Source organism: Rattus rattus, chromosome 2 (assembly GCF_011064425.1).
Source record: "Rattus rattus isolate New Zealand chromosome 2, Rrattus_CSIRO_v1, whole genome shotgun sequence".
In the NCBI taxonomy this organism is placed as follows: Eukaryota; Metazoa; Chordata; class Mammalia; order Rodentia; family Muridae; genus Rattus; species Rattus rattus.
In genome coordinates this window covers 52,426,418-52,496,711 of record NC_046155.1, presented here as the reverse complement: position 1 = coordinate 52,496,711, position 70,294 = coordinate 52,426,418, and the positions used below count along the sequence as shown (strand labels likewise).

Sequence of the window (70,294 nt, the reverse complement as noted above, 5' to 3'; positions counted from 1 at the left end):
TGTGATAAAGGCTCGCTCTCTCTTTATCTTCACCTTTCACCTTAACCTAGAGAAACGGGCCAGTGCCTCTCCATACCCTACAGAGAACTTCCTGGACTACCTAATGTGCAGACAGACCACGGAGGCATGGTGCCTGCACCCCTCAGTCCCTAGGTCACTCCTGTCTTTGTTTTGAAACATCACTGTCATCTGTCTAAACGTCACCATTAGATCTGGGATATGAGAGGAAACCTTTCTTTAATAGTCCTCTTAGCCCTTTCCTGCTCCTTGTCAAGGGCCCCTAGAGCTTCCTTTGTCTAATGGTGATCGTGCCCTAGTTGGCACTGCCCTATTCCGAACGCTGTCTCACAGAAACTTCTCTACAGGCCCTAAGGGACAAGCTTTGGTGATTGCACCGGTGTCAGCGGTGTCCCCGCTCAGCTCCTGCTCTCTCACCTTCTGCTAGTCTGTAATCTGTTCAGAGGAAGTCTCAGCCACGGTGTTAAGGGCCTACCTAAGGGAAAGCAGAGCTCAAGGCCCTCAGGAATGTCCTCCTCCGCGCCTTTAGTTAGCTCCCCAGGCATCTCCCCTCCCCCTGACTGGAGGAACACGTCACCTCTCCACATTCCGGTTGGGACCTGCACTGTGGAACGTTGAGCGGCACGCTGAGGTGCAGGAGGATTATAGGGAATGACAGAGAGGCCTCAGAGGGCTCTGAATACTTGGCCAGGACTTATGTCTGCCCTCAGCTGGGTCCTAAGTGAGGACTTGTGCTGCAATAAAGCTATTAGCTCCTTCCTGGAATCCACGTTCTACCTGGACCTTGAAACAGGAACATCTGCTGCTTAGTATCCAAGTGCCCGGGGCTGTGTTTTCTCCTTCTGTTATTTTGAGCCAGAAACTGTTGTTAATAGGAATTCATTGTGATGATTCTCTTCTGGGGCTCGGCACTGATCCTTGGGCCACACAAGTAGACTTTCCTTGTTTTTAATTCTTTTCTTATGCTAATGGATCACATCCAAAGACAGGATTCACAGAAAACCAATCAACCGCTGTACTCAGCTCTGGAAGAAATCTAATCAAAACAACGTCAGTGAAGCCTAAGGTTGTACTGTCCCGTGTGGTAGCTGCTAGCCACAGGCAGAAGCTTTTAGTCACTGCAGGTGTAGAAGAGTCATCTGTGACTCAGTGGTCGCCTCGTTGGACAGGGCAAAATGAACAGTCACTCTGGGGAAAGTTTCACGGGACGGCCTAGGGAAGACACACTGTCTTCTGAGGTATGATCCACCTTGGACCTAATTAAAGAGAAAGGGTAGGGTCCTTAGGTGGGAGGAGCTGTGCTCAGGGGTTGGGCTGCCTTCCAGAGACCAGGACCAATCAGAATGCAGAGTGCAGGACCGATGCTGTGACACCATTGGTCTAAGATTACTGGGCACCATAACTGTAGTTACTCACTCTATCTGAAAACGCTGTGGAGATAGGAAGCTCGACCCCAATCTTAGCCCTCAATTCAGACCCCTAACCTTCCGTATACCTGGTTGACAAACGCCTACATGCCTACATGCCAGACTCTCCTGAGTTCAACTGCTTCTTAAACTTGACTCTTACTTCCTGCAGTAAAATGACTGTAGGAAGATATTTTTTGTGCAATTGAATTCATCAAACTTTTTTTTTAAAGAATATATATTTTGGGGCTGGAGAGATGGCTCAGCGGTTAAGAGCACCCGACTACTCTTCCAGAGGTCCTGAGTTCAATTCCCAGCAACCACATGGTGGCTCACAACCATCTGTAAAGAGATCCGATGCCCTCTTCTGGTGTATCTGAAGACAGCTACAGTGTACTTATATATGATAAATGAATATCTTTAAAAAAAATATATATATATATTTTGGCCGGGCATGGTGGTGCTTGCTTTTAATCCCCAGCACTAAGTAGGCAGAGGCAGATGGATCTCTGTGAGTTTGAGGTCAGCCCGGTCTAGTGAGTTCTAGGACAGCCAAGGTTGTTACACAGAGAAACCCTGTCTCAAAAACCACACACACACACACACACACACACACACACACACACACACACATTTTATGGATCTAATATAAGAAATTAAAAAGATCTTTTTTTTCCTTACCCCTCAAGTGTTAAGATTACGGACATGTGTTACCACCCTTGGCTTATTGGTACTGAAAATCAAACCTAGTGCCTTATGCTTGCCAAACATGCTTCTTCCAACTGAGCTATATCTCGGGCCCAGATCCAATACTATTTTAAAGTGGGCCCAGTGGTGGAGGCTGTAATCCCATCAAGTTAGGAGATTAAGGGGGGGAGAATTCCCAATTCAAGGCATCCTGGGCAATGTTGGGCTACCCTGTGTCAAAAATAAAAATGAAATCATTGGATGTAGCTCAGTGGTAGAACTCAGTGCTTAGTGTATGCAAGATGCAATGTTCACTGAATCCCCAGCATCGCCTAAAAGGAAAAACAAAAATAAAAAGGGGGAGGAGGGAGAGAAAGAAAGAAAGTCAGTCTGTGGGCTCCTGTGTTTTCTTCTAAAAGCATCTTAAAGCATTTGTCCCTTGAAATATATCTGCAGAAAAGTGCATGGGCTATGAGTCTTTACCTAATTAATATATCCGTGTAACAAGACTCGTTCAAGAAAGAATGTCATTAGAAGTCAGGAACCCTTATGGATTGGGAGGCTTAATATAGTAAACAGGGCCACCCCACCACGTCTGCAATCTACAGACTCAATACAGTCCTCATCAAAATCCCAACGCAGCTCTTCACAGAAATTGAAAGGACGATGTTTAGCTTCGTGTAGCAACACATTCCTGAGTGAGAAAAGAATGTCTAGAGATATCTTTGATCTCAAATTGTGCTACAGAGCTGTAGTAATGAGACCAGCATGGTACTGTCACAAAAGAAGATTGATGGAGTCAAACTGAAGACCCAGACATAAACCCACACACCTAGGGGCACCTGGATTTTGGTAAAGAAGTTAGTAATACGCATTAGGGAAAAAAAAAAGACAACATCTTTAGCAAATGGCGCTGGTCAAATTAGATGACTGTATGTAGAAGAATGTGAATAGATTCATCCTTACCGTCCTGCGCAAAACTCAACGTAAGTGGGTCAAAGCTCTCAACATAAAAGCAGATACACTGGCCCTGAAAGAAGAGAGAGTGGGGGAAGCAGCCTTGAACTCACTGGCAGGAGAAGGCCTTCTGAACAGAACACTGATAACAGGCATTTGGAGCAACAGTTAACAAACGGGACCTCGTGAACATGAGGAGCTTTCGCAGCTAAGGAAGGACCGGCCAGTGGGACAATCACCAGCCCGCAGAATGGACATTTTTTTAACCTATTCTACACCTGATAGTGAGCTAATATCCAAAATATACTTTTAAAACACTGGAGATCAAGAAAACAAATAACCCGGGTTAAAAATGGGGCATCGATGTGAACAGAAGGTTCACAGCAGAGGAATCTCAAATGTCTATTAAATGTCTTTTTAATTAAGGAAATGCACAACGTCCTTCATCGTCTGGGAAATTCCAATCAAAACTACTTTGAGACTTCATCTTACTTAGATCAGAATGGCCAAGATCCATAAGACAAATGACAGCTCCTCCTGGCAAGGGTGTGGAGTAAGGGAACACATCCATCGCTGGTGGGAGTACAAAGTTATACAGCCACTGTGGAAATCGATGTGGTGGTTCCCCAGGCAGATGAGAATCTATCTATCTCAAGTTCCAGCTACTCGTGAGCATATGCCCCAAGGAGGCTTCTCTTACTGCAAAGACACTGGGTCAGTCAGGTTCAATGCTGCTCTATTCATAATAGCCAGAACTGGGAACAACCTAGATGTCCATTCATGGACGGATGGATTTAAAAAGTGATCCATTTACACAGTGGGGTATTACGAACTGGATGGAACTGGAAAACAGCATCCTGGAGAGGTAGCCTTGACTCAGAATGACAAATGTGCAATGTATTATCCTATACGTGGATGTCAGCTGTTAAGTCATTGATAAGCAAGCTACAATCTGTATAACCATCGAGGTTAGGCTGACAGTAAGAGATAGAGGTGGCCAGGGGATGGAGCTCCCTAAGGAGGGAGGATAGGTAATTATGGATGGATGAGGGACTGGGGACTGGGATGGGAGGATCAAGTGAGGAAAAGTGAAGAGAGGAGTGAGGAGAGAATACAGGAGGATGGACAGCTAAAACTAAGGGCCATTTGAGGTGTTGTTTGGAAATCTTGTGCAATAGATGATATATATATATATATATATATATATATATATATATATATTCTAAATGAAATGCCAAATAACAGCGGCAGAACCCCAACTGGTACTCTTGCTGCCAAATGAAGCTTCCAGTCCTGGGAATGGGTTACATATAATTGAGTTGTTGGTCAAAGGGTCCCATGGGAACCCCAAACAGCCCAGGCTCTCACCATGACTACTGGTTGCTCCGTATAAGCTGACGGTGGGCCTCTGTTGATGAAGAGTGCACGACACAATTCATTGAACGCAGAGACGTCAAGGTGGTGCCTACGCAGACCCTTCACCCCTGCCAGTGCTCTTGATCCTGGGAAGGGCTCTGCATGCTACCAAAGGAAAGAAAGTAGCCACCAATTTAGCTAAAAATCCTTTGATTTACAAGAGTGACCTGCTTGCAGGATATGTTGGTGCAACCATGACACAAGGCTTTTGGAAGGAACCAACCAATGTCTGATTTCAGTTAAGGTCTACTCCACGAGATGAAACCCATACTCAGCAGTGCTTGAGGGGCACAGACCTGAGACTAGATAGGTCAGGGGCATAGGGTAAACCCCAGTACTACTGTTCTTCTAAAGGAACATAGCAATAAAATGACTTCTAACATCATTCTGCTACACTCACAGATGTTTGCTTTGCTCATCCATCATCCGAGAAACCTCCTCCTGCCGCAGAGGGGAACGAGTACAGAGATCCACTCCAGACACGATGCAAAATAAGAGAACTTGGGAGACTCAGCCCTGAAAGGGATGTCTCCACCAAATCCCTCTCCTCAGGGCTCAGAGAACTCTGCACATGAGAAGGCAGAAAGTCTAAGAGCTATAGGGCATGGAGGACACTAAGTAATCAAGGCCTTCTAGACACAATAGGTCTGGTGTGTATCGGAACTCAGAGAGAATGAGGCGGCATGCACAGGACCTGCATGAGTCCGTGCCCGGTGAGATCCTGGAGCTGAAAGGAGAGGTGGGCACAACCCCAGTCTCTAACCTAGACGCCATCACCAGTTCATAGCCATTGCAAAGGAAAAGTTAGCTTTCTCCAAAGAGAGTTTCACTGGGGACACAAACCACTCTTAAGGGCAGTCCTCATGCCCAGCAGTGGATGGCCAAAACAAATGAAATTCAACATCTTTGGCTGTTGAATTAGGACATTAAAAAAGTACACATACAGGCTGGAGAGGTGGCTCAGTGGTTAAGAGCCCCGACTGCTCTTCCAGAGGTCCTGAGTTCAATTCCCAGCACCCACATGGTGGCTCACACCCGTCTGTAAAGAGATCCGATGACCTCTTCTGGTGTGTCTGAAGACAGCCATAGTGTACTTATATATAATAAATAAATCTTTAAAAAAAAAAAGTACACACACACACACACACACTCACGCACACACACTACAGATCCTTTACATGTATATTATGGCTTTTGTTTTTGTTTTTGTTTTTTGTTATCTCTGCATCTCTGTGTGCAAATGTCTATGTCTATATGTGCTTCTTGTTCTTTTTCTTCGGCTCTTTTTTGTTTGTTTGTTTTTGTCATATTCTGAGAGAGAGAATGCTTCAGGGGCCCAGGCTCTCTTTAGTCCCAGGGCCTATCTCTCAGTCTCTTTCACCGTGTCCAGGAGTGAGGATGTGGGAGTATGTTTTTTCATTCTTAAGGGTTTCCGTTTCTCAGCCCTGTGGACCCACCAGCAGTGCACTCATTCATTCTATAGTCAAAGTTTGAACGGGAAATGTTTGCCTCGAGCCCGTGGGTTGAAGCCTAGCTCTCTGGTTTGTGGTACCATTTTGGGACACTCTGAAAACTCGAGGAGCAAGCTAGGCTGGGTAGAAGGAGTGGGTCATTGGGTGTATTCTTGGGTGTATCCTGTCCCGCTTCTCTCTGTCCTGCTCTACCACAAGATGAAGCTGCTTTTTGGCCATCTGACTCCACTGCCACGAAGCTGGGCTTCACAACCAAGAATCACAGAGCCAAGTGTTCATGAACAGAGTCTTCCAAAACTGCCAGCTAAAACAAATCCTTCTCCATCAGTCATCTTCACCAGGCATTTTGGATACTGTGCAAATACCTTGTGGGGGCAGTTGGGTAGGTTTTTACTTCTTCTTTGGCTATAGGGACAGAGCAGGAATAAGAGTGCATGGGCTGGTTCTTCCTGTTGAGTGAGCCCTTTCATCTGTACATAAGCATACGCTCATTCAAGCAACCCCAGTTAAACCAGGCGGGCCACAAAACCCTCCAAACAAGTGTGGCTTGGATGGTTTCACCATGAAGTGCCACCCTCGTGGAGCCCCAAGTAGATGGAGGCACCCAATTTCGAACTTGAACCTCTGAAACCAGAGCCAAAAGAAGAAGCTGCCTGTTAGCCTGTTTCGTGTAGTTCACGTCCATCTGTAAGAGGATCCGATGTCCAGTGCTGGGGTGTCTGAAGAGAGTGACAGTGTACTTACATACATGAAGAAAAAAATTAAAAAAAAAAAAGTCTACCCAAAAAAAAAAAAAAAAAAAAAAAAAAAAAAAAAAAAAAAGACTCAGGCTGGAGAGATGGCTCAGTGGTTAAGAGCACTGACTGCTCTTCCAGAGGTCCTGAGTTGAATTCCCAGCAACCACATGGTGGCTCACAACCATCTGTAATGGGATCTGACACCCTCTTCTGGTGTGTCTGAAGACAGCGACAGTGTACTCACATATATAAGATAAATAAATACATAATTTTTAAAAATTAAAAAAGACGAAAATGACCTAATACTGTTATTTGAAAATAGTGCCACAATTTATTTTATTTTATCTTGCCACTTGCCAGTATGTCCTTAGCTTAGTTCTAAAGCTTAAGCCCATTTTCACCTGCCAGGTATATGAGGACATATTTTTTCCCCCATGTGTATGCGTGCATGGACACGTGCCTGGTCACCCACGGATGCTCCTCTTGTGTGGAGGAGGGCGCTAACACAGAGTCTTCCACGGTCACTCTGATCTTACTTACTGAGTCAGAGGCTCTCATTTGGACCCGGAACGCATCTGTACGATGATCTGGCTAACTAGCTTGCTCCAGGGACCCCTTGTCACTCGCTAGAGCACTGTAATTGTAAGTGTGTCACCATGCCTACCTGGCTGTTATGTGGGTCCTGGGGAATCTGAATTTGGTCTTCAGGCTTTCACAGCAAAAGCTTTATCCACGGAGCCATCTACCCACCCCAAGAAAAATCTTTAGAGTCTTTTTTTGTTTTTTTAAATCGTTACTTTCCTCCATGAATTTACACCCACATGATCCCTCTCCCACATTGAACTTCAAAGGAAGGACGGTGACCTCCTTGTGCTGAGGTCACACAAGAGCAGATTTTTGTTTGGCTCCTCCGTTTAGTCTGGGAGCTCCTCCCTGTCGCAAAGCTGCTGGAGCCTCTTTGTGACGGAGCTGGGACAGGTTGTTTTCACAGCTGCGCTGCGCTCTGACCCCTGAGCTGTCCATCCCACTCCGGGTACACTCAGCTTGCAGGCGAAGAGAGGGAGTATCGAGTGTAGATCTTCCTCTCCCACGCGTTTTCTTAGCTCAAGGGCCTCCCAACCTCACCCAGGGGCCTCTGAAGCTGGTTTGAAAAGCGAGCCAAGAATCCGGGAAAGGTGACTGTTTAGCATAACAGCAAGGCCTCCCGCCCCTGGGGTGAGGGGCGAATGGACTCTGGCCTGTGCAGGTGTGCGAGCCTTGCTTCCTACAATGAGGGCATTGACGGAACCTTAGACTGATGGGACCGCATGCTGGTCGGGGCAATCACCTCATGTCACCGGGAGAGCAAACTGCTTGTCTCATAAGTTCAGTCAAATAGATGGCCTCCAAAGATGACGCCTGCTGTGACAGCGTATGATTTACCTAGATGTAGAGACTTGAGGTCTTTGAAAATGCCTCGTGGGAACAGAGTTCTTTCTGTACACCAGAGAGTAAAAACGTGCTTTTCTTGTTTCTTTTCTTTGGTCTTCGGAGTTTTGGTCATTCCTTCCCTCGCGCCACTGAGGAAACGCGTTACCAAAGCATCCACAGCCAGTAAGAATCAACCAGGCATCCGGCATTCAGAACTCCTCTCAGCTCCTATGACCCTACAGAAGGCAGAGTTCTGGCCACTTCCGAGGATCAAAAGGAAGCTGAGGATGGGCAGTGTCCTTTCACACCCCCTACATGACTGTGCGGGACGGGCAGGCGGCAGCAGTCTTTGCTTTGAGAGAAGCCGCACTGGGGCAGGGTTTGGAGTACACTGGAGTTGTGGGACCGCCAGGCCTGGGCGTCCCTCCGTTAGTGATGGTGACGAGGGCTGATGTGCGGCACTGTAGAGCAGTTTCTGGAAACACGGCCAGCTTCTCGCAGGAGAGAAGGTGAAGGGTTTCGGGTCAAAGAATGCACACTGTTCCCAGACCTTCCCATGAGGGAACTTGGGCACCATGCTGTCTTTCTTTCTCTGCAGAGGTCTTGCTGGATCTGCTGCTCATTTTGTAAATGTAGGCCAAAGGGAGGCCCCACAGAGCCCGCCCTTAAGCTGCTGTTTCTCTGACAGGCCTGCAAACAGACAAAGATTTGTTGGCTGTGGTGTTCATTCGTCTGGATCTCTCTCTGTCTCCCTCTCTTGTCTCTCTCTCTCTCTCCTCTCTCTCTCTCTCTCTCTCTCTCTCTCTCTCTCTCTCTTCTTCTCTCCTAGAGCTCTGTATGATGAGACTACTGAAGTCAGTGGATGTCTCACCTCACATCAGTCCTGTTATCTGGGGAGATGTCCTAAATTTAGATTCTTCCAGGGAATAGGTAGGCATGTAGGACAACACACAAGCCTACTGGGCCAACATTGGACTGTATCACTCTACTCTAGATGACTTTATTGTAATTTTAAAAGTGTGTGTGTGTGTGTGTGCATGTGCGCTCGAGCATGTGTGTTTTGAAACAGAGTCTCGCATAGCCCAGATTAGCCTCAGATTCACTGTGTAGCTGAGGATGACCTTGAAGTCCTGATCCTCCTGCGTCCATTCTCCGAGTGATATGAGTACAGAAATGCACCACCACACTGGGATGGTGCACACTTTAAACAGAAGCCCTAGGCCTGGTGTCAGTGGATATTTTGGATATCCATTTTACATGAGGTCCATGAAATCTTTTGTTTTATGAATTGGCAAGCCGTATTAGTCAAATTTCCATTTTTATAAGAAACTACAAGAGACTGTGTTGTGTGTTGAAGATTTTTTTATTTTCCTTTTACGCTCAGTACATGCCGACCTTTGCTGGCCTGTCTTGAAGGCCTGTAGGTAGACATCTCACATCAGCAGGACAGTGTGCGAGTCAGAATCCTGTGGTGAGACAGGAAGCAAGAAAGTAGGGGGAGTCAGGTTCTCTTTTATAGCGACTGGTTCTTACAAGAACTTCCCAGGGTCTCAGAACCCTTAATCCTCACCAACATCGATGTACCAAATAATTTACTGAATTGCTATTAGGTTCTCCTTCTTAAAGGACACACAATTTCTTAGTATTTATAAACCTCTAGGGGAACAAATCGTACCCCAAACCATAGCAACAACTATCTAAGCAAAGTTCTTTTTTTTTTTTCCGGAGCTGGGGACCGAACCCAGGGCCTTGCGCTTGCTAGGCAAGCGCTCTAACCACTGAGCTAAATCCCCAACCCCTAAGCAAAGTTCTTTTAAAGATTGACTTTTAAATTATGTGCATGTGTGTTTTCTGTATGTGTGTGTGAGTGCAGTACCTGAGGAGGCCAGAAGAGGGCGATGTTTCCCCAGGAGCTGATGTTATAGACTGGTTTGCAGACACATGGTTGTTGGAAATTGAACTCAGGTCCTCTACAAGAATGGTTAAGTGCTACTAAAAGTACAACCACCTTTCTATTCCTTTTTTTTTTTTAACATTTATTTTTCTGTGGTTGGGGGAATTTTTTTAAAATTATTTATTCTTCTTTCATACATTACATTCCAACTGCAGTTTCCCCTCCCTCCTCTCCTCCCAGTTCCCCCATAAATCTTTTTTAAATTATTTATTTATTTATTATATATGAGTACTGTAGCTGTCTTCAGATACACCAGAAGAGGGCATCAGATCCCATTGCAGATGGTTGTGAGCCACCATGTGGTTGCTGGGATTTGAACTCAGGACCTTGGGAAGAGTAGTCAGTGCTCTTAACCACTGAGCCATCTCTCCAGCCCCCAGCTTTCTATTCCTTAGGCAAAATCTAAGATTATTATTTTTATATATATAAAAGTAACACACTTTTGAAAATTGTCTAGAATCAGCTACCAGCTTTCCGTTTCAGTTTTAGAATGCATTATACCCGAACGTTTCGGAATCTTCTAGTGCATATATGTTGCCCTTGCTCTGGTAATGACTGCTGCTCCTGTGTTTTCTGAGCAGAGCTGTCTGGGACTTCAGTGTGAACAGATCAGGTCAGATCTCAGTCTTGTTCTGATTTAAAAAAAAAAAAATCTATGAAAGGAAGCCGATGGAGAATGAATCCTTAGGACTTCTACTTCCAAAATTCCACGTTTGTGGCTTAAATTTAGCTCTATTTTGTTTGCATTTGACTTATCTGGACTGGGCACTCAGATTGCAGGCTTACTCCGTCCTGTGGAAACTTAATGGTTTGTAAACTGTAAGGAAATCCCTGAAGGCTGCTTTCCCCCCAGTAGGTTTCCTAGAAGGAGAGGCTAAACAAGGGTCACCCTAAAATAAAATGCCACTGTGATTCCCCAGTGGCAAATACCACCAGGAATTTCATCTGCGATCCGGGGAGAGTGGATGGAAGGGTGAGATTCATATCAGCAAAGAATGACAAGACCCAGCTTGTCATTGACTGCTACGAATGCAAACTCTCGCAGTCACTTCACAACAGTGTGTCGGTTTCTCAAAATATTAAGCACAGGATCATGACACGATCCAGCAATTCTCTCCCTAGTGAAACATTGTTTTTAGAATGCGTTATGGCCAAATAGCACTGTTCCTCGGTTTAAAAAAAAAAAAAAAATCTCCGAAATGGACTGTGGCGATGATTGTGCAACTCTGCAAACACACAAACCCCTCATACAGTGACTGCACTATATCGCAATAAAATTGTTTAAAAGAAACGCAAGGATGGGGGTTGGGGATTTAGCTCAGTGGTAGAGCGCTTGCCTAGCAAGCGGAAGGCCCGGTCCCCAGCTCTGAAAAAAAGAAAAAAAGAAAAAGAAAAGAAACGCAAGGATGAAAAAGAATATCTAAGGGAAGCAAGAGAGACATAAAAAGAGAAAGGCTAGTGAGGAAAAGGAACGAGTGTTACACATAAGGAGCGGACACATGGGTCAGGAATGAGCTCGAAGTTCAAATCCCCAGGGCCCACATAAGGAGGCAGCGTGGTTACATACCCAGCAGTGTGAGGAACAGAGACAGCAGGATCATCTGGGTTTGCAAGCCAGCCTGGTTAGCTCTGGGTTCAGTGAGACTCTGTCTCAAGGGACTAAGGTGGAGAGAGGTGGAACAGGACACCCAACATCCTTCTCTGGCTTCCATGTGTATGTGTGGGTGTACCCCTCCCCCCAAGTGCTTATCCTTCTCCCCCATGACCCCTCCCATGTGCTCACACACCACACACACACTTGTGACTATGTCATTAATATTAATATATATTTTAGGGGCACCCAGTTTACTTTACCAGGGAAATTGATGAGGGCAAGTGATAGTTAATAATGAGAAATGGTGATTTTTTTCACTCTTGGATGTGGGCCTAAGCACTAAGCTGTTTTATTTTTCTCTGAGTATTTTAATGCGGTGTTTTGAGGCTCGAGCAGCCCGTTGGTCTGTTTTTCGGCTCCGTTTGTTTGTTTGGCTGGTTTGAGTTAGTAATGAGATTGCATATGGCAAGGGACACCCATGACATCAGACCTAACAGTTCTGCCAAAGTTCTGCCAAGTCTCAGTGACTTGCCCCAGCACTTGAAAACCCTAAGTTGCAAAATAAGAAGAGTGGGGGACTTGCTAGTTGGTGTTAAGCTGGGAGGGCGTTTGTTCAAGAGCCAATGGTGACAGCATTCTGAAGAAGTTGTTTAATTCAACTGCAAGGACAGTTTCAGCAGAGTTGAAACCCAGGGCATGTTTTGTTAGATTCTCCCGGGGTGAGAGAAGGGGTCACAAATCAGATGTTGGGCAAAGCTTGGGCAGGTAAAGAATAGCAGCCCACTTAGCAGCCTGAGGGCGGCTGCCTCATCTGTGGGGGAGGGGCTGCTCCCTCTGTGCTTCCTGTCACTGAACAGAGGAAGGGCAGTGTTGTCACCAGACCAACCTGAGATTTCAAAGGAAGCCGAGCACAATCGGTTTAAGACCCTGAAAACGTCCTTTTAAAGTGTTGCTGTTTGATAGAATTTAAAGATTTGTTGATTAATTTTATTTTGTGTGTGTGTGTGTTTCATGTGCATGTTGGTGTCTGTGGAAGCCAGAAGGTTAGATCCCATGGAACTGGAGTCACAGGTAGATGTTGTAAGAGTTTGTCGGGAGACCCCCCCACTCAATAAGGCCACAGAGACCAGAATTGCTGCAATCCCCAAGAGGTTTATTGTTCTAACGTTCGTTGGGGTTCCCCCAGCACGAAGACAAGAGGAGACCCTGAGTTCACAAAGCACACACTTTTTATAAACATTTTGGCGGGAAATTCAGCAGTCGCCTGAGTTGGACGACTGCGATTGGTTACCCTGAGCAACATTTAAAATTATTGGCTGACTCGAATGGGAAGGTTGTCTCCTTCCTTTGGCCCCGTCCTGCCCATCTTGTGGAATCTGTGGTATTCATCTTTTCTCCGAGCCACTTCCCTCTCTGTCCTCACCTTAGGCAGGGTAGTTCCCTGTTTAGGCCATTTCCTTATCTGTCCTCCCCACCCCAGGCAGGGTGGTGGCCTGCTATTTCTGACAGGGTCCTCACAATGTGAGCCATTTCAAGTGGGCGCTAGGAACCAAACCCAGATTCTCTGCAAGAGTAGCAAGTGCTCTTAACCACCGAGTCATCTCCAGCCCCTTTAGAATTCGAAACGCAATGGCCTACAGCAACATATGGGAACACACTATTTGCAAGTTATGTACTTGATAGGAGATTTGCATCTAGAATATACAAAGAATGCTTATAATTCAAGAGTTCTGACAATCACAAGACAGCGACCATGGCGAGCAGCCTGACTTTGAAGGTGGAATAGAGTTGGGTCAGATGCGTCTTCCTGTGGAGATGCACATGCGGTCAATAAGCTTATGAAGAAATGCTACATATCATTAGCGTCACGAAAACAGAAGTCAGAAGCACAGTGAGAGACTACTTCATAGCCACGGGGATGGCTAGAAAGAAAGACAATAATGAGTGTTGGAGAGGATGGATGGAGCCTGGAGCTCTCGTGGTGGTGCTGGGGCTGTGAAGTGATCTAGCCATCCTTGAAAACAGAGTAACGTTTCCTCAAAGAGTTAAATGGCAGGGCCACGTGATTAGCACTTTACCTCCCAGCTATCTACTTAAGACGATTAAAATATGTGTGCAAATAAAACGCTGTAAATGAAGTTTAATACTATTAGACTATTAAAAGCTTAATACTAGTGGTGTTACTTTTCTATTGCTCTGGCAGAGCGCCATGACCAAGGCAATGAGTGAAGAGAAGGAAGGGCTTCTTTAGGCTGAGGATATCAGATGGATCAGAGCCCGTCATGGCAGGGACGAGGCAGGCATGGAGGCCCGAATGGCAGTAAGCTGAGAGCTCACATCTTTCAGCAGGAATCAGAGCTCGGGCACTGGGAATGGTGTGAAGCTTTGAAATCTTAAAGCCTTTCCCCATCATGGCCGTACCTCTTAAACCTAACCAAACTATTGGATTCCAGATCATTCAGACATGGGTACCTTTACATTTATATACCCCAAACTGGGGACTTCAAAAAAACGTTCGCCCACTGGTGAAAGATCATCCCCCATTCTATGGGCTATTATTTATCACATTTGAAAATAAAAAGAATCAACCGGTATGTGCTGCAACATGGGTAAAACGCCCTCTTCTGGCCTTTCAAAGAATTTCCACTCATGGATACACACCCCAACACAGACACTCACAGTACAAGTAATGAGAAACAAACAAACCAAAAATTTAAAATTACATACTAAATGAAAAGGATCAGTTAAAAACTCTCACGTTATCCAATATCATTTATGTCCGATGCACAGATGAGGCAAACTTACACAGAAGGATTAGTAGTTATGTTAGTGCGGAAGATGGGGACGGGGGATTGGAAATGAATGCAAAGGGTACGGATTATGAAGAAAATTGCCTGAATTCGACTGCGGGGATGGCTGCGAATGTCGCAAACCCACCGGGCTGCACAATGTAAATGGGGTGATTGTGTGGTATGTGACTATTTCCTCAATAAAGCTGTTACGAAAGAATCCAGTGAGGACGGCACACAGCATAGCTCCAACTTCGGATTCTCCGCTTCGGTCTTAACAGCGCACGAAAGGTTTGGAAGGGTTCAAGGAGCAGACCCTTAGGCTATCTTGGAAGAGAAGCTCTGTTGCCTGCTCTAAAGTAAGCTTTCCATTTAGTGGCCGAACAAGGGCTAGAGATTGTCTCTTGATCCCCTCTTGTTACCTCTGTCCACAGCCATGTGTTCAAATGTCACCAGGAAGGGACTGCGAACAGCTGGATGTGCTCTCTTCCCTCCCTCATGTTTGGCCAAGGTCCTCCCTCCCCCACGCCAGGCTTCTTGAGAAGAGGAGAGAGAAAGATGCTCCCCAGAGGAAGAGAAAATACACTCACCGCCCCCAGCAGCTCTGGAGAGTTTTGTTTCCCCAGAACACACTTCATCCGTGTGTTTGGGATTCGCTCACACTTACCTCACCAATATGCTGTTTACTCAAACATCTGATGTCCAAGAAACCCTGGGAGCCTCATAAGGTTTAATTTTTTTTTTTTATTCAAACCAGAGGGCTGAACTTTGCCAAGAGCAAATGGAACTCAGATATCCAGCGGTCTGAGTTCAGTTTTCACTGAAGACAAAGGGTGAGCAGATCGTGAACTGAGCCAAGCACTCGGTTTCTCCCACCCTTGATTTACAGTACATTGTTTTGGCAGACTCTACAATCCTGAAAGCTGGCTTTCTTCCCCCATTCCTCTCTCGGGTGTAACCATAAGCCTATCTTATAGTTACGTTTACAAAAAAAAAGATCATATTATATTAATTTGTGAGGCCCTCACCCATTGTTGCTCCTATAACCATCAATTTTATTAGAAAACTTAGAAACCTTTGGAAAACTTTAAAGAAATCCTCCGAAGCTGTATTTTAATTTGGCCTACTGCAGGCATTTCATTTTCAAAATCTCTTCACGTGGGAGTTTATTGAAGGGATTTTGCCATAGCCCCCATCTCAGTACATGGACAGGATACTAACCTGTTATCAACTTGGATCCTGAAGAATCACTAATTATGCTGAGACTGGGGAGATGCAAAATTCCCTCATTCTGCCTCCCAAAGAGAAAGGCAGAGGAAGGGGGACTTACATTTGGGGGTGGGGTGGGCACCAATGGAGATTGAGCTCAGGGCCTTGTGCGTGCAAGGCAAATACTCTACCACCCGGCTAAATTTCCAGCCCTTTGCTTATAAAAAGTTTATGTATGTGTGTGTGCACGTGCATATGTCAATGGGTGTGTGTAGAGGTCAAGAGAACAATTTAGAAAGGTTCATTTTCTCCTTCCATCAAGCTGGTCCCTGCGGTCAAACTCAGGTTGTCTGGCTTTGAGGGATACGTCTTTGAGAACTCTCTCTCTAGCCAGACCTCTGTCTGTCTGTCTGTTTGTCTATCTACCTATCTATCTTTTGTTGTTGTTGTTGTTGTTTTTTTAATTGGGTTTTCAAGACAGAATTTCTGAGTGTCCCCAACTGTACTGGAATGGACCTCACTCTGTAGACCAGGCTGGCCTTGAACTCAGAGATCTGCCTGCCTCTGCCTTCTGAGTGGTGGTATTAAAGGCGTGCACCACCACTGCTTGATTTTTTTTCCTTGGGTTTTATTTCCTTAAACCCCCACATAAGAAAAAAAATGAGGAAATGAGAAACAGCAGCGAGACAACAACAAAAAGAAAAACAAAAAAGAAAATAAAGAGGGAAAATGAAACTGTTTCGTTTCTGCCAGTCCAAGATACACATTCCAAGACACTGTACAGATCATTTTGCTTTTATGCTGAAAAAGCATTTACACTGTAACAGTTTGTATCTAAATCTATGGCCATGTTATTGTGAAAATGGGACGTTATGTTGTTTTATATAATTTTTTTCATTTATTCCTTCAAAACTTACTAATAAAGCTGTAATGACTCATGCATAAAATTCAACTGTGCAGGTGAGTACTTAAATGATTCAGAAGGAGCACTTTTGATTGCAAGTGACGGAAAACCCATGTCAAAATGACTTAAGAACCAAAGGGAAATTTTGGCTGATATCTGAAGTGTAATGGGAGATGTGATCCAAGGCCCAGCAGGCCCAGGGCTCAGGTGCTGTCAAGAGCTCTGTTTCTTTCTTTTGCCCTTGCTTCCCTTTGCTGCCCTGGTACCACTGGAAGGTTGCGCACAGAGCCAGCAGCTCAGGAGCATTGCTGTTGCCTGGCAGACGAGAGCAAGGTCCCATTCCAGCCTTATCATGGGGACCTTACTGTGCTGTGCCGGTCCCTTAGCAATCTCTGAACCATTATTGTGGCTTTGTGTCTGGGCCACACAGTACTCCTTGGGATTCAAATATCACCTGGACCACACAGACTGAAAATGGAGGAGCAGGGGTGGGGGTAGGGTCGGGGGGGAGGGGGAGGGGTGGGGCAGGAGTGACATTGAGCTCCAGGGATAGCTTGGCTTTCAGAATAAATAAATGGTGGGTGTCCAAAACCACAGGCAACGAAGCACGCACTTTTAGAACGTGCTTCATGTTTGTTTCCTAGAACTTTCCTAGCAAACGGTCATAAACTGGAGGCTAAAAACCCCAAAAGTTACTGTCCTAAAGTTTTGGAGTCTGGACTTACAAGATCAAAGTTTCTACGAGGTCAAATTTTTATTTTTTCCTTGAGGGGTAGTCTTCATACTTCTCTCTTGGATCTGTGGCTTGCTGGCAACGGTTGTGCTTGGCTTGCAGGTGAGTAGCTCTGATTTCTCCTTTCATCATCACATGGCATTCTCCTTGTTTGTACCATGTGTCCAGATCCTTTTTTTTTTTTTTAAATAAGGACGTTAGTCATATCAGAGTAAGAACCTGTCTGTTCTGATATAATGCCATTTAAATTAATCGTACGCTCCGGAAGCAGAGCCAGAAAGGCAATTGCCTAAAGTCATTGACCTCATCCAAGATGAAAATCACTGTGCATAAGCTGCAATTCCAGGTGATGCTGGGCATGGTGTTATCAGGAGAGAGAGGAAGCTTAACATGGCTACCAGGCTACCTGACCTTGGGGTGGGGGATGGGGAAGTGGGGGAATCAAATGTAGGGCTCAGGACTACCCTGGGCCTGTGTCTCTTGGGGCAGGAGGGGAGCAATTGTCAATCTCAGAATCTCAGGACCAGACCCCCCTCCAGTCCCATGGCTCCGAACCCCACGGGCAATGAACTTGACTGCTGAAAAGCCCAATCTTTGCAACCAGTAAAATGACACAAATAGTTGCTTGGTCCATTGGGTTGTCATGGGTTAGACAGACTGGGATCAGTCTGCGTCAGTGTGTCTATACGGAGCCTGAAAAGTCGGACTTAACCCTTCCTGTTCTCACCTCTGCAATGTTTTTCGAGTCTCCTTCCTGGGACTTCCCAAAAGAACTCGAAGACCATGAAGGTTGCTTTGCGTCTTGCAAACAGGGATTTGCCTAGTTCCGGGACTACCCAGTGCTTCTTTCTCTCTCCTCTAAAAGCAATGACTCAAATTCTGAGGCAGCTCCTTTCTCCTTGGCAATTATGACCATGAATTGCTAATGCCTTTGATCTCACTTATAACTCTGCCCGTACTGCCAGATTTCCCTCTTGTTATTCTTTTGGGCGTGGGCAGGAGCCAGTCCCTTTGTTTACAGTCTCCCTCTGGCTCCCTAAACTTGAGGAAATGAACAGACACGCTGTATCTATCACACACATTCTTTTCTGGCTGGTCTAGGTGCTAGCCTGATACTAACTGGGACTTTCAGTCCTCCAGGACACATTTGACACAAGTGTACTAGGACTTCACCAAGGTCAATGTGGGGTGGGACACAGATCGGCCTTTAGAACAGGGTGCTCCTTTTCATTTAGTGCCAGGTGTTGTTCTAAGGACTAGGGACATAACAATGAACAAGAGAGCCACTGTGCCGGAGAAGTGTGCAATCTGGGGACATTTATTTCTGCAGCAAACACGTGAGGATGACTGTCAGCGACTGCCCATTTTTAAGCAACAGAAACAACTCCTGCACTGACAGCACTGTAGTATGTGATTAGGGTAGAGATAAAGTGGGCAGACTGTCCTCAGAAGATAAACTCATGTGAACAACGGTAGAAGCTGTGGGAAAAAGAGCAGGCTCAGGGGGCCCGGGTGTGTCCGAGGGGTTTACAGCTTTTAAGAAAGGTTTCATTGAGGAGGTGACACTTGACGGGACTGTGAGTGTCAAAGATAGTAAAGGCCAGCTTAGGTGGAGTGAAGTGACCCTTGAGCTGTGATTAAGAAGTCTCACCCTGCATGAAATGGGGGCTGTCTTAGTTTCTTTTCCCATTGTTGTGATACAACATTCTGACAAAAGGAATTTGAGGGGTAAAGGGTTTCGTTGGCTTACAGTTCCAGGTTATAGTTCACCGAGGCAGGGAACCAGTCCTTACATCGGTAGTCAAGAGGAGAGAATAATGTATTCATGCTACTCCTCTACTCATTTCCACCGATTTAGACGGCCTAGGATCCTCTGCCTAGGGAGTGGTTCTGCCCGTATAAAATAACACAATCAAGACATCCTTCAGGGGCTGGAGAGATGGCTCAGTGGTTAAGAGCACTGACTGCTCTTCCAGAGGTCCTGAGTTCAATTCCCAGCAACCACATGGTGGCTCACAACCATCTGTAATGGGATGCTCTCTTCTGAAGTGTCTGAAGAGAACTACAGTGTACTAATATATAAATAAAATAAATAAATCTTTTTTTTTTTCGGGGCTGGGGATTAAAATAAATAAATCTTAAAAAAAAAAAGACATCCTTCAGATAGGCCCATAGGCTGTTCTCTCAGGCGACTCTAGAGTGGTCAAATTGAGAGCAGTAAACACCACAGGACACCTCGGTTAAGTTGGGTCTGGCTACGGTGCAAACGTCACAAAGGTAAGGTGGAAGTGACGTACCCTAGTCCAGTGACGGTGGGGATGACGGAAGTGGGTGGGGCTACTTTGAAGACAGGGCCAAGCGCAACTTGGGCAGATGGGGCATGGACTGGGAAGGAGGCAGAGACTGCTTCAAGAATTTTGCCCTTAAAACATGGAATAGCCACCGATTGAGATGAAAAAGCCCCATGTGAAGATTGTTTTTTTTTAAGAAGCTAGGTTTGAACGCTTTAACGCCTGGTAGTTGCCCAAGTGAAGTGAGTAGCCGGTTTTGAAGCTGTTTGGAAAAGTCATTTGGGGGACACCTCTAAGGTCTCAGCAAGTTGTATCCTGATCCAGTCAATGTCTCCAGGACCCTAAAATAGGATCTTGCAGAGCTGACCACGACTTTCCCGTCTTAGCTGACCTAAAGGCTGGAACAAACCAGAGAAGCATGCAGCTTCCTTAGCTGGCAAAACTCCGGTCCTCCTCCTTAAATGCAGGGTGGGAAGAGAACTGCGGACCAATCGGCGACTCTTCCAACTGGTTGCACAGAACACCACCCTCTCCAAGCAACCACAGTTCACAAGGTTTCGGAATTCTGACACTCGGCCACGCCCCCTCCGGAGAACGGGCGGGGCTTACAACGGGGCGGAGTCTCTGCGTGAGCACGCCACAGGAGGAGGGGCGTGGCCTGCCCGGTGCGCGCGCCTGGCCGTCGGTGATCAGCTGGTCTGCGCTCCCCTGACGTGGGTTGGGGCACGTCACCGACGAATGGCAGCCTCCAGAAAGCCGCCGCGAGTAAGGTGAGGGGACTGTGCCGGCCGGCTGGCCGGCGTCCGGCGCCCGGCGCCCGGCGCGCGAGCTGCACACCGGGAGGGTAGGGAAGAGAGGGCGAGGAGCGTCGGGCCCGTGGCCATCGGGGGCGCGGGTCCTGCCGGAGCGAGAACCGGGGACCGATCTGTGCAGCCCGGCAGGACTCAGCTCGCTTCCGGCGGGGCCCCGGGCACCTCCGGGCTGCCGGAGCCTGTCCAGGGACTAGTGTGACCGAGGAACTGCCTCGCCCCGCCGGGGCAGGCGGCGATCCTTACTACCCACGACCCTGAGGGGAGGCCCTGCTATTGCAGGAAGTTGGTCCCTCTTGGATCCACCCCGGGTACCCAGAAGTGATTGTGCCCCTGCCCTCACCCTTCCTCCATGGCGGCAATCTAAAGTTACAATCCTGATCATTCTGATAACTGCATTTTACCTCCTGATTCAACGCCCCCAACAGAGACAGCCGTGGGGCCCTCCCTACCCAAATGGTTTCAGGGGCTGTATCAGGAAGCATGGGAAAATCCATCAAGAGCCTGCTCTGGGTTCTTCTTGGACATAGGAAGTGAAAATATACTTCTCAGACTCATGTTGAACATGTCTTAGTTGATCCCTCCCCACCCAAACCAGGCACACCTTAGGTATTTAAAGTGAGAGATTAAATACACAAAACCAGAATTAAAACTCTGTGGTGATGCACAGAAGCTTACCCATCCTCTCAGACCAGTTGAGTCTTGAATGAACACACACACACACACACACACACACACACACACACACACACACACACACACACGAAGCTCCGCAGCCAACTTGTGAAATTCTTGTGAGTGGACAGGTCTCAAGCCTACCTTGACCTAGACCTTGGCTTGTGACAGCGTGTTAAGCGCAACCAAGAAGTTTCTATGTGCACTGTGAAGGGAGGCGTGGGTGATGATACATGTGGATAGACCTTCCCGGAAGTTTTCTACTGGAAATAAGGCTAGGCAAGTGGATAATGATGTAATGTCAAAGGCTAGGAGGAAGCTTGAGGACTGTACCACAGCCATGGCTGGATCCACCGTCCCAGTATTGGGGGTGGTCTGTGAACGTCAGATGGTAGGCTGAGAGAGGGAGGGTGCTGTTGAAGGAGGCTAATGGAGACGGGTGAGTGTTAGTGAAGCTGAAGAGAGAAGAACCAATCCTGGCCCCAGACTTGTCTTCACTCTTTAACTTCTAGCTCCAGTGTGCTCAGCTCTTGCTTGGGCAGACTATTTCCTTGTTGCAGTCGCTGAAAGTTCTAGGCTGACAGTCATCAGAGACAGCCTTATGGTGTGGCTGGAGCAGAAGTCTTAGCTGTCAGTGTCACTGAACTGACTTGATTGTCAATACTATCTGAACTGGTCATTCGGACCAGAGGAGTGTATTTACCAAGCCTGTATTCCTGATGTGCTGGGGTCCATGTGCTACATCAGTGATAGATACTCTGGCCAATCCCTTGGACCGAAACATATATACATTAAATACGGGGATTCTCAGAGCCAATGGTGGTGGTCATCACATCAAGACCAACGGGTTCTGAGTAGTGGATGACAATGTTGCCTTCTTTCCTACCCTAAGAACTTGTCTCATTTATCTCATTTCACTGGATACAATTTAGCACTTGGCTTGTATTTGGCCTTAGCTTGGGCACTAGAGATACGCCATTCTTACCGCTTACTGGAGTTAGAAGTTCTTTTTTAAAAAGAGAAAGGGAGGCAGATGTAGAAGTTTGGAGCAGTTCTGGCCAAGGTGGGTACTTTATACAAAGATGGAGCAGGGAGTGCTCTACACAACCCATTCCCTTTGGCTTCTCATGCTCTGGAGAAGGTCTGGGCTTCAGAAGTTCTTAGAAGGGGTAGAACACTGGGAGGGAGGAGAGCTGAGAGCCGGACTCTTCATTCTGTGCTCCTTTGTTAACTGAATCCTTGAAAGGCTTTACTAGTCACTGAGGTGCATAACTGTCACTGGTGCTTATGGCATTTTTATCCCCAAATTCTCTGTTAGATTATTATTTGTGAATGTGTAGGCTTGCCTGGGGTTTATGTGCACCACATATGTGCAGGAGCCCTTGGAGGCCAGAAGAGGGCTTTGGGTCCACTGGAACAGAAGTTACAGCTACTTGTGGGGGCCCTGAGAACCCAATCCAGGTCCCCTGCAGAGAGCAGCAAACACTTTTGATTCCTGAGCCATCTGTTTAGGTCACCGTCCCCCCCACTCTAATCTTGTCCTCCCCAGTATTTAGTCTTCATTTCCCTAATTCTGCATTCACCAGCCCGCCCGAGCTAAAAAGTTACTTTGTCTCTATAGGTTCTCATTCTGGTCATTCATATAAAAAGATTCAGACACTGTTGTTGGTTTGTTGTTGTTGTTGTTGTTGTTGTTGGTGGTGGTGGTGGTGTATGCCATTTTTTCCCTTAGTATAATTTCGTCCTTTTCTTTTTACGGTACTGGATATTGACATGCCAGGCAAGTGCTTTACCCCTGAGCTACACCCGTAGTCCTGTGAACAAGTTTTTTTCTGAGTCTGTGTTTTCAGTTTTCTTGAGAGTATGTCTAGGAGTAGAACTACACTGGTTAGAAAACTATATTTACATTTTTAAAGAAACTGTCACATTGTTTCTCAAAGCACAGCACTGATTTACACGTCCACCCACTAGCAATGCCTGACGGTTCTAACTCTCTGCAGTTCACACCCACACTGGTTATTGTCAGTGGTTTCGTTCAGTTGTCTTTTTTTTTCTTTTTCCTTTTTTTTTTTTTTTTTTTTTTTTTGGGGCTTGGGACCGAACCCAGGGCCTTGCGCTTCCTAGGCAAGCGCTCTACCACTGAGCTAAATCCCCAACCCCTTGGTTGTCTTTTTTTAAGGTTAGGTATGGTAGCCCATGCTTTTAATCCCAGAACTCCGAATGTAGAGACAGATGGATCTCTGTGAGTTCAAGGCCAGACTAGTGTGCAGTGAGTTCCAGGCCAGTTAGCTATATAGTGAATGAAACACTGTCTCAGACAGACAGACAAATGATATTTTATGTGTATATGTGTGTGAGTGCCATGCCGAAGTGTATGTGTGTGCTGGAGCCCACTGAGACCAAGACAGCTTGTTGGGCCCTCTGGAGCTAACTGGAGTGATAGGCAGTTGTGAGCCTCTGTGTGGGTGCTGGGACTGAACCTGGTCCTCTGAAGAGCACTAAGTACTCCTCTTAACCGCTGAGTCATCTCCAGCCTCTGGGTATCACTTTCTTAGTGGGTGAGAAGTCACATCCTTGTATCCTTTCTCCTTTCTTCAGTGTTGGGGGAGGAAACCCAAGGCCTCAGGCATGCTTGGGAGAGTTTCCTGCCTTTTCCTGAGCTCAGCTCCCCTGGGCATTGTTGTTCTGCAGGCTAATGATACCGAGTGGTATTGAACCTTTTCCCCTCCCCATCTGCTGCTTTTTGAGGTAGAGTTGCACACTTGGGTCTAGGCTGGACTCAAACTTGTAGTCCCCCTGCCTCAGCCTCCTGAGTGTTGGTACTGTATGTGTGAGCCACCACACTTAGCAGAGTTCAGCTTCTTAAGGATCTTTGACAATTTGAAGAATGTTTTTTGATATTCTTTTCCTATTTTCAAATTATGGTTATCTTTGTATCAGTGAGTCAGAATAATGGTAGCCCTTTTGGCTAACCTTGGTCTCTTATATTACCAGATTTTAGGGTCTTTTAGGATCTGCATGTTGGCTTATGCATAGAAGCTAGCTGAAAATTTGAAAGAGAATGTTCAGTCTGTGTAGTAACCCTTTTTTTTCTTTTTTGAGATAGGAATTCTCTGTGTAGCCCTGACTGTCAAGGTTGGTTTCTAACTCACAGAAATTGGAGACCTCTGCCTCATACCTGGCAAATATTATCTTAATAATGAGTAAGTCTTCAAATCTGTGAACACAGACTCTCCTTCCACATATTCAGTTTTGATTTAATTCACATCTCACTTTTTTTTTATATTCCACAGCATACACTTTATACCTCGTTTGTTAAGCACATTGACTATTTTGTCGTTTTTGATGTTATTGGACATGGCTTTCCCTTAATTTTTCGATTAAGCAAGGGTGTGGAAGTATAGTTAATCTCTATACGCCATGTCTTTGGTGAGCTCAGTTACTTCAGTGTTTTCGTGAATTCTTTAGGGCTTTGTGTACTCAAAGCAGTAGCATTGCACAGAGGACTTTGCTTGTTTTCTGTCTGGATGTACTTGTTTCCCTGTCTTGCCTCGTTGTCCCAGACAGAACCACGGATGCAGTGAAGAGAGCAGCCGTGGGTGCCCTGCTCCTTCCTCCTCGTAGGAATTTCATCCCATAGCTTCCCACCTGTCACACGTTTTGGAGTTCTACTTATTCGATTGGCAAGTTACAAAAGTTACCTTTGCTCATCTCCGGGTGTGCGTACCACCTCTGGAGGTCAGAGGGCACCCTGGGGAGTCAGGCTTAGCCGTAGGCCCCTTGACCTGCCGAGGCACCTCTTCCCGAGGAAGAGTTTCTCTTTCCGGTTTGCTGAGTATCTTTGTCATCCATGGGTGTTGTATTCGTCAACTGATTTTTTTCCCCCATGTCTTAAGATGTTGGTTTTTCTCTTTACTGTATTGAGCTGATACCTTACAGGAAATTTCCTATGTTGAACCAACCCCTGTTCTTGGGATAAAGCCTGTGATTGTTCCTTTTTGTGCCGTTGTTGAGTTCGTTGATGTCATGCGCTCTGATCTGTGACATACATGCCTGTCATGTCTTGCTTTGGACAGCAAGTCAAGGCCTCATTCTATCCTGTAGCCTGGTAGGGGCTTCGTGGCCCTTGTATTGGCTATAGTCACTAAGTTTCTGGAATGTTTTTCCTCTAGAACTGAACACTGGCTAGCTTCTTCACTCTTTTTCTTTTTTTAAATACAAGGAACGTTTTCTTAGAGTCCAGGGGAATCAGCTTTGGGCAGCAGTGGAGGGCAGCCTCACGAAACTCTTAATCAGTGGCAGTGGCCGAATCTTCCGGCCGGCCCAGCCTCCCTTGTGTTGTCACAGCCCGCTCTTAGGCCTCTTGCCCAGCCAGCGGTTCCATCCTGCCTTGCCGATGACCCGCTGGTTATGATTAACGTTGGAACCCCGGCCTGAGAGGTTGCAGTGCAGAGGGCAGCTGGATAATGGCTGTTCCGTTCACCTTCCAGAGCAGCACACCGCATGTCCCTGCAGGTCGGATATTCTGGGCTCCTCGGCCAGGCTCGCCCTCTGCATTGTTGTTGAGGGTCCCCTCAGCAGTGCCCCAAGTGGATGTGCATCCCCTTCCTGAGTAGCCACTGTCGTTCCGCTGACGTGGTTAGAGTTCAGGATTGTGTCTCCTGCCTTCATGCTTCCTGTGGCAATGATCCAGCATTTCCGGCTGCCCCCTGCAACCAGAGATAGTCTGCAGACCTACAAGGATCATAGCGGACTACCACAGCCTTCTTCTCCTCCAAGGGTCCTGGCTCAGTCCCCTTTTCTGGCCGGAACCGGAGAAAGTCAATCATTCAATAATTCTGCCTGTGGCCTCCACCAATACCGGGCACTCGGGTGCGGCCGGTGTGGTCTCGACCCCCAGACTTCCTCATCTTCACTGGTTTAACTGTGTACCTGGTAGGACTCTTCCAGGACACAAGCTTGGTGCTGCGGTCCGCAGACATATTCACGGGCGGTGAGAGGGCAACGCCAGGGCAGAGGGCAGCTGAAGGAGGACATTGCTCTGGCCAACAGGTAGCAGAGGCGGAACCCGGGGCAGTAATGGCCGGGGAGGCCAGGCTCAAGGAGCACAGAGCAATGGCCAGCGTGCACAGGGCCATGGAATGATCAGACTCCTCCATACAGTACTCGCTTTTACCTTATCCAGAACCTCGTGCTCTTAGATGATGTTCCCTTTTTTTAAAAGATCTTTCTGTGCTCAAATGGCAAATATTATCAGGAAGCCTCCCTTAGCCTCTCACAGGAGGCCAGCCTTCCTCTTATCTTCTGGACACCCTCTCTCTCTCGTCCCACCTTCCTTTTTCCTCTTTGTAGAGCTTTGTCTGTTGCCTTCTCTCCCTTGTCCTGCGTCTCCCCTGCCTTGCCGTATAAACCAGTCAGACAGACGTCTCATCCTCCGAAGCGTCCAGGTTCTCAGGTAACACTCGAGTGAGCTTGAGAGAGCTTGGCTAGGCTGCTGGTGAGGTTAGCCTGGGAAGGTAGCGGATTCCATGCCTGGAATTCAGGGTTCTTACAGAGGGGACAAGACACGCGTGTACCTTTGCCTAAGAAGTTAATGTGAGAATTAGCAATGAGCGACAGTAATGCTTGTATGAACCAGGACACAGCTTTTCATAGACAGTTCCTGGTCAAGGCAAGTGCATCCCTCCCAATCCCCTGTTGAGATGTGTTTGTGCTCGCTTTGTAGCGCAGGGTGGGCTCAGACTCTCCCCTCCTGCTCTCTCGGTGTGCACTGCGCGCCTGGCTAATGATAAACTTCAGTTCCTTGAGACAGGTTCTCTGTATCCTGGACTGACCTTAAGCCAAGCAGCGAAGGGATAGCTTTGAACTTCAGACTCTACCTCCCAAGTACTGGAATCTCGAGCATGCTCTACCTACCGTGTCTGGTTTATGCAGTCGTGGGGATTGAACCCATGGTTCCCTCTGTGCTAGGCAAGAGTTCTGTCAACTGAGCTACATCCCCGACCCATGATGATAAACTCCCAGTGAGCTACCAACAGGGAGAAGCCGCAGATGCAACGAACACAGGAGTGGCTCTCTAGGTCTCAAACAGTGCTCATGCTGCTAGAAGGGGAGACCGAGACCAGAGCAGAACAGACAGGACACTGCAAAAAACTGAAACAGAGCTGACTAAGTAGAACGTGTGAGAGTGAAATATCTCGTCCTCGAGAACGTAGTCACTGAAAGTAAATCAGTCCAGTAGTGGGGTTAGATGCCATTGAAGAGAATTCATGAATTAAGGGTAAGCTGTGGAGGCGCTTGACAAAGACAGTCTAATGGGTCCCACGGGGAAGCTCCCCGCTGTGGGGTGCGTGAAGTGGAGGGTGGCTTATCTGAAACCTGTAGCCAATCACGATAGCAGGGTTGAGAGTTGTGACTCACACAGGTCAGCTGAGCCAGGGTGACGCCTCCCTCGACCAGCCCTGCCATATACTCTGGGGCCAACGTCTGCAGCACTCTCTGCTCTTTCTCTTCAAGGGCGAATCGCCAGGACTTTGAGCTGAGAAATTTAAGGATAATTGAACCTCACGAGGTGACTTCCTCAGGAGACAGGAGTGTGGAAACAGGTAACAGTAATTCTTATACATTAGGTATTGTTTCTGGGTGAGATGAGGATCTGGAAATTAGAAACCGTGGTATCCTCTGGGTGATCCGTTACTGTTTTTATATATTTACAGCTTAAATCGACTGCATTATATTTGGTCATTGTGTATGCACATGTGAGTGTAGACGCCATGGTGCATGTATGGAGGTCAGGGGACAGCTTGTGGAAATTGGCTTTCTCCACCATGTGGGGCCTGTTCTGGAACTCAGGTCAGGCTGGGTGACAAGCACCTCTACCTGCTGGGCCATCTTGCTGGCTTCTTTTTTTTCCCCCCCGAAACCGAAAAGTTACATTTCCTTTTCTCCCATTTCTTGTTCTTATGGTTATCTATCCAGTAAGGTTGCTAGAAAGATGACAGGCAGGAGAACTTGGCTATATTCCTGCTCTAGGGAAGCCTCGGCTGCCCGTGGCCGCCCAAGGAGAACTGCAGCACGTGCTCCATCCTGAAGCAGCTGCGTGGCCACTGCTAAGTACCTGTGGGAAGACCAACGGTACTGTGTGCGGTTTTACATCTAGAAGTGCAGACTGTCATGCTCATTCTGAGCTGTGTTAGGAAGAAGAGAGGAAGGGGGGAGGAAAAAGAGGGAGGAGGGGACGAAGGGTACAATCAATCAGATTCGGAGTTGGGAGAAAGCTTCCAAGTGTATGATTGGGGAGCTGAGGTGGGAGACGCCGGCTGGAGATGAGTCCAAGGACTGATTCTGCTGCTCGTAGGCCCAAGGAATGCTGGGAATGAGGCACGGGCTAGAGAACTGCAGAGACCTAGTGTTTGGCTCATTTAGCTGACTTGGGCACTTTCCTAACTCCTTCCAACCCCTGTTCTTTTTAAATGGGAATAACGAAATCTTCCTCGGAAGAATCATCGTGAGAATCAAGTACTAATGTTTATAAAGCCCTCGGCTGCCTCAGCCATGTAGGTAGAGACACGTGCTGTTGCTAGACCAGAGCATCTGGGCATGCTCTAGGATGCTGAAATTGGAGGGCATCAGCCCTCTGTCCTTATAACAAGACGGGTGGGAGTCCCAGCTGGAGCCTCAGGTCCAGGTTCATGTATTTCTTGAGCCCCTGCATGCGTGCCACAGTTGTCATGTTTAGTGCCAGCCACCCAGTGAGGACGGTGAGCTGTGCCTTCAGTGCGAGCAGGGAAAAGCCTTTGTGACAGCGGCTTCGGGTTTGAGAACTTATTTCATATGCAAGAGACTCTTTAATGAGTTACTCTCTTTAAGTCATGATTTAAAAATACCTGGCAGCATAGGCTAATGTTACATCACGGGCTGGTCTGTTGCTCTTGGCTTTCTACTTCCCTGCGCACTGCTCAGCTCTTGGCTGCTGCTAACGTTTCTAAAAAATAAAGGATAGGGAGGGAGGTTTTTTTAATATGACATCTTCTAAGTTTCTAATTTTTCATTTCAGCCTCGTAGCTTCTTCTGAAAAGATCACACACACAACCTTGTGATAAATGCACATAGTTACACACGGACATAGAAACGCCGTGGCCTCTGCTTTAGGGAAGGCAGGGTACATACCTGTTACAACATTGAACCCATTGCATTTCTTTTTAGTTTATTCTGTGTCAGACTCTAATAATTGCAGAAACTCATAAATATGCTTGTCACGTACTGGGTGCTCTTATTGGTAATGGGTATTCTTCCCATAGAATAGTTAGTTTTCCCTCCTGCCACTTCCACTCCGGTCCTGGGTGTACAGTTTTGCTAGTTTGCCCTTGAGCTTCAAGCCTTCAGCCTTCAGTCACATGCATAGACTGTTTTTCATGGCCATGGCTACTCAGCCATCCTTCCTCTTGTATTTACCCCAGTGGTTGTCTCCGGGTGAGCTGTTTCTGGTCTACAGGCCCTTGACTTCAACCGTCGTCTGGTGCTGTGGTCTCCGTCTTTACTGCGCCCCCACCCCTCACCCCCAATCTTTATCTCTTGGTTGTACTTTAGGGAGTTTTTTCTTCCTGTTCGAGGACACAGATGACAAAGAATTTGCTACATTTTACTCCAAACCAATGTGAGGAAACCTGAAGGATAAGAAGACAGGAAGAGGGGGAAATTGAGAGACGTGATAGGGGGGGCAGAAGATAGGGCGGACGGAAGTAAATTCTCCATTGTGAGAAGCTGACGATGGTTCTAAGACGGCTGACTGACGTGCCAATCAAAGAGAGGGATGCAGTGACGAGGAAGGAAGTTGTGATGAAGACCAGGGCTGGCCGTGAGGAGGAAGCCAAAGATGACTTTGACCAAACCCACTTGTTCTTGACCATTTTTGGTTTGTAGCTGAGGTGTAAATGCCTGTGGTCGGCTGTGTTAAATTTGTCCATGAGGTTAGCAGCTGCCCATGTCGACGCATTTGCTTCTGCATTGCAAACACCCCGTTGGTGCCAGCAAAATTCTTCATTTGAGGAATGTGCCTCAATTTAAAAACTAAATTAAAGCTGAAATCTTTGAGAAAATCAATGATCTTGAAAGACAGGATGGATTTTTGTCAGGTATTTGCCTTTTAAAATTTCATATTCAGAAGTCCCCCTCCTCAGTAGTCCAAAGACTTCTGTAGTCCTAGTTTAGGAAGCTGTAGTAAGGGGAGCCCCTGAGTTCAAGTGGGCTGGAATAGCATGGGCAAGGGGTCCCTGACCATTGCGGGACAGGGTTTGATTTGCTCTAGAATGTAGTTTAGAAGCATAACAAATCTGTTCCGAAACTCAGGAAAGTGTCACAGTTACGTTTTGTTTTCCGGTGCTGGAGTTCATCTGAGTTGACTAGGTTTTCCTCAGGATCCATGGAGGTCTTAACATACGAATTGTTTTGATTTTGGGGAGTGGAGCAGGGCTGTGTACTGAACCTAGTGCCTTGTGGTTCTAGGCAACTGCTACTACTGAGCTGTACCCTCAGTTCTAAGATGAACCCGTAGCAGTGCAGGTCCTTTCTGTGTTTGCATGTGTGTGGTGCTAGGAGTGGGTTCTAGCTAGTGCATACGAGGCAAGCACCCTTCCCTGAGCCGTATCCATACCCTTCCTTTCCTTTTTACTGTGAAGTACGGTATCACTGATTTGTCCAAACCGCCCAGGAACCTGTGATTCATTTGCTTTATTCTCCTAAGCAGTGGCTTCTGACCAGATATTTTGGCTCTCTCTTTCTCTGAGACGTGAGCAGATACAGGCTAAGTAGATGGGAGAACAGGGAAGAAGGCCCCTCTGAGGACAGGAGAGCAGGGAAGAAGGCCCCTCTGAGGACAGGAGAGCAGGGAAGAAGGCCCCCCTGAGGACAGGAGAGCAGGGAAGAAGGCCCCCCTGAGGACAGGAGAGCAGGGAAGAAGGCTCTCTAAAAGCAGCTGCGCTCTAAGGAACATGGACACGATTGGGTGACAGATGGGACAGTTTCCAGTGATTCTTCCTTTGAGTGATTCTGTCCCGAGACTCCTCAGAGATCTAAGTCCAGTCGGCGAGGTTGCCCTTCTGCTGACGATGCACTGGTGGGGTTTCGGTGAGTCACATAGCCAGTGTGAGGTACGCTGCAGGGAAGTCTTTGGAGGGCATCGTAAATACCGAGGTGTAGTGCTGGTGGCTGAAGACAGAAGCAGACAAAAGGCACGGTGATGGGTAAGTTGCAGCATCAGGCTGAGTGCAGGAAACCCTGCCGGAGCTGCCTCCCCAGAGCTTCCATTATGATGACCTTTGTGCATCAGGTTGTTTCTGGGTAAATAATACCTTTCCTTATTTGTTTTAAGTGAGTCACAAAAGCCCAAACACCGACAGTGTCAAATGCTGGCAAAGATATGGAGCAGCCGGAACTCGTGTTCATTGCTGGTGAAGCATGGCCCAGCCACTTTGGAAAGCAGTTTGGCAGCTGTTTACAGGCTAATAGATGCTTGTCCTGTGTGAGCTTTCACATTCCTTGGTCTTTACCCAGATGCGTTGAGATAGTACGCGCACACAAAGACTGTGCCTGCACATGCCTCTCTACGGCAGCTTCACTCCTAGTCACCCGAACTTGGAAGCAGCTTAGACATCTTTCTTCAGGTGAAGGAATAGGTAACCTTCAGAACAGTTATTGGAGGACCATTCAAGCCTAAAAGAGTTGAGGTATCACACCTGAAAAGACATGGGGAATTCTTACCTTCACCTTGGTAAGCGAGAGAAGCCAGTCTGAAAAGGCTCCGTGTGGTTCTGGCTGAATGACATTCAGGGGAAAACCAACTATGAAGATAGTAAGAAAAGCCAGAGATTGCCAGGGCCCAGGGGAGAGTGCGGGTTGGGTAGTTGAACAAAGATGATTTGGGGGGGGGTCCGTGAAAATACTGTGTGTTCAGACATGGTGGTCCATACCTGCGATCGTGGGCTTGAGGCCAGCCCGACTTATGGTAAGTTCTGGATCAGCTTGGGGTGGTGTAGGAACCGTGCGCTCTTGTTGTGAACCTGAACCTGGAGCTGCCCCCAAAGGTAAAATGTCACTAAAGAGTGTATTGAAGGGCTGGTGAGCTGGCTCGGTGGGTAAAGGTGCTTGCTGCCACGTCTGATGACTTAAGTTGGGTCCTTCGGGACTCACACTGTGGAAGGAGAACTGATTCCGGCAGTGTCCTTGACTTCCACATGTATGGGCACATACACCACTCAAACAAACAAATGCAACTTAGAAATGAAGAGAATACTTGGAGCTGGGGATGGCTGTGTGTGTAGTTTCCAGAACTCAGGAGGCTGAGTGTGCCATTCCAGCTGGAGACCCTATCTCCAGCAACAACAGGAACACAACAACAATTCCCCCAGACTCCAGCGACAACAGGAACACAACAACAATTCCCCCAGACTCCAGCAACAACAGGAACACAGCAACAATTCCCCCAGACTCCAGTGACAACAGGAACACAGCAACAATTCCCCCAGACTCCAGTGACAACAGGAACACAGCAACAATTCCCCCAGACTCCAGCAGAAAGAGGAACACAATTCCCTCAAACTAACAACCCTTTTTTAAACAAATCCCATGTTCTACTCTGACCTCTCGCATTCTAGTCTGACCTCTAGCATTCTAGACATGTTTTATGCGAGTAATGCATGGGGCGGAGGGCCTCGTGCTTGGACACAGCTCAGTACTGGCTTCTGTGAAGTCATTGGTTAGGTTGCAGTAGGGCTGTGTCTAAAAGGCTTGTCTATTGGACAATGTCAGCAATGTTGAGTAAAGGTCTTTTGAAGAATCTACCAAGCAGGGGCTGGAGAGATGGCTTGGGCTACTCTTTCAGAGGACTTAGTTTCCATTTCCAGCACCCACATGGTAGCTCATGGCTGACTCTTAAGTCCAATTCCAGGCGATCTGATACCTTTTGGTCTCCAAGAACATCAGGCATGCACATACTGCACATACATACGTACATACATGCATACATATATACATGCATACATACAGACAAAGCATTCATATACATATACATAATTTAAAAATTGGCAGTCTCATCCATTTATAAAATTAATTTCAGTCATTGTCAGCCCGTCACTCTCATCCCCCACTTTCTCATTGAAGACTTTCTTCATTAAGCTATGTCCTGCTCTCACACCTTCTTTCTCTGTGTTATGTGTAATCCATTTAGGTTAATGGTCGCTTGCACAAGCGTGGGTGGCATTATTTATTGAAGCATAGGCAACTATCAGTGGCTATATCACTGACAAAAACTACACCCCCTCCCAGAAACCAACTGGCAGTTGTCTGTCAGGGGTGGGCAGGGCCTTATCCATGCTGACCTGTCGACAGGCCTGGTCTTGTGCAGGTCTTGTGTGGATAACCACGGCTGCAGTGAGAGTGTGAGTGTGGTTATGCCATGTCATGCATCTCTCCATGCTCTGACTTTTAGATTCCGTAAGCCTCTCCTCTGTGATCCCTGAGCTTTGGAGGAGGGGATGCAGGTGGTCCATATGGGGTGGAGGAGGGATGCAGGTGGAGGAGGGATGCAGGTGGTCCATGTGGGGTGGAGGAGGGATACAGGTGGAGGAGGGATGCAGGTGGTCCATGTGGGGTGGAGGAGGGGATACAGGTGGAGGAGGGGATGCAGGTGGTCCATGTGGGGTGGAGGAGGGATACAGGTGGAGGAGGGATGCAGGTGGTCCATGTGTGGTGGAGGAGGGGATGCAGGTGGTCCATGTGGGGTGGAGGAGGGGATACAGGTGGAGGAGGGGGAGGGGATGGGGGAGGGGATACAGGTGGAGGAGGGGATGCAGGTGGTCCATGTGGGGTGGAGGAGGGGATACAGGTGGAGGAGGGGATGCAGGTGGTCCATGTGGGGTGGAGGGAGGGATGCAGGTGGAGGAGGGATGCAGGTGGTCCATGTGGGGTGGAGGAGGGGATACAGGTGGAGGAGGGGATGCAGGTGGTCCATGTGGGGTGGAGGAGGGGATACAGGTGGAGGAGGGGATACAGGTGGTCCATGTGGGGTGGAGGAGGGGATGCAGGTGGTCCATGTGGGGTGGAGGAGGGGATGCAGGTGGTCCATGTGGGGCGGAGGACTTATCACTCTTCTTGGCATCTCTGAGGAAGCCATGAGGAGCAAGCCAGCACTCAGCATCCTCCATGGCCTCTGCATCAGCTCCTGTCTCCAGGTTCCTGCCCTGACTTCCTTCAGTGATGCCCTGTGAGGTGGAACTCTAAGCTGAAACAAACCTTCTGTACCCCAGGTTGCCTTTGGGCTTGGTGTTTTATCACAGCAATAGGAACCCTGAGATTAAGACGCCCCAAAGTAACTACTCTCTCTCAGCACCTGGGTTATTGCAATTCTAGGAACTTCTTTCTGCATGCACGCATTCTAAAATGCAATCCTAAAGTAAAACAATCCACACAGCCTTTTCAGAACAGGTTTCTAATTACCCCTCAGGCCTAGACATCGTTCCAGTGTGCAAACACAATACACCTATGAAATATTTTCCTAGGTCCATGTAATTTTTAGTGGCTGCTTAGTGTTCTATGCATTATAGTTTGTTTTTAACTAATAGTGTATCCCTCTATTTCTTCCACAGCTATAAACAAAGACCAGCACCTACATCTCCTTATACCTGTTTAATTTTCTTCTTAGAATGATGTCCTAGAAGCGAAAGATAGTCAGGAAATGAGTCTTAGTGGCAATATTTTTCTTTCCTCCTAACCGGTGTTTAGAAGTCGCATCTCAAAACTACCAGCACCAGTGTCTCTAGCTAACCCAGGCTTGGTCTGGTGGGGGAGTGGTCAGTTTGAAGAAGCTGAGGGGTTGGGGATTTAGCTCAGTGGTAGAGCGCTTGCCTAGGAAGCGCAAGGCCCTGGGTTCGGGTCCCCAGCTCAAAAAAAAAAAAAAAAAAAAAAAAAAAAAAAAAAAAAAGAAGAAGATGAAGCTGGGGGAGGATGTGAAAGCTGCTTTCTTCAGCTTGTTGTGGATCAGTGGTTGTTAAATTGCTGGGCCAGGCCCATTTCCTAACAAACTCTCCTGTTGCAGACCACAGGATGGCTCCGAAGGTGACCTCAGAGCTTCTGCGGCAGCTGCGACAAGCTATGAGGAACTCGGAGTGCGTGGCAGAACCCATCCAGGCCTACATCATCCCATCGGGAGACGCCCACCAGGTACCAAGTGGGGACGCTGAAGGTGCATCCGTCAGCCGCCTTTCCTTCTGGCCTTCCCTCAGCTCTAACACGTTTATAGAATTGTAGCTGTAAACCCATCAGGAAACGTGTCTCTGGGGCTTGACACAGGAGCCGTATTTGACTACATATCACTGAATGCCGGTAGCTTCCACTCGAGCTTCCTTGCTCCCAGTGAGGTTAGCTAGCTTTCAGTAAACTGGGAAGAATCAGTGGGCAAAGTAAGGGCTTTAAGTTCCGGGTCTTTCCCTTTCGGGTGTATTCTGTCACACTGCTCCTGCCATGCTCCGACCCCATCAGAGCTGCCTCCTGCCTCTTTCTGTATATGCAGAGGGTCCCATGTCTTGGTCATTGCTGGAAGACAGAGCCTTAATGGGGCTCCAAGTTAGTCGTAATTTGTGGATTCTAGGGCTAACTTGCTGTGGGCAAGACAGCAGGTATGTGAGTGTCCACCCGCCCTGTGACGTGCTACTTAAGGGCTACAAAGATGAACCTGGAAGGTTGGGCTCCGGCCCTTACCACGGTCCTGGTTTACTGAGAGAAGAAACAGTGTGCAAAGTACTCCCTACCTCTCCCCATAGAGGCATCAGAGTGCTCCCACCTCCCCATAGAGGCATCAGAGTGCTCCCACCTCCCCATAGAGGCATCAGAGTGCTCCCCACCTCCTCATAGAGGCTTCTGTAAGTTTTTTTCCAGCAGAGCACTACCTCAGTGGCTGAGTCTGAGCCGACAGAGTTGGGTTCTGCCTGAGGAATCAGTGTAGTTGGTGCAGTGGGTGAAGATGTCCATGGCGATGAACGGATGGCTCAGTGGTTAAGAACAGTTGCTGATCTTCCAGCAGATTCCAGTTTGATTCTCAGTGCTTGTGAGAGACAGCTCCCAGTTACCTGTAATTGTAGGTCATCTGCTGCCTCCTCACCTCTGCAGGCACCCTCATGCACATATGCATAGTCACCCACAGACATTTAAAAAGGTGCACACACGTGTGTCTGTTGGAAGGGCGAACGTGGCAACCGCTGTGAAGAAAACTTGATGGGGCAGTGGCAGTCACAGGCAAGGAGGGGATGAGGATGGGGATTTGTGAGACAGGAGGATGGCAGTTGAACTAGAACGTGAAGGGTAGGGAAAGTGTGGGGAGTGGAAATTGGGCGTGGACAAGGGAAGGGGTTCCAAGTAGGAGGATTAATAGGGACAAAACCGGAGAAGCAGAAAGCCTCTTCGAACTAGTAGTATGGCCAGTTTCCTTGGAGAAGTCTCAGGGAACGAAAGAACATTAGTGGGAGATAAGGCTGGGTTTTAGGAGTCCTCAGTTGCAGGTGGCAGAAACTACCTGGAGGTGCCATGTACAATAAAAAAAATGTTTTGAGAGTTTAGTGCAAGTGGTTTTCAACCTGGGAATCAACCTTTCCCAGTGGTCGCCTAAGACCATCTGCAAACACAGATTACATTATGACTTATAAGAGTAGCAAAATTACGGTTATAAAGCAGCAACGAAAGTAATTTTGTGGCTGGGGATCACCACACGTGGGGCAGTCAGTGTTCAGGGGCCGCAGCAGTGGGAGGGTTGAGAGCCACGGGCTTAGAGGCAGAAACGCTGTGCTGGCAGTACTGGCAGTGCTGGGCTCTCTTGCTTTTGCAGTTCTGCTGGAGAGGAATGTGCTGGCCTTGAGGAAGTGTGGGGAGGAGGGGGGAGGAGGCTCTTGCCAGGGGCATCCAGAGCAGGTTACAGAGCAGGCAGTGTGAACCGGACAACTGCTGCGCTTGCGTTTCCCTATCGCTTACTTTCAAGATAGTAGACTGAGCTTCCCCCAGGTTCAGAGTCCCGGGTGAGGCTGCGATTGGTGTGAACACCTCGGTCTTCCTCTCGCACACCTCTCCTCCCACCATGTGGAGCAAACAAGGGGCTGGGGTCTCCCCCGAGGAGCAGGCAGTGAAGGTGTGACTGTGAAGTGCTAAGATCAACCTCTACCGTGGTGTTAGAAGTGTACTGGGGTGCTCTCGTGTCTCGTCCGATGTCCTACAATGTGTGATCTGAACAGTGCAGGGAGCTGTAGTGAAAACACACCCCAGAGTCCCCCGGCACAATCCTGTAGAGTGCAGTGCCGGAATGTCAGGAACACGCACTGCTACCCAACAGGGTTCTAGATGGGCCTTCACCCCGAAAAGCAGATATCGAGAGTGAGAGACCCTTCATTTCCCCTCCTCCCTGCTCCCGTGCTCCACCATTGCACTTAGGGATCCGAGAGCTTGAGCAACTCAGATGCCTCAAGTAGCCTGAAGCACGGTTTGACTTTAATGGAGTTTGCTTTGCCTAACAGTGTCCTCAAGGCCGCACAGGACAGGAGCTGACCGGTGTGGGTGATAAGGGTCCTCCCTCCCCCAGGTCACCCCCTCTCTTCCCTTTCCATTTGCTTGCCTCCATGTCCTCTCTACTTTATCTGTGAACCCTTTCCTCCAAAGGCGGCCTTGTGCAGAAAGATTTGAGCCTCACTGCCCTCCTCCACTGTTAGTGGGCTTGCCGGGCCCAGACTGTGTGCAGCTGTGTGTCTGTGCCTTCGGGTTTCTGTTCCTCTAGCCCAGTGTTAAGCTACACCCTGTACTATCTGTGTGTTTATGGGCAGAGAACATTCTCGTAGCTAAGCCAAGCCAAGCTTATCTTGATGTTCTTAGACCTGGGTGCTGTTCATGTAATACCTTTTTCTCTTTATCACCAAGAGAAATTCTGTGTCCCATTGAATTTTAAGTGCTTTCGCCTCTGACATTAGGTGTGGCCTAACTTACCCTAATGTACTCTTCGGGGATGACGGTAAGGCTGGCCAAAGTTTAACAGCCCTCAGCTCTAATCCTGGAATATCACTGTCGAAGGTTTGTCCCTCAATAAAGCTGAAGCTAGAACCCCAGGGGGGAAAATTATTTAGCAGCAATAAATCAAGCTTGCTCACGCTAGTCACTAATTATCGACGTTGCTGTCTAGACTTCATACATTTATGTATACTTACATTCCTTTATTTTTTATTGAGACCAGGGAATGCACCACAGGGCCCCTGGTCTATGCACAGGGACTGTGGGGAAGCTGAGCTTTGTTTTTTTTGTAGTTTCTGCCCGTTCTAGGGGGCTGACACTGGACAAATGCAGAGGCAGGCAGCTCCCCTGGGGGCCTGAGGACGATCCTGGGTCAAACACTTGCCTGCGTAGCCAGCTGCATGGTTGTTAGATTCTGAGCTCAGCTAACCTGGTGAGGCACAGGGCTGCTGTCAGCAACTGCTTAAGGCAGGCCTGCCCTTTAGGTTTCATTGCATGAGCTGCTTTTACGGTTACTGTCACCATTACGCAGTGAATGAGAGTCCCCTTAGAGTAAAAAGCTAGACAAGCCACAGAGCTGTGAAGACACACAAAACTGCTCGTGTCAGGGAGGGGCTCAGCCAGCACCGTCCAGGAGGAACGTGTGAGGGGTGTTCAGTATGCAATCTTTAGCCACGTTGTAAAGTACTTAAATGATTCACTCCGGGGTATCAGAGGAAACTATCATTTTCACATACCAGTATAAAGAGTATAGATTACTTTTTGTAGGAAGCGTTCAAGTATGGTAGTTTATATCTATAAAACACCTCAATTTGAATCTGGTTTCAAGCATTTGATCTGTATTTACCTTTCATTACATTTGTAGCTGACAAAGTAGACTCACATACCCAAGTTGTTCTAAGCATACCTAAAAGTTTTCTAATAATCGGATCCGGTGTATCTGTTTTAAAATTACATTACAGTTGATTAAAATGATAAATCAAGTACTCACAGCTTCAGTCTCGTAAGAAAGCAACTGATAATAAGAACCTGTTTGTCGGGAGCTCTTGCCATCACAGCGTTGGTCTGTGTGCCTATGGGGTGTACTCCCAGAGGAGACTAATAAGACAGCAGGGTTAAGAAAGCTTCCTCCAAGAAGTGCATTTAACCTGGCTGCGGGCGGTTAGAATTTGGATGTATGGATGGGGAGAGAGAGGGAGAGACGGAGATGTAGAAAGCACACCATAGGCCCATGGAGGGGAGGAACAGACAGACATACAGACAGACAGACGTCCATGGAAGGCACTCCAGGGCACATTTAGTCAAAGGCCATCCATCAGTCATTCATTCCTGTCCAGAACCTTGACCCCCCCACAGTGAGGAGGTTTTGTTTTTTGAAACTCTCTTATAGCCCAAACTTGGTGTTGTAGTGGAGGGTGACACTGGGTGTCCACCCCTCCTGCCTTCTAGGGTTGCACTGTACCACCCGTCTGGCTGGGTTGAGGTGTGGTCAGCAGGAAGGATTTCGGAACAAGAAAGCAGTATGACCAGTAGGGGCGCTCTTGAGTGTGGATCGGAGGAGGAAGACAGGATGGGGAAACCTGTTGACAGGCCAAGGGGTCCCCGAATCTGTGTCAGAGGGTCTGAAATTGAACATGGGTTGCAGAGAACAGAGGCTGGGAGGGAAACACTGGGATGTGCGTTAAGTGTGAACCGGGCAGGCAGTATGGGCCATGGGTGTTTAAGACGGCGCCCGCAGAAGTGGCTTTCTTGTTTCAGTTCCTGTGGAGAGGCACTGCAGAGTTGGGGTGATCCATTAAGTGGGGCTCTGTGTCCTTGCCAGGCCTTTGGGAACAGGGAGGAAGGGCTGCTCTGTGTGTGACTTGTTCAGCAGCCCCTCCGCAAAGAAAGGCTCTGTTCTCTGTGACTCTCCATCCTAACTGTTTCATTTCAGCCCCATTCAAGGTCGGTGGAATTCCTCCTAGGGGGTGGAGGACAACTGACAGGGAATCTTGAATTCTGTCCTTTGTGTACTCTCCAAACTACAAACACGCCCACACTGTTCCCTAGAGATGAACCAGATGAGCCCGCAGTGTACGGTTATGCAAGGACCTGGCACTTCAGTGGTCAGCCTCTCCGATCTAAGTGGTGCTTCCTAATCCCAGAACAAGGCCCTGGGCTCTCACAGTGGCAATAAATGCTATCAGGCAGATGGATACTGGGGTTCCCGGGCACCAGCAGCTTCAAGCCAGGACAGTCACGTTATGGGGCCAGGGCCCTCTTTCAGAAATCCTATCTTCTCATCTTAAAGGCCTGAGTTCTGTTCTTTGGCTTGGCTTGGTCAAAGGGTCACATTTTTGTCAAAGCCAACTTGTTAATATGAGTCTTTGGCAGTGCGTGGTTCTCTTCCTGGAAGACGTGAACCAGCTTTTCCTACACTGTATTTCTCCATACCTCCTGGTCAGCCTCCTGTTTTATTTTGTTTATTCTTAAACTTAGTCCTGGGACAGCGTAGCGATTTTACCCACTGGTTCATTAGAACCATCACCTCTGGTGGTAATGCATTGTAAAGCGTCAGGGGCCTGGTTCTGTGAGGTCTTAGGTCCTGGGTCACGTAGTACAGAGTTCCTGTTGATGAAGGACTTGACCTGGGCTCCTTGCCACCTTTCCAGCTAGCCAAGGGAGAAGTTACTGAGAGAATGTACTTATATTTAACTCTTGACCCAGCCATTCCTTCCCATCATGTGACCTACCTAGAAGCAATGGGACCTGGGAAATGAAGTTCTAGCTGGGCAGCCATTCCTTCCCATCATGTGACCTACCTAGAAGCAATGGGACCTGGGAAATGAAGTTCTAGTTGGGTAGCCACTGTCCAGTAGCCTGGCTACCTTGTGGCAGGAGTGTTTGTCTTTGGGAAGCTGTGCACTTTCCTTAGGTATGTTGATGCTGTTCCTTTAGGAGAGAAGTGGTGCCAAAGCCTGGGCATTGATTCCGTGTCAGGGTGTAAGGACAGAGCTTCTGTCTCTGTTCACGGTCTTCATGAGGTAGTTTCAGAATACAGATATCCAACCATTCGGTTTCAGTTTTGTTGAGAATTTAATGTGTATGAGGCATGTTCTAGATACTTGGCTTATAGGAACAGAGGATCAGGGAGGGAAAAATGTGCCCCCAGAGTGGGCTCTAATAAATTTAGTCTTGTGGCGTTTGTGTGTGTGTTGTCCTGCCTTGTTCCAAGTGCATGTGGCCATGTGACAGCTCTTAAACTTCAGTACTAGTTACCCCCATCCTCAACCTGAGTGTTCTCTAGAACTGCAGGGTAGAGTGCAAGCCTTTCAGCGTGATGTTTGGGCCTCTGACTGTTACTTCAGACTGTTCCCAGAATTCTCTGCTGCTGCCTCTGTGGGGTTCTGACCATGTCTTCAGACTATTCCCAGAATTCTCTGCTGCTTCTATAGCTCTGACCATGTCTTCAGACTGTTCCCAGAATTCTCTGCTGCTTCTATAGCTCTGACCATGTCTTCAGACTGTTCCCAGAATTCTCTGCTACTGCCTCTGTGGGGTTGGGACCATGTCCTCAGACTGTCCCCAGAATTCTCTGCTGCTGCCTCTGTGGGGTTCTGATCATGTCTTCAGACTGTTCCCAGAATTCTCTGCTGCTGCCTCTGTGGGGTTCAGATCATGTCTTCAGACTGTCCCCAGAATTCTCTGCTTCTTCCTCTGTGGAGCTCTGACCATGTCCTCAGACTGTTCCCAGAGTTCTCTGCTGCTGCCTCTGTTGTCAGGCCTGTTGGCGGGCAGCCCAGATCTTGTGTCCTGCCTCTGGCCTTCTCTAGCCTTCCCCTTTCTCTGGATAGTCCTCTGCTCCTCCTCTGTCCATGGTGGCCCAGGTTAGACCTCTGACTGCAGCCTGATGGGTTTAAAGGCAGATCTAAGCAACCTTGAAGCTAGAGCAAGCTCTGCACTGCGTATTCGTCGTACCTTACGTGGCTGTAGCTCATGTTTCTCGCGCTGCCTGTCCCTGTGGCTGGCACGATTGCCTACTCTGAGAAACCTGATTACGTTCCCTGAGTCTGGCTCGGTGCCTAATGCACAGGAGCAAATGTGGCTCTTATTCGTGCTGAGCACCAGTTCCTACCCAGTCCTTAAGGGTGGGCATCATCATCTCCCTATTTCACAGATGAGCAAGCCGAGCCCGGCTTGGTGATAGGCTTGGGTTATCAATTATGTTATCGAAGGTTGTGGACTCCGGGCCATACTTTATGTTCCTGGTTACTTCTGAGCTTCTAGTCTATTTTTACGGTAAGTACTATCTGTAGTGTAGGATTGGACGTTGCCTGGCAGCGTAAGCAAGGGTGAGGCCTTTCCACGGTTAGGCCCGAGTTCACATTTCCCCTCTACTGTTTGTTGTTGTGGAACTTTGGGTGGAAGGAAGTAACTGACCTCCGTGAACTTCAGTTTTGTTTTCCCATCTGTAGCTGGGGGAGGCGATCACTTCTAGACCTCGTGGTATTAGAACTGGAGGAAATTAATACAGTCATTGGCAACAAAAAGGAATCGGGCCCAATACCGCAGCCAGTGTAACCTGTCAGCATCACCCATGCTTGACAGAGGTGGGAGACCTCTGAAAGCTGGCGTGGGTAGGGAAGCTTGTGTCAGACAGACAGGTATTGGAGCTGGGGTTTGAGAGATGACTAAGGTTCTTGGTGTAGTTTGTAGATGTCATTGACATTGTTTGAGTTAGACACCAACATTTTAGAAATCAGGTGGTTTCTCACAGACACAGGCGTTTCTAACTTCTGAGTACGAAGGCTGGCATCGCAAGGCCTGTGGCTAGGTGGGAGTGGGAGTCTGTCCTGCTTTGTCCCTGTGTCTTGCCTGCTGGCCTCCTGCTGTGAGATGGCTTGAAGCCTCAGCTTTAGATAAGTCCCCTCAGACCCTTTTCTGTTCCTGTCACAGCTATGACCCCTCAAACAGCAGACTGCTGTTCCCTCACAGCTCAGAGGTCCCCAGGTCTGTAGGGGGCTAGCAGAGATTCGTTACCTCTGGAGGCTTCAGGGAGGACCCACTTCCTTGGTTTGAGCTCCTCTGGGACCTGTTTCTTTCCTTCCTTTTCATCGAATGAGTAAGGTTCCCTGGGTAGAGGGAGAGGCCCTTCACTGATTCTGCACTTGTTGGTTGGGAACCCACTGTGTGGCACCTGCTCTGTGCACAGGGACAGTTGTGACCACTCCGCTCTTGTCGGGGGCACTGCGAGAGGTGTGAAGGACGGACCTATGCAGTGAAAGTATGACGTGCTCCCTGGGAAGAGAGAAAGCTGCTTCTGTATGGAGCGCTCAGGGCTGCTGGGTGGCTCAGACAGCCCTGCTGTGGAGATGACGTTCACCCAGACTGTACTGATGAGGTGCGGCGGAGGCTGAGGTTGGAGTTTCCAGAGGACGACAGGGCCTGATCAGGTGGTAACCTGGGGCCTGGGCCAGGATTTGCATTTGATCTTAGACATGATAGGCAACCATTAGAGAGGAGGGCGGTCATAAGATGTGTTAAGAATACGTGTGTTTGAAACCCTCTTTCCCGTGTGTGTGGAGGGAGGGTTCAGGACTGTGGACAGGTGGAAACTATGAGGCTTGGCCTGGATCCTTTTATGAGAAATGCAGAGAATGGGAAAATTTGGAGGAAAAGCCAGCAGCTGTGTCTGCTTCCTTGTGACTCTCCTTAGCGGGCTCCGGGAAGAATGTCCCTGGGCCTTGCCAGCTTCATGACTGGGGAAGAGCATGGGCCAGGACTCAGTACTTGCCTGGCCTCGCTTAGCCTTCAGTGTGGAGGTAATGCTGCTGCCAGCCCCATGAGCGACGTCTTTCTGGCTTGGTGACCACTTAGGTCATGTCTGGTTCTCGCCCCGGGCTTTGTCTGGGTCCCAGGCAGGCTAGACGTGATCATCTGCTAGAGAAATCTGTCCCCTGCCCTTCTGGTCGGGGCTGATGAATCCTGTGGTCTCCCGTCCCTCCCCACCCCCTAAGCTTCCTGGATAAAATTGGGGCCACGTTGGAGACCTGTCTCAGAGATCTGGACTCATTAGTATTGTCTTGTCAGCGCATCCTTGGTCTGTCACAGGTAGGAGGGCCACATCCAGGGAGCCGTGTTGTCAGAGAGGATGAGTCTTCTGTTGCCTTTGTTGTCCTGGTCCTCAGATGCTTTCTTAGGAGGATGGGGTTATGGGTCTCTTCTGTGTACATGCACTTTTTCCAGGCTTCTGTGAGGTTAACATGTCTTCTTATTTGTCCTTCCCAGCAGGCCTAGGGGGCAGGTGCTGCTTCTCCAGCTCCTCTTTCTCCTTAATCTTTTAAAATTATTATTATTATTATTATTATTATTATTATTATTATTATTATTATTTTGAGAGGGTGATGCTGTTGCTGCTGCTGCCCCAGCTGTTCTTGGACTTGTCTAGGCAGACCTTGAACTTAAGACCTTGCCTCGACCTGAGTAGCCTAGTATACCACTAGGCCTGGTATTCCTGTCTCCCTCTTAAAAGTCTGTATCCAGTAGTCACTGGGTTAACAAATGATTTTGGGGACCATCTCTCCCTGTGCCTGTAGGTCCAGTGAATTGTCTTCATGCCGTGTGTGCTCTGAGTGCTCTCTTGGGTTCAGTGGTGGGAATAACACTCTTTGGAGATGAAGAACTGTGCTGAGTGAGGGCTGGACCATGCCGTGGGCTGCAGAGCTGGCCCAGGCTGGGGCCAGGTGTGGCTGGTCTGCGGCTTCCTTGTGCTTCACTTCTCACAGCAGGTCCTCTGAGCATCTCCCTGGGGGTCCCTGGGGCTGGTTGCCGCAGCTCTGCTGAGGGATGCAGATTTCCATCACAGCAGGAGTGGCACATGGGTACTTTTCTCCTCAAGTGCACTGAGTGTCCCTACATGCGCTGGGCTCTGGCCAGCAGCTCCATGTTTTACCTAAGTTCCTTGCTTCCCTCTGGGAAGTACTCTGCCACGTGGTACTGGCTGTTTCTTGACTCGAGATTCTCCTGCCTCAGCCTCCTCTTGCTGACATTGCAAGGGCGTTCTACCATGCCTAACGTTGTTTCCCTTGCTGAGTCCTTTGGCCCGGGGAAAGCCTGCTGGCAGTGGTCCTGGAGGGAGACTCCGTTCTGGACACAAGCGGGGCTGGCCTTGGATCTGAGTTATTTACACAATTTCCTGTTTGAACCTTAGTGTATTAGTCTTGCCGCAAAAAAAAATCTGAGAAAATTTACTTACAGAAGGAAGGACTGGAGGGTGCCCTCGGTCGTGGTAGGAAAGGCTCCCTGCAGGAGCGGGAAGTGGCTGCTCATGCTGTATCTGTGGATGAGAGGCAGAGAGGGGTGGAAGCGGGCGCTCAGAACACTTCCTCCCTTCTCTTCAGTCTGGGACTCCAGCCTGTAGAATGTTACCGTCCCAGTTAGAGTGGGGCTTCCGACCTCGGTAGCCTAATCTGGGTAGTCCCTTTAGGGTGGGCCACTCTACCAATTCATCTAATCTTAATAATCCATCCCAGACCCGCCCAGAAGTGTGTCTCCTAGGTGATTCCAGATCCTGTCAAGGTGATGGCACTAACCCTCCCTCAGTTTCCTTACTTGCTTTTGGTCTTACCCTGGAATCCTTAGGATGAGAGATACCGTGTTCTAGAAGGCAGCCTGCCATAGGCTTCAGGGTTGTGGCTCTGGGGCAGACTGCTGGGGTTTAAATCCCACCTCTGCTGTCTGTGAGCACTGCTGCTCTGGCTGCCACGCGGTGGATTCTCACATCCCCCAGATCAGATCCACCTTCCACCGTGAGAACCTCTTTCCCAAATAGAGGCAGGGGATTCTGAGTGGGACAGGCTTGGGTTTGAGGGGGCCCTCTGGATTGGAGGATGTGCTGCTTCCTGTTCCCTGACAGGAAGAGATGGGCCTGTGTGGGAGTCTGACACCACCATGGAGGGGACATGCAGGACGTTCAGAAAGAAGCCTGTGTCAAAAGAGACTTTAAGTTAAAACAAATGCAGCTCCACTTTTCAGAAAAATAACAGATGCCCAAATGTCAGCGGCAAGGGAGGGAGAAGCTAGCAGTGTTGGTAAGACCTTATTGAGGGAAGCGGTTCTGAGCGGTTCTGAGAGGTTCTGAGCTATTCTGAGCCATTCTCTTCAGTTGCTTTGTCTCCAAATGGGGCTGTGCAGCTAAAGGGCATTAACATGTGCCCTTTAATCAGAGTCGTTCACACCTTGTGCTAACTTTTTGTTGTTGTTTTGCTTTTCCGAGGCAGGATGTTGCTGAGTGAGTAGCCTAGGCTGGCATCAGACTCAGTGCTGGGATTATAAGTGTGTACCACCATGCTTGGCTATTTAAAAAAAATGTTTGGTTTGCTTCTCTGCCTGTTCCTTTGGCTCCATGAGCGAAGGTACCAAGAACCTTCCACCTGCTGTACCACCATAGGCTGCAGCACGGGGCACGCACAGTTGAGGTCCAGCTCTTGTCTTTGTTTTCCAGAGTGAGTACATTGCGCCCTGTGACTGTCGGAGGGCGTTCGTCTCCGGCTTCGATGGCTCTGCAGGTGAGTCACCAACCCTTCTGTTCTTACTTTGCCTTTGTTTTGGTTCCACCCCGAAGGGAACTGAATTGTGTTCTAGCCTGTGCCATAGAATCAAAAATGAAGCTCAAGCTGGCCCTTCCCCCGCCTGAGCCTGTGCAGTGGGGGAAGTTCTGGTTCCCTCTGCTCATCGACGTCGCCTTTCAGTGACCCTCTGTTCTTTTCTGTGTCTTTGCTGTTTCAGACAAAACAGAACAATCTTTTATTACAGAGAACACTCGAGCTCTGTATAGCTTATTTCTGTAGTATTAATTAACCTGAGCATGGCTGCTGGCTGGTGCCTCAAACGTGAGATCCGGGGCCTTACTGGCTTATCAGTTATTCCATTCCAGCCTCCTGGCCCTGTGAAGGGCCCTGTGTCCTTTTGATACTTCATTTTAGCAGCGTTAGATGATAATGGCTGATGTTGAGCTTCTTTGGTGCTATGCCCTAACTTTTCCAAAACTGTCACACCCTTGACTTTTTGGGTGGTTTCCCCTTTGGGCTCCCATCCCTTGAGCAATCTAGCTGAGGTCAGATCCCCTCTCTTCTCGTGGTTCACCTCTGCTTCCTTTGGCTTAAGTGCTTGTGTTGGTTGGCACGTTTTGGTTGGTTTTGGCCATTGCCTCTGCTGAGAGCCCAGGCCTGTGGGAACTTAGGGCAAACAGAGGTAGGAGCCGGGACTCCGTGCTGGTGGTGCCTGCTGAGTCATCACAGACGCCGATGGTCCAGGTTGCCTGCTTCTCGGCGAGGTGAGGCAGGTCTTGGTGGGTGTCTGTTGGATCGGAAGGACCTTGTCTTGTTGGTTATGAGATTTGACCACAAGACTGTCCGCTCCTTCCTTCTTACTCCGGCTGCGAGTGTGTGGGGACCAGCGTCCTGGTAGTCTAGGCTTCTGACAGAGTCTGCCCTGCGCTGCCCTGGGATCATTCACTCACCTGGGCGTGTCCTTGGAGTCCAGGGCCCCTGTGCTCCTCACGCCCTGGCTGCCTGCTTTGTTTCCGCACAGATTGTCAGTGGTGGTCAGAAACCTCTCTCTTGCTACTCTGCTCTAGGCACAGCTATCATCACGGAGGAGCACGCGGCCATGTGGACGGATGGGCGCTACTTTCTCCAAGCTGCCAAGCAGATGGACAACAACTGGACCCTCATGAAGATGGGTGGGTAGAAGCAGGGACCAGCCACCTAATGCAACGGGCATGGTCTGGGCAGGGGTGGGAATGCTTTGGGGATCTAGGATCTTAGTGCATTCCCTGACACCCTGGAGCCTTTGCAAAGCCAAGGAAAAAATAAAAAAAACCGTACGCCTTTGTGTACATACCAGTGCACACTCACTTTTAGAGGATCCAAGATTCAAAAATCCCAGGTTCAATGTACAGAGAAACCGACTTTGGGGTCCGCAGGCTGAAGCTGTCAGGTCAGGTAACACTATAGGGTCAGAGCAGTAAAGCATGAATTCCATCGTATTAAAGTGGCAATATGTCAGCTCCAGGGTGTGGGGTGGCTCCCTGTCCCCTCTCAGTGCCACTCCCATGGCCTGTATACCTTTCCTCAGTGTGCCACAGTATAGGGAGGGTCTGCAGGACTCACTGCCTGTGAGTGACTCAGCCCTAGGGTTTTGCCAAAGACCTGTCTGCTGAAGTGATGGGGCTTCATCCTACAGGAGTTCCAAGAAAAACTTTGTTAATAAAGTGGCTTATTTAGTGGTTTGTTTAAAAAAGTGGAAAGAGTCAAATAGCAAAATAAACCTTCCTGCCTGCCTGGGAGTCAGGAGCTTCACAAACCTTTGAGATTCCCGTCTGTCAAAAGTGAGCAGAGAAAAGCCTCAGAGTTTATGAGCTTTTATTCTGATGAGTCGTGCATGGTGCCAGGATGTTAATTGTTTAGCAAAAATCTTTTTTTTTTTTTTTTTTTTTAAAAAACTTTGTCCCCAAAATACTGGCTGGATTAAGGAAAAACTCGTTCTCTTGGAGGTTGTTTAATATTTCCGTAGTCTTGTAGAAGGAAGACGCTGTGTGTTGTGGTTGGGAGAACCAAGGTTGGAGTAGGCTCCTGTGTATAGCACTTGGAATTCCAAGAAGGACTTTTCGTGGCCAAGACTGAGGCTCAGCTGAGACAGAGGCTGGCTTTGGGCAGGGGCTTTGCTCTGTGATCTTGGCCACTTAGGAGTTCTGTCCTCCTAGGTCTGAAGGACACGCCGACTCAGGAGGACTGGCTGGTGAGTGTGCTTCCGGAAGGATCCAGGGTTGGTGTGGACCCTCTCATCATTCCCACAGGTGAGTGGCTTGGTCCTCTCCGGCCTCCTGGACTCCTCTGTAATTCTCTATGTTTGCTGCTGGGGTCTGGGGCATTCGGGACTCAATACGACTCGATGTCACGATCGAGGGCCAGCTACAGAAGGCATGTCTGGGACAGGCAGGGAAGGTGGTGACGTTCTTTATTCTGTGAGCCTGGCACCGAGGAATGCCTGTCAGAAGAGGCTGGCCCAAACCCTGCGATTTGCCTTAGGTGAAACGAGTGTTCATTTGTGGCTGGCCATGTGCTTTTCTTCAGATTACTGGAAGAAGATGGCCAAGGTACTTCGAAGTGCTGGTCACCACCTCGTGCCTGTGAAGGAGAACCTTGTGGATAAGATCTGGACAGACCGGCCAGAGCGCCCTTGCAAGCCCCTCCTCACACTGGGTCTGGATTATACAGGTCAGAGCCATAGCTGTGACCCCGAGAGCCTGCCTTGCCAACCCATCTTGTTAAAGTCATATTCAAGGCGCTGTTACGGAGTTGGTAGATGCTGTTGTATGCAGCCTTGTCTCCGGCACAGGTTCTGGCCTTACCACAGGACTGTGCCTCACCTGGCGTGGATGGCCAGTTGACCAGGCGGGCTCTAGCGCCTTCCGCTTTTGCTGTCTTCTTGCCACCTGCGTTGGCTCAGTCTGTGGCGGCAGAGCTCTTCTGGTGGTGTTGTGGGTGCTGGGGGGAAGACCGAAGCTTTCCCCTGGTTGGCAACTGCTCCTGACCCTGGGCCCACTTCCTCTCTTGTGGTACTCGTGGGGCTGCCCTCCAGGCCTCCCTGGGTTGTAGCTTACGGTGTAGAAGTTTAGATGTGGCTGTCTCCTGGCCCGTGAGTGTGTGAGCCGCATGTACTGCCAGGCTTCTGTGGGAGAAGAAAGTGTGGGTTCATGGAGACAGTGAAGGCTAGAAGGAGGCCGGAGGTGGGGCTGCAGGGGAGGGCCTTGCTGTAGAAACAGGGAGGTGGCTGGGGACGTCTGGAATGTAGGCAGATCGCCAGAGGGGTCCTGGGAAGAAAGTATCACAGCTCAGACACTGGCCAAGTTTTAAACAGCATTCCCCAGGCTGATCTTCAAAGCAGTCTGTGGTTGTGGGCAGCCCCAGGCTTGTTTTCCTGTGTGACACCCTCATTGGGGGGCGTGGCTTATGGGGGGGATGAGTTCAGCGAGTGGCCCAGGGTCAGCTTACTACTTTCCATCAGCATGGTCGAAGTTGTCTTTAACTGAAATAGAGCCTCTGACCTGTCGCCGCAGGAGAGAGAGCCCAGATACTGCTGCCAAAGGTTCTGTTTTGCAAGCAGTTGCAGCCTGGAAGGCTCAGGACACTGCTAGGTGCTGGGCAGACCAGTGCCTACCCTGTTCATAGGTAGCTAGTGAGAAGCTAAGTTACAGATGCTTCTGTAGTGAGGTGACTTCCTCAGGTGCCACATTGCATTCTGGGAGTGTGACTTGGAAGCAGTATTCACAGTGAGTTAGGTCAGCCTGCAGCAGGGACTCTGGTCTTAGCCCCAAGTCTTCGGGCCCAATAAAGGCAAAGCGAGTTGCACAGGGGAGGTCTGCTGTGGACAGTGTACTCAGATAGCCCAGGCTCGGTCACACCAGCCTCTATGTGCTAGCCCATGTAATTGCCAGTCTAACTGTATGTGCTGTCCTGTGGACTGTAAGTCCAACAGGGAGGAACTTGGTGTGTCCAGAGCCATAACTGCTCCAAGCAGTAGGACCCCTGGTAGATGCTGCGCCTGGCAGGTCTGGGTGCTGCGTAGGCCTTTGGGCGAGGCAGGCAGGGCTCAGGGCAGTCAGGGGACTTGGCAGAGTCGCCCTCCTTCTGTAGGGATGGACTCTGCTGCCTGCCCTCGAGGGCTGCACGCCCGCCGTGAGAAGTGGTACTGTGTGTGAGGGTTCACGTAGCCTTCTCACCTGGCTTCTGACTTCCCAGGGTCAGAGGAGGCAGACGCTCGTTTGTTTTCTTACAGGCATCTCGTGGAAGGAGAAGGTTGCCGACCTTCGGTTGAAAATGGCGGAGAGGAGCATCGTGTGGTTTGTGGTCACTGCCCTAGACGAGATTGCATGTGAGTACTCTGGTTTCACTGCAGGGGCATTACCTGATCTTCTCCTTGGGCCTCTGGGAATCTGTGTTTGTGCCATTCAGCTCTGTGAATGGTGAGGGAATTCGTACAGTGTCTTTAAGTAAGAGAGCAAATGCGGGTTAGCACATAGGAGGGAGCATTGCAGTTGGAATGGGGATGGCCCACCTGACAGAACAGCACACACACAGCCAGGGGCTCCTGGTGGGTCAGGTGTGTTGCCTGCCTCTGGTCTCCCAGTCTGAAGGACTGACTTCTCTGAGGAAGAATATTCTGAATATTTGTTGTGTTGCTCTCTCTTTATACTTAAATAGTTTCTAAGATCTTCACAGAGAGAGTATTCTAGTCAAGTTTTTACCTCAGAAAACTTAACTGAAAGGTCTTCTCTAGGTCCTGCCCCTTAATCTTCTGACTTTCCACTACCCCTGCTGTTCAAAACCTGTCCCCTCCCAGACTTTGAAGGAGCCTGACTGAAGTGCTCTCTCCTGTCCCGCTCTGACTGGGTTTGACTCAGGGAGGCTTGGAAGAGGCTTTTGTGCGTTTTATCTCTCCACTGGAGGAAGAAAGCCCACTGGGGATGTCCCGCCTCTTCCATCCAGACTTTGTCAGATGTCTGTGATTGTTGTCTCGAATTAACCCTGCCTCAGAGGGAAAAACACACAAAAGTGCTTTCTCTCTTTGAAAATAAAACAAATATGTCCCTATTTTGGAGATCCTCTGAAGTGCAGAGGAAGTAGAAGAAAAATAAGATTCACTCACAAGCCTTTTCCCTAGTGACAGCCATTGTTGACATTTCTGTGTATCTGTCATTCAGCCTGGTGTTCTAGACGTGTCAGTGTGCCGGGAACAAATATAAACGCAGTTTAAGCATTAAGAATCCCCTCAAATGGTGGTGCTAAGGTCTGCCTGACAGCTTCCATGAGGAGGCCTTTTGGCTATCTCCAGTGTCTCCATAAGTTACTGTGACTCTCTCATCCGGAGCATGGCTCATACTCGCATATCTCAGTTTCCGGTCATTTTGCCTTCCTCTTTCTGGTTGACTTTGTGGGTACTCTTGTGAGTGTGAGGGTGAGCGTGTGGGGGGACTTCTGACACATCCATTCTGTCACACGTCAGCAGCCCCAAGTCCCTTCATTTCAGAAGGAGGTAGTAAAGCCCGATGGGAGGCAGGCCTCTAACCCAGCACTTGGGAGCAGAGGCAGGTGAATCTGAGTTCGAGGCCAGCCTGGACCACCTAGCAGGTTCCAGGCTGTCTACGGCTACACAATGAGACCTTGTCTCCAAAAAATAAAGCACCAAAGAGTCAGTATGAGGTTAAACCTTTCTACTTTCTTTGAGAAGCCATTATTTTAACATAGAGGGGGCGGCTGCTTTTTGTACTCGGCCTTTTCGCTCCCTTATCTTTGAGAGCAAGCATTGGAGCGGCAGCCAGGCCCAGAGCTGCACTGTCTGCTTGTCTGTTAGGCTTCTCAAGTGTTCGGTAACCTCATCGGACTCCGGCCCCTGGCTCAGGGCAGGTCCTCCACCCAGCCCAGTAACAGCCCACTGTGGCTGAGCCACAGCCTCTGACTCACGACTTCCGGCTCTGAGGAGAAGCTCTGTGTAGGAGCTCAGTGGGGTCTCTGTCACCACCTCCACTTCAGACTTTCTGTCCTAGGTCGTTTGCCTTGGAATAGAGAGACTGCATGTGTCCCCCTTATATTTGAGGGGGTGCCAGAGTTTGTTTGCAGCAGCGCTGAGCTTGGCAGGCTCCCACCGTCGGTTACCAGTTTCAGCTCTTTGGGGGACACTGGTTATGTCTTTTTGATCCTACTCCCTCCTCGGGCTTGCAACATGGCCAACTAGGAAACAGTTCTGGCGCCATCAGGTGGCCGACACCAGCATCTGCAGCTCAGTCGTGGAACCCTGAGAGATGTGGAATCCTTTGATAGGAGCTGAATTCTAAGCAGAAACTCCTCCCTCCCCAAAAGCTGCCTGTAAAGCCTGACCCTGGAGCCAGACATTGAAAGGAACTGTTTTAAAGAAATTGCTTTCCTTTTTAGGGCTGTTCAATCTCCGCGGGTCAGATGTGGAGCACAACCCGGTGTTTTTCTCCTATGCAATCATAGGACTAGAGAGGATCATGTAAGTGCTCTCTCCCACCCAGATGCCCCCTCCTGGCCCTCACCCCACCGTTGCTATGGTTGCTTTCTCACTTGAGAACTCCTCCTTCATCCGCTTGTCCTTGCCTGTCCTAACAGGTGTTTGCTTTAATCCTGCCTTCCCTCTAAACCTCTAAATGTCTTGAAATCTACAAAATTATTTATAGTAACACAAGACTGAGAAATAAGTGTGCGAGACTATCAGAGCACAGATGCTGTGAGGTTCTTCATGAGGTTCCTGCTGTGTGATCTGGCCCAGGCCACACAGGTTTCAGGCTTCCCAGAAGGCAGTGTGGAGGGAGCAGCATAGGCTTAGCTGTATGGTTCTGGACCCCAGGCGTCTTAAAGGTCAGCAGCGGTACGGGGAATCCTGGTCTATGGTCTGTTGTCTTGCCAGTTTTACCACTTCAGACATTACTTTCAGGCTAACCCTAACCCTAACCCTAACCCTAACCCTATTGTCTTTCTGTTGAATGGGATTATAGTTCTTTGCTCTTGTGATAGAACACTCTGATTGGAAATAACTTAGGGGAGGAAAGGATGAACTTGACTTACACTTCCATGCCACAGTCCACCATTGAGGGGACCAGGGCAGGAACTCAAACAGGAGCTTGAAGCAGGCCCTTATTTAGCTGGTTTGCTTTCTTTCTTTTTTCTTTTTTTTTTTTTTAAAGATTTATTTATTTATATGAGTACACTGTCGCTTTCTTCAGACACACTAGAAGAGGGCATCGTTACAGATGGTTGTGAGCCACCATGTAGTTGCTGGGAATTGAACTCAGGACCTCTGGAAGAACAGTTGATGCTCTTAACCACTGAGCCATAGCTGGCTTTCTTATATAGCACAGAATCACCTGCCTAGGGAATGGCGCCACCTGCAGTGGGCGCATGCCTAGGGAATGGTGCCACAGGCAGGGGGCTGGGCCCTCCTGTATCAACTGAACCAAGACAATCTCTCAGAGATTTACCCAGTACCCAATCATTTTGGCCTGTCCTCAGCTCATTTGTACTTCTCAGACAATGGTAGGCTGTGTCAAGTTGACAGTTAAAACTTAACTACGGCAGGAGCCAGGTGTGTCTGTACACATCTTTAATTCCAGTTCTCAGAAGGCAGAAACAGGCAGATATCTGAGTTTGAGATCAACATGGTCTATATAGTTCCAGGACAGCTGGTGTTACAAAGTGAGACCGTGTCTCAAAAAAACCGCCAACCAACCAACCACTAGCAGCAGCAACAAGTCCGTCCTTTCTTCTTTTTACTTAATGTGTAAAATAGCAGGTTCATCGTGACACTCTACACGTATTTATCATTGCGCCGTGCTCATGTTTGGACAGCTCACTTACTGACTGTGAACTGCGTTGGGGCTGGTATAGGATGCTAGCATGAATGGCAGCGTCCTGGGTTACAGTTGAGAAGCTGAGCTCTCCTTTCCCTGAAGGGTTCAGGCATATAAGTGGGGGACCAGCCCGTTAGGGGTGGATGTGTGTGCACAGGAAGGACTATCGTAGGTGTGTAAGAGGAGACGGCTGGAGGAAAAAGGAAGCATGTTGAATCAAAAGTGAAGGCTAGGTGAGCTGTGGTGTGGGCAGAGGTGGGGTGAGAGGAATCTCGGGAAAGGGACGGCGTGCCCTCCTCTGTCTTGCGAGTGGGGTGAGCCTTGCGTATGTGAGCGGGTGAGCCTTGTGTATGTGAGCGGGGTGAGCCGGGGTGAGCCTTGTGTATGTGAGCGGGGTGAGCCTTGTGTATGTGAGTGGGGTGAGCCTTGCATATGTGAGCGGGGTGAGCCTTGTGTATGTGGAGTGGGGTGAGCCTTGCATATGTGGTGGGGTGAGCCTTGCATATGTGAGGGATGAGCCTTGCATGTGTGAGCCTTGCATATGAGCGGGTGAGCCGTATGTGATGGGGTGAGCCTTGCATATGTGGGAGCGGGGTGAGCCTTGCATATGTGTGGGGGTGAGCCTTGTGTGTGAGTGGGGTGAGCCTTGCTTAGGTGAGTGGGGTGAGCCTTCATATGTGAACGGGGTGAGCCTTGCGTATGTGAGCGGGTGAGCCTTGCGTATGTGAGCGGGGTGAGCCTTGTGTATGTGAGCGGGTGAGCCTTGCATATGCTCTCCTCACTCACCCTCCTTTCCTGTGATCCACCCCGACCCCCACAGGCTCTTCATCGACGGGGACCGCATCGATGCGCCTGGTGTGAAGCAGCACCTGCTCCTTGACTTGGGCCTGGAGGCAGAATATAAAATCCAGGTGCTGCCTTACAAGTCCATCCTGAGTGAGCTCAAGACCCTGTGTGCTGACCTGTCCCCGAGGGAGAAGGTGTGGGTCAGTGACAAAGCCAGCTATGCTGTGAGCGAGGCCATCCCCAAGGTGAGTGGCCTCAGTCCGCCCTGTCTGTGTGGGGCTGGCACCTTCATGGTTCTGATGAACAGAGCTGGATGGGCTCTGCCCTGTGGTCTCTGCCTGAGCCCAGAGCTGGGTCCTGGAGCGGAGCCTCTGAGGCCCTTTAAACTCCTTGGGTTTATGTCTCCAGGGTGTGGTGGGAAAGATGGTCTTGGGTGGCACACGCTGATACTTAGGCTTATTTAAATGTCTGTCCTAACAGCAGTTAGTGTGCCTGAGATAAGAAGCTAAGTATGACGGTGCCGCCGTGAGAATGCTTTCAGATAAAGTACAGAACGAGTAAGGTCGTGTAGGTGCTAAACGGTGGTGAAGGCTCCCAAGACCCTGAGTGCTGGGGTGCACTTCCCAGCACACAGTTCATCTCGGTCCCTGTGTTTGAGCTTTGGAGGTTTGAGGCACAGAGAGACTGGGGACTGGAGCATTTGTCTTAGGATCACATGGTAGCAATGGCCTTTCCCTTCGTGAGGCAGCCATACCTGTGGATCCACCTTAGTTAGAATGTGTGGTGGGGCCTCAGCCCAGACCCCTTCACCGGGGTTTTCCTACTGCCGGCCAGGGCCTGTGGTTGCTAAGTGATCTTTGAGTCACTCATCAGCATCCTTGATGCTGGACACTGCCTCTGACCTCCTGCTCAGTCACTGAGAACGCTCCTGCTTTCCCTGCTCCAGGAGGGAGAGACGGAGAATGTGCACAAGTTGGGAAGCTCTGGGCAAGGGTCAGGCGTGCTGAACCCCTTCACGTTCACACGGGGCTGGGCTCTGATTTATTCTGCACCGGGGAAGGGTCCACCCTTCAGTGGCTGAGATGAGGCAGCAGCTGAGGGCGATCACAGTGAGAAGTGGGGAGAGCAGGAGTCCTCGTTCGCAGGTCACCCCCCCTTCAGAGGTAGAATTGTTTTGGTTACCTCTGAGAGGATAGTGAGCCCCAGCCATAGCTACAAGGCCTGGAAAAGCAGTCCTATGCTGTGACTGACCGGAAGCATCAAGAGCGTGGCCTGGAGGGGGTGTCTCACTCGATGTATTTAACTTCCTTTGGGTGACCTCAAGCTGTGCTGAACATGCCCAGAGCATCAGCTGTGGCGCCAGGACTGCAGGGGACAGGTGCTGAGCTCCGACCTGCAGTCTTCAAATGGTTTGCCTCCAGTGTGTTTCTCACCTTCTCTGCCTCGCCCCAGGATCATCGATGCTGTATGCCTTATACGCCCATCTGCATTGCCAAAGCCGTGAAGAACTCCGCCGAGTCGGAAGGCATGAGGCGGGCTCATGTGAGTGGAGAGGAGGAGGCGGTCAGAAGGAGCCAGCTCTTTCCTCCTCTCTGGGGCCCTGGGCCCAAGTCCTCTGGTCTTCCAGAGTCAGTGGGAGAATGAGATAGCCATTATGTTGAGCATATAGGCCTGAAATCCTAGCTACTCGTGAGTCTGAGGCAGGAGGATTGTGAATTTCAGTATCAGGTATGTAGTGGGACCTGTTTCAAAAAAGAAAAACCGTAAAATTGGATGTATTAAAATTTTGTGAAATATGACACAAAGTACAAAGAAAGCAGGCGGAAGAGATGGCTCTGTGGTTAAGAGCGTTGGCTGCTCTTCTGGTGGACACAGGTTCAGCTCCCAGCACATACACCATCTCACAACTGTCTGTAACTCTAGTCCCAGGAGAGCCGATGCTGTTTGTCTTAGCCTCTGTGGGCACTCGGCACACATGGTGTATAGACACCCGTGCAAGCAAAACACCTATAAAGGTTACACGCATGCCACACATACACACACATGCACACACATGCACACACATGCACACACACATGCACCGGTGAGGACAGTGTACAGGGTGGTAGGGTGTGGTGTGATGAGAAAATTAGAAACAGGCAGAAGGTGAGGCTAGCAAGATCTGAGGCTGACAGAGGCTGACCACAGTCAGTCACTCCTGGCTCGGTGCAGGATGGGAATTGGCTGGGTAGAGGAGCTGCCCGCGTGCTCAGACGGAGCCCCAGCTGTGAATGCTGGGCTGCGTGGTTCTTCTCACTCTGGGGCGGGGGCGGGGGCGGGGTGGTGGGATGGTGGGGGTGGGGTGGCCTCAGGACTGGGACATGAATCTCATTACCTGACTCTGGTTTGCACAGATTAAAGATGCCGTTGCCCTCTGCGAGCTCTTCAACTGGCTGGAGCAAGAGGTTGGTTCTCACCTTCATTGCACACGAGGCTGTAAAAGACGGAGCTATCAGCCGTCCGTGCCACGGCTGTCACCTCCTGGACCCTTGTGGCCTAAAGCTTTCGTCTGATTTTAGTGTTTTCTATTACTCTGTGCACACATATATCAGTAAATTCTGTGAGGAAGAAAGACTTCCATCACCGTGGCTCTGTGGTAGATGAAGAAGGAATAGGAAAGTCAGCCCTCCTGAGTGACAGGCCAGCTGGGCGTGCTGGGAGGAGGCTCTCTTGATGAGTGTGGTTTGAACTTTAAGCCATAAAACTTTTCATTAATGACTGTTGGCCATTAATCTTCCACCCACCCACACCTGGGTTGACAAGAAGTTGGTTTCTTCGGGCTGCTTAAATAGACTCGCTCTGCCTTTAAACAACGAGTTGCTGCTAGAAGTGGGAAGAGTGGAGTAGCCTCACTTCTAGTGCGGCCATGGTTTCTCTGTACTCCAGTCATTGGTGTCTGGAAGTCGTTTTGTCGTCCTGGATACAGATTGGCTCTTGCCGTTTGTTTACCTTCTCTTAGGACCATGCGGTGTGAACACTGGCCATGTGCCTCGCCGTCTTGAGAAAAGATCAGGCGATGGCTGCACTGCGTCCAGGGCCAGATTGCCTCGCTCGCATCTTCCTGCATCTGACTGCTGTAGTCTTCATGTCCTCTTGTCACAGCCCTGGGTGTCTTTGCCCTGACCGTTTTATCCCTGCAGGGCTCTTGCCTTCAGGAGCCCTAAACTTAGATGCAGTGCATTTGGGCAGCTTTGGACACACAGTGCCGTGACAGAAGAGTCCAGTGAACCCTTAAGTGGCTAGAAACCCTTCCACTGTAGACAGCTGTGCTTGGAGTCTGCCAAAGAGTCCTCCCTGTGAGAGGACACACAGTGTATCCTGAAGAGTGGCCCTTCCCGAGTGAGAGCTGAGGACAAGTCAGCCGTCTGAGGAGCCCCCTTCTCCTGTCTGGAGCACGAGTGACTCTCAGTGATGATTTATAAATACTTTTTTTCCTGCAGGTCCCCAAAGGTGGCGTGACGGAGATCTCTGCAGCTGACAAGGCTGAGGAATTTCGAAGGTAAGTGCTTGCTGAGGAGACCCGGGGACTTGTGCTGACTTCTTGGCCAGCCGAGTGTGCTGGGAGGGCCTTAGTTCCCAACACTGCAGCCCTTGCGGTGACTGCTCTCTCTGTTCCAGACAACAGGCTGACTTTGTGGACCTGAGCTTCCCGACGATTTCCAGCACGGGACCCAACGGCGCCATCATTCACTACGCGTAAGGCCTGCAGACAGAGGCCTTTTTACCTGCCTCTGCACAGGAGTCTGAGCAGGGAGATAGTTTTCCTAGAGGCTCCATGCCCACCATGTGTGTCTGTGGAGACTGAAGTGGGAGATAAGAACCCAGACGCCTCAGAGTCCTCAAGTCTCCGCCTTTAGAACTCTCCCCTTCCTTGTTTGTTTGTTGTTATTAATATTTCTGAGATAGATTCTCACTCTGAAGCTCAGACTGGCCCGGAACTCACTACATAGCCTAGGCTGGCATCAGCCTTGTGATGATCCTCCTGCCTCAGCCCGAGATTGCAGGGATTAGCTACCACACCCGCCCGTACTTCCTTTCTGAGGCTCAGAAACTCAGAACCCTTGTATCTTCACTGGAGTTCTGGAATGACTTCTCCCAGCAGCAGGTTTCTTGATGTCCTGCTCTGTCCAGTGTAAGCCCCACTGTGGCATCTAAAAGGTGGACTGCCGACTGACGTGCGGAGAGAGGTGCTGCCAGCTTCACCCGGTGTCCTAGTCGAGGGTTTTTGTTTGTTTGTTTGTTTTTTGCTGTGCTCAGGGCCTGAGTCCTGCTGGTGGAGACGTAGGAGATGTCATTAGGTTGGGCATCAGCTTACCCAGGTCAGCACTTTTGCCCCGTGTAGGGCGTTTTGTATACGCTTATTTCTCTTCCGTGTGCAGTCAAGCAAAGGGCTCAGTCGTCTCTGGGCTGCAGTTGCGATAGACTTTGCTCTCTTAAATAATTGCGTTTAGAACCGTTAGTCTTGGGTAGATTTCAGAGCTGTGTGAGGGAGGGCTACATAGAGGAATCGTGTCTTGAATCCCTCCCTTAAAGAAAGAAAGGAAACGTAGTATAGAGCATTCATACCTGCTCAAATTTACCAAGTGGTTCTGTTTTTGGAATAACCAATTTTGTTTTCCTTTGTTAGGCCGATCCCTGAGACGAATAGGACCCTGTCCCTGGATGAGGTGTATCTCATTGACTCCGGTGCTCAGTACAAGTAAGTGGGCCAGGGCTGCTGCAGAACCTGAGACTGACCAGCTAGGGGTTGAGGACAAACTGTGCTCTAGCAGAGTGTGTGCGCCCCAGCTGCTCGCCCATCCCCACCCCTCATGTGTGCCCCTGCTGCTCGCCCATCCCCACGCCTCGCTGGCTGCCAATGGCACTTTCTGTCCTGTCTTCCTTTTGAGCTCACTGAAAAAGCCCAGTTGTGATTGTTCCTACACAGGACGATGGGTAAACTATGGAATGAGCAACTGAGGGGAGGCAGGCTTTGGGATCTCCGTGAAGCTTTCTGCTCCATCCCAGGGAGCTGTCTGCCAGCTCCTGCTTGCAGCTGCCTGGGGGCCTGAGGAAGAAGGGTTCATTTTGAACATATAGATCTGAAATGGACCTGCCCTTGCCTCTCCACTTCTGAATTAGTCTTGCCCCTTTCACAGCTATCCACTTTAGCATTTTCTTTCCCCAGGAGAAAGACTGCAATTTGCCTGGGTCTCGTTGTTGAACCCAAGAGCAGGCCAGAGTAGTTGCTGTGTGTACAGAAGGCCCTTCCCCACTGCAGTGGAAGCCAGTTAGTGACTGGGTGACCACAGTCTGGCCTGGTGTTCACCTGGGAATCGCTTAGTCCTAGTATACATTTTGTCTTTCCTGAATTGTATAGGAAGATTCAGGAAGGTCTGTATTTGGTGTGAACTAGTGTATCTAGTTAAAGGCACCTCTTTAATAGGTCTCTTTAATAATCCTGTTGCTCTCCAGCTGCAGGGAAAGGATTTTGGTTTTCTTGCCACAAGTACTTGGTCCAAGCCTCTGCACTTGGTCTGCTGCTTTTCGCCATGACCAGTGATGGCTGTCTCATGGAGTGGCCCTCATTGTATGGCCCCAGAACACAGCCTGTCAGGACTGTATCCATTCCTACTCTCCCAAGCCAGTCTGACAGTTACACTTTGGTTTATTTTTTGTAACAGTTTTATTGAGATACACTTCACCCACCCAAAGTATAAAATTATTTTTTGTGTATACACAGAGTTGTACAGTCATTGCCACAGGTAATTCACGTGTGAGTGTTTGTACAGACCCACCTCTTTGGGTGTGTGTGGGAGTTAGGCTGACAGCTCTTTTTTTTTTTTTTTTTTTGGTTCTTTTTTTCGGGGCTGGGGACCGAACCCAGGGCCTTTCGCTTCCTAGGTAAGCGCTCTACCACTGAGCTAAATCCCCAGCCCCAGGCTGACAGCTCTTGAGGAAGCAGCTTAACCTTGGAGGGAACGCCCGCTGGTTTCTGAAGTGGGTGTGGCCTGTGCTGTTCAGCGCTGTGTGTGTAGTTTCTCCATGTTCTGTTTCATGGCTGAGAAAAGGTTATTTTGACTGGAGAAACTGTGTTTTCTCTCCTTTTGACAGGGATGGAACTACAGACGTCACCCGGACCATGCACTTCGGGACCCCTACTGCCTATGAGAAGGTAACGTGAAACAGAGCCTCGAGGCCCTGCCTTCTTACAAAGGACCTTGCTTTTATCAGGGGGTTGCATAAATAAATAAAATTATAAGCAGGGTAGTAAAACGCTCATTTTTGTGGAGTCAGGCTCATTGGGTTTATGAGATCTGTGTGATTAATTATGGAGGGTAAGACATTTATAGAAAATTTAAAAGCTTGCTGTTAAGGTCAGAGCAGCTCAAGTTCAACTTCAAATAGCTTTGGCCTTCTCTTGCAGGGGAGTGGGTAGTAAAATATGTGGTTTATCGGCAGGGTCTCGATTGGATTCTGAAAGCCACCCTCTTATTTCCCAAGGTCAGCGTTCCTATTTCCGGCTCCCCTTTCCAGGAGCTTTGCTCTGCTCTGACAAGTTAGAAAGGTAGCATATAACCAAGGTAGAGAGAGGCCTGCCAGGGGTCTGGAAACTGGGTTAGCTCTCTGCCAGTCCTGACTGTGGCCTTGAACATGTGTTTCTTCTTTAGACATGGGCACAGCGGTGCCAATCTCCTGGGTTGCACATGAGGCTGTAAGCTAAGAGCTTGGAGATCAGTCAGTCTCCTGAGTCAGATAGGCCGAGACTCTGAGCAGTCTGCCTGAGGGAGGAGGGTTTTACAAGGCTGGGTGCTGGGTGGCCTTCGTGGCCCTGGTGGCTTGACCTTACCGTTTGCAGCCACCCCCTACCTGGAAGATTTTGGGGCTTGGGTGTAGGGTGCATTTGCTGGGGTCAAATGCAGGAGGCTCAGACGTTAGTCCTTTCTTGCCCCTCTGGCAAGCCCTGGGGCTTGTGTGGGCTAACCTCGACGACAGATAGCCTGGTGGTGTGGAGACCAGATGCTGAGGCCAGATGCAGCTACCTGTGGAAGATGGCTGGCAGGGTGCCCAAGTGCCCCTGTTGTGGAAGTTGGTAGAGGGTGTGTGAATGTTCCCTGGTCTCCCCACCTTCTTGACAGAAGGGAAAGCCTAGCCGATCACCTTTCTGCTACTGCTTTACGTTCATTTAAAGATTCTCTGGCAGTTATCTGTGGGTGAGCTATGGAGGTGTTTTTGCATTTTTTTTTTTTTAGCTTCACTCTGATGTTCTCTGCCGTTCTCGTAGACACCTTAACAGGCAGGCTGCTCTGATGTGCTAGAAGGCTGTAGGGTTTGAATACCTGCCTCCTGCAACCCACTTCTGGGCTTTCTTTGGCAGGAGTGCTTCACGTATGTACTGAAAGGCCACATTGCTGTGAGCGCGGCTGTTTTCCCAACGGGAACCAAAGGTAGGTGGCTCACCCTATAACGAGGCAGGCTCGGAGCTCAGCCACATCTAAGTCCTAGTTCAGTTCTGGCTCTGCTAGGATGTGCAGGACCCCTCCCCCAGCCCCCGCCACTCAAGAGCCAGGCTTAGGATGGTTACCAGTGCCAGTTCTGGCCACTAAGAGGCTCTTGACACACGCTGGGGTAAGTCCAGCACAAAGGCCTCAGGGATGCAGGAGAAGTTAGGGCAGCCTCCCCGTGTCTTCAGCACGGAGCCGTGTGTTGTTGGATTTACGTCACCGGGATCCCGACGTGGGTGTACTCTGCTCTGAGCACTGGTGGATGGGGTGTTGGCCTGCAAGTTACAAGACTCAGGCCTTGACTCTGGCAGCGGGGCATGCGCTCAACACCCTTAGACGTGGTCTTTTCATCTTGCATGCCTACCAGTCTGTGTGTAGCCTGGTGAGAATCTGAATTGTAATTCTGAAACCTTAAAGTCCCAGGGCCGGGGAAGGAATGTCCGCGTCACCGTCGCAGCCTCGATCTGAAAGCAGGTGGCCATGTCTTAACCCACTGGTGGGGATGGTCTGGCTTTAGACTGAACTCTGACTGGGTTGTTGAAAGTTCTCCCTTGTGCTGGGTTGAACTCTGAACTCTTGAATAACCTTTGCCTTTTGGATTCTGTTTGACCCTCTGAAGCCAGCACACCTGATCCCTCAAAGTGCTGTGGGATACCAACGGCCATTTGTCTTGCAGGCCACCTTCTAGACTCCTTTGCCCGGTCAGCCCTGTGGGATTCTGGCCTGGATTACCTGCACGGAACAGGACATGGCGTCGGGTCTTTCTTGAATGTTCACGAGGGCCCTTGTGGCATCAGTTATAAAACCTTCTCTGACGAGCCCTTGGAAGCCGGCATGATCGTCACTGATGGTGGGTGTCTGTCGGCAGAGGGCAGCTCTCCGATGTTTCTTATTTTTCAGTTATTTTAAAGAAAATTGGTAATGCCTTCCCCCTCCTGTCACTTTGAACGACAATAATAACCTTTTTCAATTATCGGGGTGATTTGGGCTCATTTCAGAAAGAGTAAGGTATGGATAAAAATTAAAAAAACATGGTCTTTTATATGTGTAGACATTTTTGTCTGTGTACAGGGTCTGTGTACGGGAATCTGCTATACGGTGCACGTTGTGTTCTGCTATGTTACATTGCTCAGTGTTTGTAAACAGGCCTCCGAGCCACCTCACTGTGTCCCATGGATACACAGCGCGCACCGTATAGCAGACTCCCGTTACTGAATTCTGCCTCATGGTTAGTTTTCAGACCCGTAGAGCCTGATGCCTGTAGTGTTGTCTCTGGGCTGCCGTCCTGGGCGGGGGCGTTGTCTCTGGAGTGCTGCTTCTGTGTGGGCCGCCTCTCATTTTGAGTTGTTTGCTCTAGAGCCAGGGTATTATGAAGATGGGGCGTTCGGGATCCGCATCGAGAACGTTGTTTTGGTGGTCCCTGCGAAGACCAAGGTGAGTGTTCACATTATTTGCTTAAAAGTTTCCTACTGTGATTATGGGGAGCTAAATGTTTTTGTGCCATGGTGGAGCCAAAATGGAGCTTCCTTCCCCCCATACAGGGACTAGAAGCTTCTTTCCTTTGTAAAACCAGAAAGGGACAGAGGATGTAGCCCAGTGGAGCATCCTGGCTCGGCACAGCAAGGGCTGAGCTCCACCCACAGCACCATCCACTGCAGGAAAAAAACCCAGTGAATGAAAGAGCCTGAGCTTTGCGCTGGGTGGGCAGAGGCACCCGCGTGTGATCCCTGAGGCTCACATGGTAGAATGCTGTCCTCTTACACACACTCAGCAAACAGGACCACCTCGGCCCATGGCTTATTGATTCAGATGCTTTATTCCCCAGTAGAATCTTGTGGACTCAAACCAGAGATTCCCCGAGTCCAGACACTCATATCTTGTCCCACCTCTCCCTCACAGCAAACATTAGCTCTGTGGACCTGTTAGTAGGAGCTCTGAGCACTGTTCCTGGTTCTTCGTAACTCAGAGGGGTGGGCTCAGCAGAGGCTGGGAAGTTGGTCCTTGTCTGAAGACAAGGTGCCTGGTGCCTGCTGGTCAGGTCCCACTTGTACACTTCTTGGGGGTGGGGGGTGCCAGGCTTGGCGGAGGAACTCAGCCATTCCCTGTGGTTAAGGGGAGTATAATCTGCGGTTTCCTTTCTCCTACAGTATAATTTCAATAACCGAGGAAGCCTGACCTTTGAACCTCTAACTTTGGTTCCCATCCAGACCAAAATGATAGATGTGGATGCTCTTACAGATAAAGAGGTAATGGGGGATCTTGGGTGGACGTTGGGAGGAGATGTTAGTAAGGGGTGGAGACTGTTCTCTGGTCCATTCCCACAGTTCCATTCAGAAGCTGACTGCTTCTGGAGTCTCCTCTGGGTCTAGTCATTCTTGAATGTGCTGGGTTCTTAGCACAGGTAGCCCTATTCCATAGGCTGTAGGGCCCAAGGACTCATGGGTAGGCACAGTAGGCCATTGCTTTTCAAGAGAGACAACTCTGCTCCTACTTAGGTGCACTGAGGAAATGTATCAGCTGCTTGTGTCCACTAGAGCTGACAGAAACAGCCTACAGGGAACGGGTTTGCTTTGGCTGTGTTTGAGGAAATTTCAGACCATCTTTGTGGGGAAGGCATGGAAGAACAGCTCTGTGAGAGTGAGGAGTATTATTAGGCAGAGGGTTTTTATGTCAGTGGACCAGGAAGCAGTGAGAGAGAGGGTCTAGAGGCAGGGACCAGACCATGACCTTTGAAGACCCGCCCTTAGCGATCAGCTCCTATCAGTTGGTAGGCCCCACTCCCTGAAGGTTCCATAGATTCCGACCTTAATGCCACCCACTGGGGACAGGCACTCAGGGCAGGAGCTTGTGGGCTGCGCTTTAGAATCTAAAGGTAATAATAGTCTTCTTTAGCAGACAGGGACCCACTTGTCCTCCCTACAAAAAGCCAGGTCTCTTGTGTTGCAGGAAGCATTAAGGAGGCAAGAAACAGAACCTGACATGTGCTCAGATTGTATAGACGAGTGAGGTGGTCTCGGTCTGTTTGTCACTGCCATGGTCACCGTGTGTGGCATGGCAGTGTTCACTGGCCAGGCTCACAGGGCTAGCGGTATCAAGCTCTTGCTACAGTGAGTCCTCCAGCTCTTGAGGCTGGATAAGTGGCAGGCCAAAGTATCTGGTGTAATGACCAAGGGGTCAGGCTGGTGATCAAGGCCAGGGAGGAGACTAGGACCTGGGAAGGGCGGGGACAGTTAGCAGACAGAGACAAAGCAGGTTTAATCGGGGAGGCTGGAGACCAGGACACAGGTCCCGGGACAACATAGAAGTCCCAGGGAAAGCAGGTGACTGATGGGGCTGAGGCAGGAAATGCACAAAAAGACACTTTAGGAATAAGACAGTTGGTCCTTGGGTAAGCTGCTGGCCCGTCCCCTGTGGATGCAGAACCGATCTTCACTGGGGCCATGAAGAAGAGGATGCTTGGTATCCTTGGCCACAAAGAGGGGGGACCTGAGGGCTCAGGCATTCTCCAGAGGCCAAGGAGTGGGACTCACCCAGCTAGGAGCCTCTTGTCATTTAACATGTGGGTTACAGAGGAAGTTCATCCACTTCCTGGTCAGCTCTCCTGTGTCATTGGTGCCCAGGGTTCAGCCAGCATTTCTGTTTACAGAACACTGACAGGGCCTGGCTGTCCTGCTTTGTTCAGATTATAGACAGATTTAGAACAGGATGCTCAGCCTAGCAGCAGCCTGGTGTCCTGTGCCTCTCTTCAGTGGAAAGAGTCCTATCTGCAGCTTAGGAGCCCTCCACCCCGCCAGACTGATGCTGTGGGTGTAAGGGAGCAGGAACACAGCGCTGAGAGCCACCTCCCTCAAAACCCCGTGTTCCATACGGACCTGTGCCTCTTGTAGCTTCCTCTGGGCACTGCCAGGTCCTTACCAAGGGACCCTTGAAAGCCCAAAGCTATAGTTTTTGAGCAGGTAACTAGGTTACATGGTCACCCTGACCACCTGTGAGTCAGGATGTGTGCAGGAGGAGAAGTTAAGCAGGGCTGGTTTTTCCTGTAACAGTCTTGCTAACAAGACTCAGCCCACTCGCTGACACTGGGCATAAGCCACTGGGAGCTGCCGCGTCGGTGACTATTAGTACACCTCGCCGGGCCAAGTCGCTCAAGAGTTTATCTGGGACAACTATTCTGTGGGTCATAAGCAAGTTTCCACGGGGTGTAGGAGGCAGTGTTTGACACGCCGGGCAGCGTGCTGCTTACTGTTTTAGCCAGGCCCCTGTCTAACACAGCACTTTGTAGGCTGGGGCACCAGTTTTTCAGAAGGAATGGTAATAGCACACAACAGGGTTTGTCCATTGATATAAAATATCTGCTCATTGCACTCTCCTGTCAGTCTGTCCTCGGTGGTCGCTCCCTTTCAAGGTTGTTTGAGTGTGTCCACCTTTTGTCACCAGATGGCAGTAGAGGACTGTAGTCTGACGTGACTTTGGTCCCCTGCAGACATCAGGGCCACAGGGCCTCTGGAGTCAGTGTTCGGTATCATCTCTCGCTCATTTCCCATCCAAAAGGGCTTTGGGAATGTCCCCTCGGCCCCAAAGTTACAACAGGCCACCACCTTCACTACTGAGCTGCATCCACTGCTGACAGCCGTACAGCTCTCTGCGGTGATGGTGCAGACAGACACACAGCACTTCACTGGTTTTAATGTGTGCTACCTCAGTTCCTCTCCTCACGGTCATTGCATGATGCAGGGACGTTTGCGGTTATCAGTCAGCACCAGGGCCTCGTGGCTCTGTCAGAGCCTTTGACAGCAGTAGCCCATCTGTCTGCCTTTGGTTTATATGCGACTCTCAGGTAGGCTCTCTCAGGCACCTGTTAGAGTCTATTCCCTGTAGCTAGCTCCTTTGTAATAACACAGCCTCCCTGAATAGCTTGTTTCTCACTTGCTACAGCCGGACCAAAGACCTTGTCAGTCTGGGTCTGATTAGGTGGTCAAGTCTATCCCGTGAACTCCATTCCTCATGCATTTTATTTTCCTTCTCCCACCACTTCCAAAAGGAGGGGACTTCACCTTGTGTGCCTATCACAGACCTTTTAATACCAGGTCTGGTCTTATCAGTTTCCAGACACCAAGTTCTGTCAGCATCTACTCTGTTTTAAAACGGTTTTTTTTTTGGGGGGGTGTGTGGGGTGTGGTAGCATATTCCACAAAGGGCTGTGAGTCTAGTTTGTCTCCAGCCCTGCCATAAAGAACCACAAGCTACGATCCCTCTAGATACTGGTTCACACCAGGGCCAGCTGGGCTTGGGCGGTCGTCATTCATTCAGCTTTAGTGGATATAGGGCAGGAAGCTGAAGCACTTCTGGTCTCAGCAGGCGTCTTTACAGCCGTGGGGCTTGGTTAGGTCTGCCACTGTCCTAAGGATAGTTGAGGGTTAAGGGAGTGAGTCCACATGCCCCGTAAGGCGCCCTTAGCTTAGTGATGAATTACCAGTGGGTGTAGCTTCCAGGTGTCCGGGGGAGCCCTGCACACGGGGAAGCCCAGAGCCTTGCTTGCCTCCAGGTTATTTTTGGTTCCCTCACAGTCACTGCTAGTTCATGTTGGCACTCTGCCCTCTGCAGCAGCTGCTGGTGAGGCACAGCCTTCTCCCTCCTCGCCTCCGCCTGCCCCCGGACTCCCTTTTTACTTTTAGACTCTAAGGGCTGAGACTCTTCCTACCCACTTGGATATTTTCTTGCAAACATTCTTTTAAGCCTTAATTGTTGAGAATGAGCCAGGAATGAAACTGCTAGGGGATTTTCCTAGGGGAAGCGGCCCTCGGGGATCCAGGAAAAAAGAACAAGATGTTGTGTGCGTCTCTTCTCTCCCTGTGACCATGGCACCTGGGCCCCTTACCGTTGGCCTAAGGTAACAGTGTGGTGTCTTTCTTTCTTCCTCTGCAGTGTGACTGGCTCAACAGCTACCACCAGACCTGCAGGGATGTGATCGGGAAGGAGCTGCAGACTCAGGGCCGCCAGGAAGCTCTCGAGTGGCTCCTCAGAGAGACAGAGCCCATCTCCAGGCAGCATTGATGCCGTCTAGCGTTTGTTTTGTAGGATGCTCTGGGGAAGGAAGACACATGGCAGACCCCTGACTTCTTTCTCCTCACCTCCTCCTCCTCCCCGACTCCCCTTTTTACTTTTAGACACTAAGAAGGGCGGAGACTCTTCTTATCCACTTTGATATTTTCTTGCAAACAGTCTTTTATGAATTTTTAATTGTTGAGAATGAGCCAGGAATAAAACTGCTACACCAGAAGGAGGGGCCTCACAAAGGCGAAGACTTGACAAGGGGGAGATACCCAAGCCCTCTGGCCAGTGGTGGCCAACGGTGACTGCTCTGCGATGGTCTCGTTCCAGGTGCTGGTACCTCAGTCGCGGTCACCCTGACGTTCATGAGACCCTCCTATGATCAGTGAATAAAATACTAAAACTCGGCCTCGTTCTGTCTGCCTCTTTCTCCAGCGTGCAGTATCCTAGCTAGTTAGGCTGCTGGCCAAGAAACAGACCCTCAAAAAAAAAAAAATCCAAAAAACAAAAACCCAAAAGATAGCAAGCAAACAAAAGAACAGTAAGTGAAAAGATGCCCAAACGAAGCAAAAAAAAAAAAACCATGCCGAAAGTGTACAGAATAGTGGTGAAGTTCTTTTTGTGTGACTCCTGGGCATCAGGCTGTCCCTGAGGTGGTTGGTATACCCAGGGAGACTCCATGGGAGGACGCTGAATTTTCCTTTCCAGTGGGTATCACTTGCAGATGGCTTCCTGGTTGGAGGGTGGGCAGGGGAGCAAATGTCCCTCCTCGCAGTTCTTGCCAGGAGCCCTCAAGGAGAAGCTAAAAGCTGTCAGTGACCTCCCTGAGATGGTTCTTCCATGAACTGTTAATGACAGAATTGCTTCTCTAGGCAAGGCCGGGAAGAGTACATTTTAGGAAAGATTCCTGCTATTAATATGCTATCTCCTGTTATTAAATATAACCATCGCTAGGTATCAGCCCACCCTTTTGAGCAGATCTCTGCAGAACAATGATGCTATAGAGACAAATAGACGTTTTCTTAATTCTTAATGATTCTATAAGGATTCCTAAAATTATACTAGTGATTACTAAGTTCTTTTATAATAGGATTGCTATTAAGCCTTCTCTGATAATTAGAACAGCAATGAGAACTCTGCCAGTATTCAAGTGTCATGAATTAATTGCTTGAGATAGCAAGCAGGCATTCTGCAACTTAGTGCACATTCCACTAATCAAAGGTCACACAAAGGAAACTAAGGATTTACTATAGGTGCAAGGACAGAAGATAAAATATTGGCTGAGTTTATATGAAACTTCACTAATAACTTAGTCACAAAAATTATGGTTTTTAACTTTCAATGAACCTGTTGAGCTAGTGACAGATAAATGTTTAGCCAGATAATTACTCAATGGATATGCATGTAAACATCTCTCGTATACTTCTTACT

The 70,294-nt window shown here is 49.2% G+C and overlaps 1 protein-coding gene and 1 pseudogene across 2 annotated transcripts; one reads left to right on the top strand and one right to left on the bottom strand.

Moving 5' to 3' along the window:
- Positions 1-19,649: 19,649 nt before the first annotated feature.
- Xpnpep1 (X-prolyl aminopeptidase 1) lies at positions 19,650-69,271 on the top strand. Of its 2 annotated transcripts, XM_032892184.1 has the most exons (21): positions 19,650-20,347; positions 27,578-27,666; positions 35,151-35,275; positions 46,578-46,641; positions 47,712-47,816; positions 48,840-48,932; positions 49,210-49,353; positions 50,915-51,010; positions 53,068-53,149; positions 55,324-55,534; positions 56,742-56,831; positions 57,683-57,733; positions 58,769-58,827; positions 58,947-59,024; positions 59,956-60,027; positions 61,422-61,482; positions 62,686-62,755; positions 63,489-63,662; positions 64,170-64,246; positions 64,960-65,058; positions 68,738-69,271. In XM_032892184.1, exons 1-21 carry the CDS (start codon positions 20,316-20,318, stop codon positions 68,864-68,866), a joined length of 2,001 nt encoding a protein of 666 aa, XP_032748075.1. In that variant the 5' UTR covers positions 19,650-20,315; the 3' UTR covers positions 68,867-69,271. The 2 variants fall into 2 exon arrangements, with proteins under 2 accessions (XP_032748075.1, XP_032748076.1); XM_032892185.1 differs by lacking the exon at positions 27,578-27,666 and having other exon boundaries at positions 19,651-20,347.
- On the bottom strand, positions 25,246-26,199 carry LOC116891281 (annotated as a pseudogene).
- Positions 69,272-70,294: the final 1,023 nt, after the last annotated feature.

What these genes read in the sequence shown, in the direction of transcription:
- Xpnpep1 (XM_032892184.1), top strand. Translation starts at nt 20,316, where the DNA reads ATGGCAGCCTCCAGAAAGCCGCCGCGAGTAAG. An exon ending in CCCTCTCATCATTCCCACAG is followed by an intron (nt 48,933 to 49,209) that starts GTGAGTGGCTTG and finishes GCTTTTCTTCAG; the next exon opens with ATTACTGGAAGAAGATGGCC. An exon ending in CCCCTACTGCCTATGAGAAG is followed by an intron (nt 61,483 to 62,685) that starts GTAACGTGAAAC and finishes TTTCTTTGGCAG; the next exon opens with GAGTGCTTCACGTATGTACT.